Here is a 72,089-nt window from a genome sequence, read left to right on the forward strand (position 1 = left end):
TCCCTGCCACTGAAAAACATCCCCACACCATGATGCTGCCACCACCATGCTTCACCGTAGGGATGGTGCCAGGTTTCCTACAGACATGGTGCTTGGCATTCAGGCCAAAGAGTTCAATCTTGAATTCATCAGACCTGAGAATCTTGTTTCTCGTGGTCAGAGTCCTTTAAGTGTCTTGTGTTAAACTCCAAGCGGGCCTTTTACTGAGGAGTGGCTTCCGTCTGGCCACTCTACCATAAAGGCCTGATTGGTGGAGTAAACTGGCTAGTTTAACAGCATTCCAGCCGTGTTTACAGTATATCAGACAGCAGTACAGCATTATTCTTTATACTAGTACTCCAATGAAAAAAAAATACTATTTTCAGAACACAAGGCTGGAAAAACCATGTGCTTATGTATCTATATGCCAACAGCACACAACATTGCATAACACAGTTAATGAAGTTTACATATACCTTAGCCAAATATATTTAAAACCTCAGTTTTTCACAATTCCTGATATTTAATACTAGTAAAGATTCCCTGTCTTACTTAGGTCAGTTAGGATCACCACTTTATTTTGTGAAATGTCAGAATAATATTAGAGAGAATTATTTATTTCAGCTTTTATTTATTTCATCACATTTCAAGTGAGTCAGAAGTTTACATACACTCAATTAGTATTTGGTAGCATTGCCTTTAAATTGTTTAACTTGGGTCAAATGTTTCGGGTAGCCTTCCACAAGCTTCCCACAATAAGTTGAGTGAATTTTGGCCCATTCCTCCTGACAGAGCTGGTGTAACTGAGTCAGGTTTGTAGGCCTCCTTGCTCGCACACGCTTTTTCAGTTCTGACCACAAGCTTCCTAGAGGGTTGAGGTCAGGGCTTTGTGATGGCCACTCCAGTACCTTGACTTTGATGCCCTTTTTGGAAGTGTGCTCGGGGTCATTGTCCATTTGGAAGACCCAAGCTTTAACTTCCTGACTGATGTCTTGAGATATTGCTTCAATATATCCACCTAATTTTCCATCCTCATGATGCCATCTATTTTGTGAAGTGCATCAGTCCCTCCTACAGCAAAGCACCCACACAACATGACGCTGCCACCCCCATGCTTCACAGTTGGGACGGTGTTCTTCGGCATTTATTCCTGTAATTCTAGGCTTTTATTTCTGTATTTATAGGCTTTTATAGGCATTTATTCCTGTAATTCTAGTCTTTTATTTCTGTTTTTATATGCATTTATTTATAGGCATTTATTCCTGTAATTATAGGCTTTTATTTATGTTTTTATAGGCATTTATTCCTATAATTCTAGGCTTTTATTTCTATACTCAGCACGCGCGTGTAGAGGGACCAGTCAGAACACAATTGAGTGAGACACAGGGGGAAGAGAATTTAGGGAGCAGAACTGTGTGATGCTTGGCTTCTTTTTTGTTGTGTCTTGCAAATGCACATGTACAAATGGAACACTAGAGTCCTACATATCTACAATACACCACTAGAGTCCTACATCTCTACAATATACCACTAGAGTCCTACATCCCTACAATACACCACTAGAGTCCTACATCCCTACAATACACCACTAGAGTCCTACATCTCTACAATATACCACTAGAGTCCTACATCCATACAATACACCACTAGAGTCCTTCATCCCTACAATACACCACTAGAGTCCTACAATATACCACTAGAGTCCTTCATCCCTACAATACACCACTAGAGTCCTTCATCCCTACAATACACCACTAGAGTCCTACAATATAACACTAGAGTCCTACATCCCTACAATACACCACTAGAGTCCTACAATACACCACTAGAGTCCTACATCCCTACAATACACCACTAGAGTCCTACAATATACCACTAGAGTCCTTCATCCCTACAATACACCACTAGAGTCCTTCATCCCTACAATACACCACTAGAGTCCTACATCCCTACAATACACCACTAGAGTCCTACAATATACCACTAGAGTCCTTCATCCCTACAATACACCACTAGAGTCCTACAATATACCACTAGAGTCCTACATCTCTACAATATACCACTAGAGTCCTACATCTCTACAATACACCACTAGAGTCCTACATCTCTACAATACACCACTAGAGTCCTACATCTCTACAATACACCACTAGAGTCCTACATCCCTACAATACACCACTAGAGTCCTACATCTCTACAATACACCAGTAGAGTCCTACATCTCTACAGTACACCACTAGAGTCCTACATCTCTACAATACACCACTAGAGTCCTACATCTCTACAATACACCACTAGAGTCCTACATCTCTACAATACACCACTAGAGTCCTACATCTCTACAATACACCACTAGAGTCCTACAATACACCACTAGAGTCCTACATCTCTACAATACACCACTAGAGTCCTACATCTCTACAATACACCACAGGTAGGATGCAAAACATTCTTGTTTACTGTTCTATGAATGTTGGTAACCAGTTTATAATATCAATAAGGACCCTGGGTGGGTTGTGGTATATTGCTTTTAAATATATTATCTCAAACTCACCCAGACACACCTTAACCCCCTCCCTCCCTCCCAGACACACCTTAACCCCCTCCCTCCCTCCCAGACACACCTTAACTCAAATCAAATTTTATTTGTCACATACACATGGTTAGCAGATGTTAATGCGATTGTAGTGAAATGCTTGTGCTTCTAGTTCCGACAATGCAGTAATAATCAACAAGTAATCAAGCTAACAATTCTACTACCTTATAGACAGACACAAGTGTAAGGGGATAAAGAATATGTACATAAAGATATATGTGTAGAGTGATGGTACAGAGCGGCATAGGCAAGATACAGTAGATGGTATTGAGTGCAGTATATAAATATGAGATGAGTATGTAAACAAAGTGGCATAGTTAAAGTGGCTAGTGATACATGTATTACATAAAGATGCAGTAGATGATATAGAGTACAGTATATACATATACCCTACATTATTCATCTCATATGTATGTAAACATTATATTAGGTAGCATTGTTAAAGTGGCTAGTGATATATTTTACATCATTTCCCATCAATTCCCATTATTAAAGTGGCTGGAGTTGACTCAATGTTAGTGGTGGCTGTTTAACAGTCTGATGGCCTTGAGATAGAAGCTGTTTTTCAGTCTCTCGGTCCCAGCTTTGATGCACCTGTACTGACCTCGCCTTCTGGATGATAGCGGGGTGAACAGGCAGTGGCTCGGGTGGTTGTTGTCCTTGATGATCTTTATGGCCTTCCTGTGACATCGGGTGGTGTAGGTGTCCTGGAGGGCAGGTAGTTTGCCCCCGGTGATGCGTTGTGCAGACCTCACGCCCTGCCAGACACACCCTAACTCCCTCCCAGACACACCTTAACTCCCACACAGACACTCACCATCATCTCCCAGTTGTTCTTTGATCTTGACGAAGTCCGACCCCCCCACCACGCCGACTCTAACACGCCGCCGCAGACTCTGCAGAAAGTCCTCCATCCCGGGAGTCACCCTCTGAAACACACCAATACACGCTAGTACACTGCTACAACAACCAGTCAATCACACGGTCCTGGACGCGGCCCTGCCTCGACCCAGGACACGGTCCTGCCTCTACCACGGACGCGGTCCTGCCTCGACCACGGTCCTGCCTCGACCACGGATACAGTCTATATCATTCACCTGGTGACTGACTAATATAGCTAAACCATAGCACTCTCTCTGTCTATTGCCTGGAGTGTTTACTAACAGTCCATTTGACCTGTCTGAGTTATTCAGGGTTAGTGAACATGGTTCTATTCATTACCCCGTTTTGCAACAGAAACAGTTTATTCCAAACGTGTCGTAAAGAAAACGAGTTTATATTGGACAAATGCTGGTAGGTGTGAACTAACGTTAACGTTGGGTTCTTTTACCAGTCTGTTCGTTAGGTTAGTGGACTGTAGAAGGGGACCTGTCGGTAGCAGTACCGTAGGATCTATCGGTAGCAGTACCGTAGGACCTATCGTTGGTCTACTTACCTGTCGGGCGGCAGTCAGCGTCCCGTCCACATCGAAGAGACACAGCGTCGTGGTGTCGACAGCTTCACTCATCTTGTTCGTAATAAATGTGTTAGTAAATGACGCCAGACGGTGTTGGAGGATTAGTTATTCGCCGTCATGGGACACAGAGGACGGGCAACTGATATGAGGCGGAAGAGACTAGTGGACGGACTGCAACGTCATCTGTGCTTTGTGTATACGGAAGTAAGTACAGTCCCTTTGTCCAATCACAGCGCATTGTGGGCGTGGCTTAGTAACGTTGAATTCGCTCGTCATGTCCGTTCGGGGAACGCCAAATATTTAGTTATTAGCCTGACCATTAAATACTGAATTATTGACCAACATAGAATTGAATAGTTTATTTTATTTGTCACCAGAGTCCAGCTGAATTGAGCTGTGAACAAGTTTCATAGGGTTTTGCACCACTTCGTTTTGTATTTAACCAGGTACTAATGGGGATCCATAATACATACAAATATAGCCCTCAGAGGAGGAGGGTACATGATGAGGTTATGGACCAGAGCAGGGTCATATAGCCCTCAGAGGAGGAGGGTACATGATGAGGTTATGGACCAGAACAGGGTCATATAGCCCTCAGAGGAGGAGGGTACATGATGAGGTTATGGACCAGAACAGGGTCATATAGCCCTCAGAGGAGGAGGGTACATGATGAGGTTATGGACCAGAACAGGGTCATATAGCCCTCAGAGGAGGAGGGTACATGATGAGGTTATGGACCAGAGCAGGGTCATATAGCCCTCAAAGGAGGAGGGTACATGATGAGGTTATGGACCAGAACAGGGTCATATAGCCAACAGCTCTGAGAGGAGGGTACATGATGAGGTTATGGACCAGAGCAGGGTCATATAGCCCTCAGAGGAGGAGGGTACATGATGAGGTTATGGACCAGAGCAGGGTCATATAGCCCTCAGAGGAGGAGGGTACATGATGAGGTTATGGACCAGAGCAGGGTCATATAGCCCTCAGAGGAGGAGGGTACATGATGAGGTTATGGACCAGAACAGGGTCATATAGCCAACTGCTCTGAGAGGGTACATGAGGTTATGGACCAGAACAGGGTCATATAGCCCTCAGAGGAGGAGGGTACATGATGAGGTTATGGACCAGAACAGGGTCATATAGCCAACAGCTCTGAGAGGTGGGTACATGATGAGGTTATGGACCAGAACAGGGTCATATAGCCAACAGCTCTGAGAGGAGGGTACATGATGAGGTTATGGACCAGAACAGGGTCATTTAGCCCTCAGAGGGGGAGGGTACATGATGAGGTTATGGACCAGAACAGGGTCATATAGCCAACAGCTCTGAGAGGAGGGTACATGATGAGGTTATGGACCAGAACAGGGTCATATAGCCAACAGCTCTCAGATACAGAGAGGAGGGTACATGATGAGGTTATGGACCAGAACAGGGTCATATAGCCCTCAGAGGAGGAGGGTACATGATGAGGTTATGGACCAGAACAGGGTCATATAGCCAACAGCTCTGAGAGGAGGGTACATGATGAGGTTATGGACCAGAACAGGATCATATTTGTTAATTAAACTGTAGAGAGCTGTTATCATCATCACTACAATAGTCTCTGAGAGGAGGGTACATGATGAGGTTATGGACCAGAACAGGGTCATATAGCCAACAGCTCTGAGAGGAGGGTACATGATGAGGTTATGGACCAGAGCAGGGTCATATAGCCAACAGCTCTCAGATACAGAGAGGAGGGTACAGGATGAGGTTATGGACCAGAACAGGGTCATATAGCCAACAGCTCTGAGAGGAGGGTACATGATGAGGTTATGGACCAGAACAGGATCATATCTGTTAATTAAACTGTAGAGAGCTGTTATCATCATCACTACAATAGTCTCTGAGAGGAGGGTTCATGATGAGGTTATGGACCAGAACAGGGTCATATAGCCAACAGCTCTGAGAGGAGGGTACATGATGAGGTTATGGACCAGAGCAGGGTCATATAGCCAACAGCTCTCAGATACAGAGAGGGTACAGGATGAGGTTATGGACCAGAACAGGGTCATATAGCCAACAGCTCTGAGAGGAGGGTACATGATGAGGTTATGGACCAGAGCAGGGTCATATAGCCAACAGCTCTCAGATACAGAGAGGAGGGTACATGATGAGGTTATGGACCAGAGCAGGGTCATATAGCCAACAGCTCTCAGATACAGAGAGGAGGGTACATGATGAGGTTATGGACCAGAACAGGGTCATATAGCCCTCAGAGGAGGAGGGTACATGATGAGGTTATGGACCAGAACAGGGTCATATAGCCAACAGCTCTGAGAGGAGGGTACATGATGAGGTTATGGACCAGAACAGGGTCATATAGCCAACAGCTCTGAGAGGAGGGTATCAGAACAGGATCATATTTGTTAATTAAACTGTAGAGAGCTGTTATCATCATCACTACAATAGTCTCTGAGAGGAGGGTACATGATGAGGTTATGGACCAGAACAGGGTCATATAGCCAACAGCTCTGAGAGGAGGGTACATGATGAGGTTATGGACCAGAACAGGATCATATCTGTTAATTAAACTGTAGAGAGCTGTTATCATCATCACTACAATAGTCTCTGAGAGGAGGGTTCATGATGAGGTTATGGACCAGAACAGGGTCATATAGCCAACAGCTCTGAGAGGAGGGTACATGATAGTCTCTGAGACGAGGGTACATGATAGTCTCTGAGAGGAGGGTACATGATAGTCTCTGAGAGGAGGGTACATGATAGTCTCTGAGAGGAGGGTACATGATAGTCTCTACTACCGGGGATTTAAGAACAGAAACTATTAAAACAGACATGAAATGCAGACAGTAAAAATATACTTTAATGTGTTGATTTGGTCAAACAACTCTGATGAGTGTCAAGGTGGTGAGGTGTACAGTCACTAGTTGTGTGTGTGTGTGTGTGTGTGTGTGTGTGTGTGTGTGTGTGTGTGTGTGTGTGTGTGTGTGTGTGTCCTCACTGAGGAGGATAGGGGCCAGTGGGCGGTGGGGGAGGAGGGGGGAGGTGAGAGAAGGGGAGGTTGTGGTAGGGGTGAGAGGGGGGAGGGGACCAGGGGAAGGACATGTGGGGGGGAGGAGGGGGAGGATAGAGGGGGAAGGACTGGGGCTGGTAGGGGGGAGGGTAGGGGTAGTGGGGCTGGTGTGTGTAGTACGGAGCCCCTTCGTATCGGGGGGGGGGACCCCAGTTGTCACGGCGGGGTGGACAACTCTGTTGCAAAGGCCTCTGGGACATCTGTGGTCTGGTGACGGAATCTCTATCTGGAAGAGAAAGAAAATGAGGTCACACACACACACACACACACAGTGGTTATACCCAATACCCAGTCTAATAACTGAACAGGGGAGACTGGGGCAGGGGGTTCCACATGTTGGTGTCTCTCCCAATCTACAGAGTGCTGTACAGCCCAATACCCAGTCTAATAACTGAATAGGGGAGACTGGGGCAGGGGGTTCCACATGTTGGTGTCTCTCCCAATCTACAGAGTGCTGTACAGCCCAATACCCAGTCTAATAACTGGATAGGTGAGACTGGGGTTCCACATGTTGGTGTCTCTCCCAATCTACAGAGTGCTGTACAGCCCAATACCCAGTCTAATAACTGGATAGGGGAGACTGGGGTTCCACATGTTGGTGTCTCTCCCAATCTACAGAGTGCTGTACAGCCCAATACCCAGTCTAATAACTGAACACGAGAGACTGGGGTTCCACATGTTAGTGTCTCTCCCAATCTACAGAGTGCTGTACAGCCCAATACCCAGTCTAATAACTGAATAGGGGAGACTGGGGTTCCACATGTTGGTGTCTCTCCCAATCTACAGAGTGCTGTACAGCCCAATACCCAGTCTAATAACTGAATAGGGGAGACTGGGGTTCCACATGTCGGTGTCTCTCCCAATCTACAGAGTGCTGTACAGCCCAATACCCAGTCTAATAACTGAATAGGGGAGACTGGGGTTCCACATGTTGGTGTCTCTCCCAATCTACAGAGTGCTGTACAGCCCAATACCCAGTCTAATAACTGGATAGGGGAGACTGGGGCAGGGGGTTCCACATGTCGGTGTCTCTCCCAATCTACAGAGTGCTGTACAGCCCAATACCCAGTCTAATAACTGGATAGGGGAGACTGGGGTTCCACATGTTGGTGTCTCTCCCAATCTACAGAATGCTGTACAGCCCAATACCCAGTCTAATAACTGAATAGGGGAGACTGGGGTTCCACATGTTGGTGTCTCTCCCAATCTACAGAGTGCTGTACAGCCCAATACCCAGTCTAATAACTGAATAGGGGAGACTGGGGTTCCACATGTTGGTGTCTCTCCCAATCTACAGAGTGCTGTACAGCCCAATACCCAGTCTAATAACTGGATAGGGGAGACTGGGGTTCCACATGTTGGTGTCTCTCCCAATCTACAGAGTGCTGTACAGCCCAATACCCAGTCTAATAACTGGATAGGGGAGACTGGGGCAGGGGGTTCCACATGTCGGTGTCTCTCCCAATCTACAGAGTGCTGTACAGCCCAATACTCAGTCTAATAACTGGATAGGGGAGACTGGGGTTCCACATGTTGGTGTCTCTCCCAATCTACAGAGTGCTGTACAGCCCAATACCCAGTCTAATAACTGAATAGGGGAGACTGGGGTTCCACATGTTGGTGTCTCTCCCAATCTACAGAGTGCTGTACAGCCCAATACCCAGTCTAATAACTGGATAGGGGAGACTGGGGCAGGGGGTTCCACATGTCGGTGTCTCTCCCAATCTACAGAGTGCTGTACAGCCCAATACCCAGTCTAATAACTGGATAGGGGAGACTGGGGTTCCACATGTTGGTGTCTCTCCCAATCTACAGAGTGCTGTACAGCCCAATACCCAGTCTAATAACTGGATAGGGGAGACTGGGGTTCCACATGTTGGTGTCTCTCCCAATCTACAGAGTGCTGTACAGCCCAATACCCAGTCTAATAACTGGATAGGGGAGACTGGGGTTCCACATGTTGGTGTCTCTCCCAATCTACAATCCTATCAAATGGAGATTCAAATGTGGGACGACATCGCAAGAGGTCAAGAGGTCACCCACCTGCTAAATCCATGTCAGCATCTCAAAACATTGAGGTGAATGTGTGTATTTTATAGGTGAATGTGTGTATTTTATAGGTGAATGTGTATATGGGGAATGTGTGTATTTTATAGGTGAATGTGTGTATTTTATAGGTGAATGTGTGTATTTTATAGGGGAATGTGTGTATGGTGAATGTGTGTATTTTATAGGTGAATGTGTGTATTTTATAGGTGAATGTGTGTATTTTATAGGTGAATGTGTGTATTTTATAGGTGAATGTGTGTATTTTATAGGTGAATGTGTGTATTTTATAGGTGAATGTGTGTATTTTATAGGTGAATGTGTGTATTTTATAGGGGAATGTGTGTATTTTATAGGTGAATGTGTGTATTTTATAGGGGAATGTGTGTATTTTATAGGTGAATGTGTGTATTTTATAGGTGAATGTGTGTATTTTATAGGTGAATGTGTGTATTTTATAGGTGAATGTGTGTATTTTATAGGGGAATGTGTGTATTTTATAGGTGAATGTGTGTATGGTGAATGTGTGTATTTTATAGGTGAATGTGTGTATTTTATAGGTGAATGTGTGTATTTTATAGGTGAATGTGTGTATTTTATAGGTGAATGTGTGTATTTTATAGGTGAATGTGTGTATTTTATAGGTGAATGTGTGTATTTTATAGGTGAATGTGTGTATTTTATAGGTGAATGTGTGTATTTTATAGGTGAATGTGTGTATTTTATAGGTGAATGTGTGTATTTTATAGGTGAATGTGTGTATTTTATAGGTGAATGTGTGTATTTTATAGGTGAATGTGTGTATTTTATAGGTGAATGTGTGTATTTTATAGGTGAATGTGTGTATTTTATAGGTGAATGTGTGTATTTTATAGGTGAATGTGTGTATTTTATAGGTGAATGTGTGTATTTTATAGGTGAATGTGTGTATTTTATAGGGGAATGTGTGTATTTTATAGGTGAATGTGTGTATTTTATAGGGGAATGTGTGTATTTTATAGGTGAATGTGTGTATTTTATAGGAGGGGAAAGTATGCTGCATATAAACAATTGTTTGTTGAAAAGATGAAAGGGAGAGCTATATTTCAAACGTATTTCTGAGTCGCTAGGTCAAGTCATGTGGAAATTAGCATCATAGTTTGCTAGGTCAAGTCATGTGGAAATTAACATCATAGTTTGCTAGGTCAAGTCATGTGGAAATTACCATCATAGTTTGCTAGATCAAGCCATGTGGAAATTAGCATCATAGTTTGCTAGATCAAGCCATGTGGAAATTAGCATCATAGTTTGCTAGGTCAAGTCATGTGGAAATTAGCATCATAGTTTGCTAGGTCAAGTCATGTGGAAATTAGCATCATAGTTTGCTAGGTCAAGTCATGTGGAAATTAGCATCATAGTTTGCTAGGTCAAGTCATGTGGAAATTAGCATCATAGTTTGCTAGGTCAAGTCATGTGGAAATTAGCATCATAGTTTGCTAGGTCAAGTCATGTGGAAATTAGCATCATAGTTTGCTAGGTCAAGTCATGTGGAAATTAGCATCATAGTTATCTATGATAAGATAACCTATAGACCTACTGGTGTTGAGATACACCCCAGTTAACAGTGTGACACAGCCCCATTCTCCCCTAATCTGATGCTTTGCACTGTCACCCACAACATTTGCTTCCCATTGAATACAGACTGTGTGCTTTCTGTCCACGTGGTCACCAACAATATGCTTTGGGAACGCCCCTGTGCTCTGTGGTGATTGGCTCTTGAATTGCTCGCGTCAAAAGGAGGTCAAGTCGACGAGACCATCAGATTCTCCGGGAGAATTTCCACCAATGGCCTTCAACACACCCCAGACATCGTCCTGACATGAACCGAAGGAAATTCACAGAGGTTTCAGAGTTGACCAGAAACAGTGTATGTTGTGTGTCTGACCTGGTTGTTGGTCAGCTCTCTGTCCTCTTTCTCTCTCACTCTTCTGAACATTCCCCTTCTTCTTCTTCTTCCTTTTCATATTCTGTTCTGCCTCATCATCACTGAAGTCTAACGCCTGGAGAGAGGGGAGACAAGAGGACAGGACAGACAAGAGGGGGCAGGACAGAGGAGAGGGGACAGGATAGAGGAGAAACGAGACACGAGAGGGGACAGGACAGGGGAGAAACGAGACACGAGAGGGGACAGGACAGAGGAGAGACGAGAGGGGACAGGACAGAGGAGAGACGAGAGGGGACAGGACAGAGGAGAGACGAGAGGGGACAGGACAGAGGAGAGACGAGAGGGGACAGATCAGAGGGGAGACGAGAGGGGACAGGACAGAGGAGAGACGAGACACGAGAGGGGACAGGACAGAGGAGAGAGGACAGAGGAGAGACGAGACACGAGAGGGGACAGAACAGAGGAGAGACGAGACACGAGAGGGGACAAGACAGCGGAGAGAGGGGGAAAGGGGAGAGAGAGAAGGGAGAGGAAAGGGGAGAGGAGAGAAACTTTATTATCCAAAGAGAAATGTGTCTTGACATCTTAGATGCACCATCACAATACAAGTGTGTGTGTGTCCCCGAAATCTTACTAAAATTATATGCACTTTGTACTAATCATACTACATACTGTTTAGTATAAATATATTCAGTAAGCAACACATCAACATCCTACCCTCATCCACACTGAGAAGGCTTCATCTAATCAGCAATTGTGTTTGTTGATAGTCAGTCCTCTGGCGGCAGGTAGCAGGTAGCCTAGCGGTTAGAGCGTTGGGTGGCAGGTAGCCTAGCGGTTAGAGCGTTGGGCGGCAGGTAGCCTAGCGGTTAGAGCGTTGGGCGGCAAGTAGCCTAGCGGTTAGAGCGTTGGGCGGCAGGTAGCCTAGCGGTTAGAGCGTTGGGCGGCAGGTAGCCTAGCGGTTAGAGCGTTGGGCGGCAGGTAGCCTAGCGGTTAGAGCGTTGGGCGGCAGGTAGCCTAGCGGTTAGGGCGTTGGGCGGCAAGTAGCCTAGCGGTTAGAGCGTTGGGCGGCAGGTATCCTAGCGGTTAGAGCGTTGGGCGGCAGGTAGCCCCTCCCAGTTAGGGGGAGTGATGAGCTCTACAGCAGAGTCTCACAACTCAATCGCTGGTTGAAAACTGTTTTCTGCCCCTCCCAAAAGATAGAATTTGTAGATAATTGGCCCTCTTTCTGGGACTCACCCACAAACAGGACCAAGCCTGACCTGCTGAGGAGTGACGGACTCCATCCTAGCTGGAGGGGTGCTCTCATTTTATCTACCAACATAGACAGGGCTCTAACTCCTCTAGCTCCACAATGAAATAGGGTGCAGGCCAGGCAGCAGGCTGTTAGCCAGCCTGCCAGCATAGTGGAGTCTGCCACTAGCACAGTCAGTGTAGTCAGCTCAGCTATCACCATTGAGACCGTGTCTGTGCCTCGACCTAGGTTGGGCAAAACTAAACATGGCGGTGTTCGCCTTAGCAATCTCACTAGGATAAAGACCACCTCCATTCCTGTCATTATTGAAAGAGATCAGGATACCTCACATCTCAAAATAGGGCTACTTAATGTTAGATCCCTTACTTCAAAGGCAATTATAGTCAATGAACTAATCACTGATCATAATCTTGATGTGATTGGCCTGACTGAAACATGGCTTAAGCCTGATGAATTTACTGTGTTAAATGAGGCCTCACCTCCTGGCTACACTAGTGACCATATCCCCCGTGCATCCCGCAAAGGCGGAGGTGTTGCTAACATTTACGATAGCAAATTTCAATTTACAAAAAAAAAAAATGACGTTTTCGTCTTTTGAGCTTCTAGTCATGAAATCTATGCAGCCTACTCAATCACTTTTTATAGCTACTGTTTACAGGCCTCCTGGGCCATATACAGCGTTCCTCACTGAGTTCCCTGAATTCCTATCGGACCTTGTAGTCATAGTGGATAATATTCTAATCTTTGGTGACTTTAATATTCACATGGAAAAGTCCACAGACCCACTCCAAAAGGCTTTCGGAGCCATCATCGACTCAGTGGGTTTTGTCCAACATGTCTCTGGACCCACTCACTGTCACAGTCATACGCTGGACCTAGTTTTGTCCCATGGAATAAATGTTGTGGATCTTAATGTTTTTCCTCATAATCCTGGACTATCGGACCACCATTTTATTACGTTTGCAATTGCAACAAATAATCTGCTCAGACCCCAACCAAGGATCATCAAAAGTCGTACTATAAATTCACAGACAGCACAAAGATTCCTTGATGTCCTTCCAGATTCCCTCTGTCTACCCAAGGACGCCAGAGGACAAAAATCAGTTAACCACCTAACTGAGGAACTCAATTTAACCTTGCGCAATACCCTAGATGCAGTTGCACCCCTAAAAACTAAAAACATTTCTCATAAGAAACTAGCTCCCTGGTACACAGAAAATACCCGAGCTATGAAGCAAGCTTCCAGAAAATTGGAACGGAAATGGCGCCACACCAAACTGGAAGCCTTCCGACTAGCTTGGAAAGACAGTCCGAAATTCCTTTTTGATACTGTCGCAAAGCGACTAAAAAGCAGCATTCCCCAAGAGAGGATGACTTTCACTTTAGCAGTGATAAATTCATGAACTTCTTTGAGGAAAAGATTATGATTATTAGAAAGCAAATTTCGGACTCCTCCTTAAATCTGCGTATTCCTTCAAAGCTCAGTTGTCCTGAGTCTGCACAACTCTGCCAGGACCTAGGATCAAGAGAGACGCTCAAGTGTTGTAGTACTATATCTCTTGACACAATGATTAAAATAATCATGGCCTCTAAGTCTTCAAGCTGCATACTGGACCCTATTCCAACTAAACTACTGAAAGAGCTGCTTCCTGTGCTTGGCCCTCCTATGTTGAACATAATAAACGGCTCTCTATCCACCGGATGTGTACCAAACTCACTAAAAGTGGCAGTAATAAAGCCTCTCTTGAAAAAGCCAAACCTTGACCCAGAAAATATAAAAAACTATCGGCCTATATCGAATCTTCCATTCCTCTCAAAAATTTTAGAAAAGGCTGTTGCGCAACAACTCACTGCCTTCCTGAAGACAAACAATGTATACGAAATGCTTCAGTCTGGTTTTAGACCCCATCATAGCACTGAGACGGCACTTGTGAAGGTGGTAAATTACATTTTAATGGCATCGGACCGAGGCTCTGCATCTGTCCTCGTGCTCCTAGACCTTAGTGCTGCTTTTGATTCCATCGATCACCACATTCTTTTGGAGAGATTGGAAACCCAAATTGGTCTACATGGACAAGTTCTGGCCTGGTTTAGATCTTATCTGTCGGAAAGATATCAGTTTGTGTCTGTGAATGGTTTGTCCTCTGACAAATCAACTGTAAATTTCGGTGTTCCTCAAGGTTCAGTTTTAGGACCACTATTGTTTTCACTATATATTTTACCTCTTGGGGATGTTATTCGAAAACATAATGTTAACTTTCACTGCTATGCGGATGACACACAGCTGTACATTTCAATGAAACATGGTGAAGCCCCAAAATTGCCCTTGCTAGAAGAATGTGTTTCAGACATAAGGAAGTGGATGGCTGCAAACTTTCTACTTTTAAACTCGGACAAAACAGAGATGCTTGTTCTAGGTCCCAAGAAACAAAGAGATCTTCTGTTGAATCTGACAATTAATCTTAATGGTTGTACAGTCGTCTCAAATAAAACTGTGAAGGACCTCGGCGTTACTCTGGACCCTGATCTCTCTTTTGAAGAACATATCAAGACCATTTCAAGGACAGCTTTTTTCCATCTACGTAACATTGCAAAAATCAGAAACTTTCTGTCTAAAAATGATGCAGAAAAATTAATCCATGCTTTTGTCACTTCTAGGTTAGACTACTGCAATGCTCTACTTTCCGGCTACCCGGATAAAGCACTAAATAAACTTCAGTTAGTGCTAAATACGGCTGCTAGAATCCTGACTAGAACCAAAAAAATTGATCATATTACTCCAGTGCTAGCCTCTCTACACTGGCTTCCTGTCAAAGCAAGGGCTGATTTCAAGGTTTTACTGCTAACCTACAAAGCATTACATGGGCTTGCTCCTACCTATCTCTCTGATTTGGTCCTGCCGTACATACCTACACGTACGCTACGGTCACAAGACGCAGGCCTCCTAATTGTCCCTAGAATTTCTAAGCAAACAGCTGGAGGCAGGGCTTTCTCCTATAGAGCTCCATTTTTATGGAACTGTCTGCCTACCCATGTCAGAGACGCAAACTCGGTCTCAACCTTTAAGTCTCTACTGAAGACTCATCTCTTCAGTGGGTCATATGATTGAGTGTAGTCTGGCCCAGGAGTGGGAGGGTGAACGGAAAGGCTCTGGAGCAACGAACCGCCCTTGCTGTCTCTGCCTGGCCGGTTCCCCTCTTTCCACAGGGATTCTCTGCCTCTAACCCTATTACAGGGGCTGAGTCACTGGCTTACTGGGGCTCTCTCATGCCGTCCCTGGAGGGGGTGCGTCACCTGAGTGGGTTGAGTCACTGATGTGGTCATCCTGTCTGGGTTGGCTCCCCCCCCCTTGGGTTGTGCCGTGGCGGAGGTCTTTGTGGGCTATACTCAGCCTTGTCTCAGGATGGTAAGTTGGTGGTTGAAGATATCCCTCTAGTGGTGTGGGGGCTGTGCTTTGGCAAAGTGGGTGGGGTTATATCCTTCCTGTTTGGCCCTGTCCGGGGGTGTCCTCGGATGGGGCCACAGTGTCTCCTGACCCCTCCTGTCTCAGCCTCCAGTATTTATGCTGCAGTAGTTTATGTGTCGGGGGGCTAGGGTCAGTTTGTTATATCTGGAGTACTTCTCCTGTCCTATTCGGTGTCCTGTGTGAATCTAAGTGTGCGTTCTCTAATTCTCTCTTTCTCTCTCTCGGAGGACCTGAGCCCTAGGACCATGCCCCAGGACTACCTGACATGATGACTCCTTGCTGTCACCAGTCCACCTGGCCGTGCTGCTGCTCCAGTTTCTTTCAACTGTTCTGCCTTATTATTATTCGACCATGCTGGTCATTTATGAACATTTGAACATCTTGGCCATGTTCTGTTATAATCTCCACCCGGCACAGCCAGAAGAGGACTGGCCACCCCACATAGCCTGGTTCCTCTCTAGGTTTCTTCCTAGGTTTTGGCCTTTCTAGGGAGTTTTTCCTAGCCACCGTGCTTCTACACCTGCATTGCTTGCTGTTTGGGGTTTTAGGCTGGGTTTCTGTACAGCACTTTGAGATATCAGCTGATGTACGAAGGGCTATATAAATAAATTTGATTTGATTTAGTGGTTAGAGTGCAGGGGCGGCAAGTAACCTAGCGGTTAGAGCGTTGGGCGACAGGTAGCCTAGCGGTTAGAGCGTTGGGCGGCAGGTAGCCTAGCGGTTACAGCGTTGGGCGGCAGTTATCCTAGCGGTTAGGGCGTTGGGCGGCAGGTAGCCTAGCGGTTAGAGCGTTGGGCGGCAGGTATCCTAGCGGTTAGAGCGTTGGGCGGCAGGTAGCCTAGCGGTTAGAGCGTTGGTCGGCAGGTAGCCTAGCGGTTAGAGCGTTGGGCGGCAGGTAGCCTAGCGGTTAGAGCGTTGGGCGGCAGGTAGCCTAGCGGTTAGAGCGTTGGGCGGCAGGTATCCTAGAGGTTAGAGCGTTGGGCGGCAGGTATCCTAGCGGTTAGAGAGTTGGGCGGCAGGTAGCCTAGCGGTTAGAGCGTTGGGCGGCAGGTAGCCTAGCGGTTAGAGCGTTGGGCGGCAGGTAGCCTAGCGGTTAGAGCGTTGGGCGGCAGGTAGCCTAGCGGTTAGAGCGTTGGGCGGCAGGTAGCCTAGCGGTTAGAGCGTTGGGCGGCAGGTAGCCTAGCGGTTAGAGCGTTGGGCGGCAGGTAGCCTAGCGGTTAGAGAGTTGGGCGGCAGGTAGCCTAGCGGTTAGAGCGTTGGGCGGCAGGTAGCCTAGCGGTTAGAGCGTTGGGCGGCACGTAGCCTAGCGGTTAGAGCGTTGGGCGGCAGGTAGCCTAGGGCCTGTGTGGCATTATGGGTAATGTGTGTTCCTCACCTCTGGTGGTGGTTCCTGGTCGTTCTTCCAGGAGGCGTCGGAGCCTTTCAACCTAAACACACACGTCAGCTTCAATTATACATGTGTGTACTGACCGTCGTAGCTGCTCAGTGAGGATATAGAGGGTGTAGTCAGTGTACTGACCGTCGTAGCTGCTCAGTGAGGATATAGAGGGTGTAGTCAGTGTACTGACCGTCGTAGCTGCTCAGTGAGGATATAGAGGGTGTAGTCAGTGTACTGACCGTCGTAGCTGCTCAGTGAGGATATAGAGGGTGTAGTCAGTGTACTGACCGTCGTAGCTGCTCAGTGAGGATATAGAGGGTGTAGTCAGTGTACTGACCGTCGTAGCTGCTCAGTGAGGATATAGAGGGTGTAGTCAGTGTACTGACCGTCGTAGCTGCTCAGTGAGGATATAGAGGGTGTAGTCAGTGTACTGACCGTCGTAGCTGCTCAGTGAGGATATAGAGGGTGTAGTCAGTGTACTGACCGTCGTAGCTGCTCAGTGAGGATATAGAGGGTGTAGTCAGTGTACTGACCGTCGTAGCTGCTCAGTGAGGATATAGAGGGTGTAGTCAGTGTACTGACCGTCGTAGCTGCTCAGTGAGGATGTAGAGGGTGTAGTCAGTGTACTGACCGTCGTAGCTGCTCAGTGAGGATATAGAGGGTGTAGTCAGTGTACTGACCGTCGTAGCTGCTCAGTGAGGATATAGAGGGTGTAGTCAGTGTACTGACCGTCGTAGCTGCTCAGTGAGGATATAGAGGGTGTAGTCAGTGTACTGACCGTCGTAGCTGCTCAGTGAGGATATAGAGGGTGTAGTCAGTGTACTGACCGTCGTAGCTGCTCAGTGAGGATATAGAGGGTGTAGTCAGTGTACTGACCGTCGTAGCTGCTCAGTGAGGATATAGAGGGTGTAGTCAGTGTACTGACCGTCGTAGCTGCTCAGTGAGGATATAGAGGGTGTAGTCAGTGTACTGACCGTCGTAGCTGCTCAGTGAGGATATAGAGGGTGTAGTCAGTGTACTGACCGTCGTAGCTGCTCAGTGAGGATATAGAGGGTGTAGTCAGTGTACTGACCGTCGTAGCTGCTCAGTGAGGATATAGAGGGTGTAGTCAGTGTACTGACCGTCGTAGCTGCTCAGTGAGGATATAGAGGGTGTAGTCAGTGTACTGACCGTCGTAGCTGCTCAGTGAGGATATAGAGGGTGTAGTCAGTGTACTGACCGTCGTAGCTGCTCAGTGAGGATATAGAGGGTGTAGTCAGTGTACTGACCGTCGTAGCTGCTCAGTGAGGATGTAGAGGGTGTAGTCGGTGAGAGACGGGGCGTAGAACATGGAGTCCTTCAGCTTCACTCCTCTCTCTGCGATGTCACTCTCTGAGTTAAACCTCAACACATAGAAGGGACTGGAGACCGGCCCAAACACCTCAAATACCTGAGGAGGAGAGAGAGAGTTAAACCTCAACACATAGAAGGGACTGGAGACCGGCCCAAACACCTCAAATACCTGAGGAGGAGGACTGTGTGTGTGTGTGGGGGGGGGGGGGGGTATTCTGAGGACTCCTCCCCGGGACTCTAAGCCCCTCTTACCTTGCCCACGGCCAGCCTATCAGAGTTGAAAATGACGCTGTCGTCCTTCAGAGGGGGCGTGTCCTTCAATGACTGAATGATCACTGTTGAGGAAACACAACAGTCACCAAGAGGGGTCAGGGGCATTCAGTCACCAAGAGGGGTCAGGGGCATTCAGTCACCAAGAGGGGTCAGGGGCATTCAGTCACCAAGAGGGGTCAGGGGCATTCAGACCACCAAGAGGGGTCAGGGGCATTCAGACCACCAAGAGGGGTCAGGGCCCTTCAGTCACCAAGAGGGGTCAGGGGGTGTAATGTGAAAGGCAGGGGCATTCAGTCACCAAGAGGGGTCAGGGGCATTCAGTCACCAAGAGGGGTCGGGGGTGTAATGTGAAGGTCAGGGGCATTTAGTCACCAAGAGGGGTCGGGGGGTGTAATGTGAAGGGCAGGGGCATTCAGTCACCAAGAGGGGTCAGGGGCATTCAATCACCAAGAGGGGTCAGGGGCATTCAGTCACCAAGAGGGGTCGGGGGTGTAATGTGAAGGTCAGGGGCATTCAGTCACCAAGAGGGGTCGGGGGGTGTAATGTGAAGGGCAGGGGCATTCAGTCACCAAGAGGGGTCAGGGGCATTCAGTCACCAAGAGGGGTCGGGGGTGTAATGTGTAGGTCAGGGGCATTCAGTCACCAAGAGGGGTCGGGGGGTGTAATGTGAAGGGCAGGGGCATTCAGTCACCAAGAGGGGTCAGGGGCATTCAGTCACCAAGAGGGGTCTGTTAGATGATACTGGTGACTGGTCCAAGGGGGAGGGACTAACCCAGCTGTTGGATGATACTGGTGACTGGTCCTAGGGGGAGGGACTAACCTAGCTGTTGGATGATACTGGTGACTGGTCCTAGGGGGAGGGACTAACCCAGCTGTTGGATGATACTGGTGACTGGTCCTAGGGGGAGGGACTAACTCAGCTGTTGGATGATACTGGTGACTGGTCCAAGGGGGAGGGACTAACCCAGCTGTTGGATGATACTGGTGACTGGTCCTAGGGGGAGGGACTAACCTAGCTGTTGGATGATACTGGTGACTGGTCCTAGGGGGAGGGACTAACCCAGCTGTTGGATGATACTGGTGACTGGTCCTAGGGGGAGGGACTAACTCAGCTGTTGGATGATACTGGTGACTGGTCCAAGGGGGGGGGACTAACCCAGCTGTTAGATGATACTGGTCCTAGGGGGAGGGACTAACCCAGCTGTTGGATGATACTGGTGACTGGTCCTAGGGGGAGGGACTAACTCAGCTGTTGGATGATACTGGTGACTGGTCCAAGGGGGAGGGACTAACCCAGCTGTTGGATGATACTGGTGACTGATCCTAGGGGGAGGGACTAACCCAGCTGTTGGATGATACTGGTGACTGATCCTAGGGGCAGTATCTCCGCCTCCTCTGGTAGAACAACCGTCAACTCCTCGACAGCAGGCAACTCCTACACACACAAACACACATTTCATTTTCACGTGAATACGGCACTTATTTTATTTTTACTCACATGAAGTTCTGAATTCCCAGAGTAGAGGTCAGGGGTTAGAGAGAGGCCAGGGGTTAGAGAGAGGCCAGGGGTTAGAGAGAGGCCAGAGGTTAGAGAGAGGTCAGGGGTTAGAGAGAGGCCAGGGGTTAGAGAGAGGCCAGGGGTTAGAGAGAGGCCAGGGGTTAGAGAGAGGTCAGGGGTTAGAGAGAGGCCAGGGGTTAGAGAGAGGTCAGGGGTTAGAGAGAGGTCAGGGGTTAGAGAGAGGCCAGGGGTTAGAGAGAGGCCAGGGGTTAGAGAGAGGCCAGGGGTTAGAGAGAGGCCAGGGGTTAGAGAGAGGTCAGGGGTTAGAGAGAGGCCAGGGGTTAGAGAGAGGCCAGGGGTTAGAGAGAGGCCAGGGGTTAGAGAGAGGTCAGGGGTTAGAGAGAGGCCAGGGGTTAGAGAGAGGTCAGGGGTTAGAGAGAGGTCAGGGGTTAGAGAGAGGCCAGGGGTTAGAGAGAGGCCAGGGGTTAGAGGTCAGGGGTACCTCAGGCAGGATCTCATCCAGGGTTTTGATGGAACAGGGTTTCCTTGCCCGACTGAAGCCTTCGTCGTCATCATCATCTTCATCTGCCTGACCTAACACAACAGCCAGCGTCACACCGGAGGAAGAGGAGTCTGAATCACTGTCTGAGGAGGAGCTGCTGCTGTCCCGCTGGTCCCTGACACACACACCGTCCTGTAACGTCAGCAGTACCTGGGGGGGGTCCTGAGAGGGGTCCTGGGGGGGGTCCTGGGAGAGGTCCTGAGAGAGGTCCTGGGAGAGGTCCTGTGGGAGGTGTGTGTGTGTGGTTCCATCTCCCAGCTCGGAGCTCGAGACAGAGCTGAGATTCTCTGTAACCTCCATCTCCTCTGCTCCTCCCGTTAACTCTCCCGGTAAACGGCTGTCTGAGGTCCCGGAGGTCAGTCCCTGAGGTTCTGTCTCAGCTGTGCATCCATCCTCCAGGTGCTTGGTGCTGGTACCGTTGTTCAGTTCCAGTTCCTCTCCGTGTGTCTCTGCTGAGCTCTGAAGAACCTCCGGTACCAAAGCCGTCTCCTCTGGTTGGGCCTCCATCCCGTTGCTGGGTAGAGACTATCACACCTGGGGACAAAGACAGCACAACTACAATCAGCTGGGTAATAGTCACTAGGAACCACACAGAACGGAAGCTAACAGACACAAACGGAACAAAGCGTGAGGGCTAAGAAACGCTTAGGCCTAGTTTTGTTGCAAAACGTTGTTGTACTTTGTGCACTAATGAATACACCCCTGGTTGCCTCACAAACCACAGTGTGGATCTGTACAATCTGGACCTGGATTCTCTGCCCACACAACCACTAAGCAAGAAAGTAGATATCATCTAGTATCTATGGCTCAGTCAAACAGTAACCTGTTCAGTTACCAAACCAGGGTGGAGGAGGTGGAACCCCCTCAGAATGGTGATCTGCTCTGATTGGGCTGCAGTGTTGAGTCGTGTGAAGACCGGTAGGTCAGATAGAGGAGACTTGTTCAGAGTGGTGATCTGCTCTGATTGGGCTGCAGTGTTGAGTCATGTGAAGACCGGTTGGTCAGATAGAGGAGACTTGTTTATGGAGACGATGGTGCTGTTAATGGGATTGGAGAGGATGGGAGTGGCGGTAAGCTTTTGTTGGGTTCCCACCCATGTTGGTGTGGAGGGTAGAGGTCAACCGACGATGATGTTTCAACACCGATACCGATTATTGGAGGACCAAAAAGGCCGATACCGATTAATCGAGGCAGTTAACCCACCGTTCCTCGGCCCTCATTGAAAATAAGAATGTGTTCTTAACTGACTTGCATGGTTAAATGAAGATTAAATAAAGGTGAAAAAATAATAATAATTCAGCAAAACCGGTGTCCAAAAATAACGATTTCCGATTGTTATGAAAACTTGAAATCGGCCCTAATTAATCTGCCATTCCGATTAATCGGTCGACCTCTAATCGTAATAATGACAATTACAACAATACTGAATGAACACTTATTTTAACTTAATACATCAATAAAATCAATTTTGCCTCAAATAAATAATGAAACATGTTCAATTTGGTTTAAATAATGCAAAAACAAAGTGTTGGAGAAGAAAGTAAAAGTGCAATATGTGCCATGTAAGAAAGCTAACGTTTCAGTTCCTTGCTCAGAACATGAGAACATATGAAAGCTGGTGGTTCCTTTTAACATGAGTCTTCAATATTCCCAGGTAAGAAGTTTTAGGTTGTAGTTATTATAGGACTATTTCTCTCTATACCATTTGTATTTCATATACCTTTGACTATTGGATGTTCTAATAGGTAATTTATTATTGCCAGCCTAATCTCGGGAGTTGATAGGCTTGAAGTCATAAACAGCGCAATGCTTGAAGCACAGCGAAGAGCTGCTGGCAAACACAGGAAAGTGCTGTTTGAATGAATGCTTACGAGCCTGCTGCCTACCACCGCTCAGTCAGACGGCTCTATCAAATCATAGACTTAATTATAATACACACAGAAATACGAGCCTTAGGTCATTAATATGGTCAAATCTGGAAACTATCATTTCGAAAACAAGACGTTTATTCTTTCAGTGAAATACGGAACCGTTCCGTATTTTATCTAACGGGTGGCATCCATAAGTCTAAATATTCCTGTTACACAACCTTCAATGTTATGTCATAATTACGTACAATTCTGGCAAATTAATTACGGTCTTTGTTAGGAAGAAATGGTCTTCACACAGTTCGCGACGAGCCAGGCAGCCCAAACTGCTTGCACAGAACGCAAGAGAAGTGACAACTTCCCTAGTGAAAATAAATTAATGTTAGCAGGCAATATTAACTAAATATGCAGGTTCAAAAATATATACTTGTGTATTGACTTTTAAGAAAGGCCTTGATGTTTATGGTACATTGCTGCAACGACAGTGCTTTTTCCGCAAACGCGCTTGTTAAATCACCCGTTTGGCGAAGTAGGCCGTGATTCGATACATTAACAGGCACCGCATCGATTATATGCAACGCAGGACACGATAAACTAGTAATATCATCAACCATGTGTAGTTAACTAGTGATTATGTTAAGATTGATTGTTTTTTATAAGATACGTTTAATGCTAGCTAGCACCTGACCGTGGCTCCTTGCTGCACTCCTATAACAGGTAGTCAGCCTGCCACGCAGTCTCCTCGTGGAGTGCAATGTAGTCTACATTAATCGTCGACCTCCAGTAACAACATTCCAAACGTGTTTAGTAGCGTCTAGTCTACATGTGGCATTAGTTCCACCGTTTGTATCCGTTTCAATGGAGGTACTTTATTTTTAACGTGAACTACAAATTCCTCTATTGTGGATAAATGGCTTCACATAGGATAGATTACTCTCAACGTGCCCCTGATTCAGAATGTAGTCATGGCATGCTTGGTCCAATCAGTGGAGGCTGCTGGGCAGAGGACAGCTCATAATAATGGCTGGAACCAATCAGTGGAGGCTGCAGAGGACAGCTCATAATAATGGCTGGAACCAATCAGTGGAGGCTGCTGAGAGGACAGCTCATAATAATGGCTGGAACCAATCAGTGGAGGCTGCAGAGGACAGCTCATAATAATGGCTGGAACCAATCAGTGGAGGCTGCTGAGAGGACAGCTCATAATAATGGCTGGAACAGAGCTAATGGTATGTCATCAATCACCTGGAAACCACTTGTTGCATTTGATACCATTCCATCAATTCTGCTCCAGCCATTACCACGAACCCGTCCTCCCCTAACCCTACTTTCTGGTATTAGCTAACTTTAGAACTAGCTGGATAGCTAGTATACCAGCCATATATTTTGAAGAAATACGTTTTACAATCGGAGTTCATAGCACAGGAGTTAAAATCGTAGCTAGCTAACGTTAGCTGGTCCACTAGTTAATAAAACAGTTATGTAGCTTGGTTGGCATTCTCAGAACCAGATAACGTTACTGTTAGTCAGCGTTTTAAATTGTCCTTGGTATTGTATCGCTAATTCTGTATAATACGGTGGCATTATTACAATGTTGTTTATCATATTGCAAACGTGTAGATGAAGATGGACTTACGTTCGAGTAGTTAAGGCTACAAAGCTGTTCTCTCGGCAGTCTGCTCTCTGCTACTCTCAGTAACGTTACTCTGCTGTTCGCAACACGTTTTGATTCGGAAACAACGTGGTCTTGTTGTCTTCCGGGTTGTGGAACCTGTCTTTCGGCCGCCGGAGGAAATGACGGACAGTGTTGTCCGACGGACCAGCAGCATCCGCCGGAGTTGTCAATACAGAACACGTGTTTTCAACCGGTGATCAAACTTCGCACATACAACTAAAACATGGTAAATTTACACTTATTATTTAACATCGTTAACATGTATCTAGATATGTAGAAATAGATTTAGCTAAACCTAGATGTATATAATGTTATAGCGCTCTTACAACCTAGTGAATGTATACTGCAAAAAAATATTAACGCAAAATGCAACAATTTCAACGATTTATGAGTTAGTTAATTTAAGGAAATCAGTCAATTGAAATAAATAAATTAGGCACTAATCTATGGATCTCACGTGACTTTCACAAGCACCAAGTCTAGGACTTGCCTAGTTCAATAAAAAACAGGTCCTACGGCTTCTTAACAGCTTCTACCCCCCCCCCCCCCCCCCCCACTATTTGCATTGAATACAAATTTTTTTACGCTGCTGTTCCTCGCTGTTTATTACGTAGTCACTTTACCCCTACCTACATATTACCTCGACTAACCTGTACCCCCGCAGATAGACTCAGTATTGTTATTTTTTTTACTTTAGTTTATTTATTAAATATTTTCGTCACTCTTATTTTACTTAAGCTTTTAAGTAAGTATTTCACATGACTGAGCAGGAGCACAGCGATTGGTGGGCCTGGGAGGGCTCCACCCACTGGGGAGCCAGGCCCAGCCTTTATTACAGACAGAAATACTACTCAGTTTCATCAGCTGTCCGGGTGGCTGGTCTCAGACGATCTCACAGGTGAAGAACTCGGATGTGGAGGTCCTGGGCTGGCGTGGTTACACGTGGTCTGGCGTAGTTACACGTGGTCTGCGGTTGTGATGCCGGTTGGACGTACTGCCAAATTCTCTAACATGACGTTGGAGGCGGCTTATGGTCGAGAAATGAACATTAAATTCTCAGGCAACAGCCCTGGAGGAAATTTCAGCATGTGAATTACACGCTCCCTCAAAACTTCAGACATCTGTGGTGTTGTGTGACAAAACTTCATATTTTAGAGTGACCTTTTATTGTCCCCGGCACAAGGTGCACCTGTGTAATGATCATGCCATTTAATCAGCTTCTTGATATGCCACACCTATCAGCTGGATGGATTATCTTGGCAAAGGAGAAAGACTCACTAACTGGGAAATACTCTTTCTTGCGTATGGACATTTCTAGGATATTTTATTTCAGTTCATGAAACATGGTACCAACACTTTACATGTTGCGTTTATATTTTAGTTCAGTATAGAATAATGCAAGACGGTGTTCTAACAGTCGTGTGTGTGTGTGTGTAGCCCAAGGCGGGGAAAGGTAAACCAACTCAGAAGGAGAAGGTGTGTCATCCCTATAGCAGGAAAGCTGCTTACTTGGCCAGCCAGGAGATACGTCTGGGAAAGAAGGAGAGGTAAGGAGGGAGGGAGATGGTTTGTGTTTGTGTTTTGAACAGAGAGAATCCTGTATATTGTTATATATTTATAAAGTTAAGTGTGTATCTCTGCCTCCAGACAAAAGAGTGAGAAGGCCACTCGTCTCAACAGCATTGGTGAGTCTGACAGTCTGTTACTACTATTACTGTGTTACTTTACTATTGTTACTGTACGACTGTTACTGAACATCTGCTGTCTCAGCCACTGCCTGTCACCAAGGGAGTACCCCAAGGCTCGATCCTAGGCCCCACACTCTTCTCAATTTGCGTCAACAAGCAGTAGGAAGCGCTCTCATCCAATTATATGCATATTTTTTTTTATTTAACTAGGCAAGTCAGTTAGGAACAAATTCTTATTTACAATGACGACCTACCAAAAGGCCTCCTGCGGGGATGGGGGCTCTCCATGATTGAGTCTTTGAATGAAGAGATTGAGATAAAACTGTCCGGTTTGAGTGTTTTTTGCAGCTCGTTCCAGTCGCTAGCTGCAGCAAACTGAAAAGACGAGCGACCCAGGGATGTGTGCTTTGGGGACCTTTAACAGAATGTGACTGGCAGAACGGATGTTGTATGTGGAGGATGAGGGCTGCAGTAGATATCTCAGATAGGGGGGAGTGAACAGGTGTTGTATGTGGAGGATGAGGGCTGCAGTAGATATCTCAGATAGGGGGGAGTGAACAGGTGTTGTATGTGGAGGATGAGGGCTGCAGTAGATATCTCAGATAGGGGGGAGTGAACAGGTGTTGTATGTGGAGGATGAGGGCTGCAGTAGATATCTCAGATAGTGGGGGAGTGAACAGGTGTTGTATGTGGAGGATGAGGGCTGCAGTAGATATCTCAGATAGGGGGGGAGTGAACAGGTGTTGTATGTGGAGGATGAGGGCTGCAGTAGGTATCTCAGATAGAGGGGAGTGAACAGGTGTTGTATGTGGAGGATGAGGGCTGCAGTAGATATCTCAGATAGGGGGAGTGAACAGGTGTTGTATGTGGAGGATGAGGGCTGCAGTAGATATCTCAGATAGTGGGGGATGAACAGGTGTTGTATGTGGAGGATGAGGGCTGCAGTAGATATCTCAGATAGGGGGGGAGTGAACAGGTGTTGTATGTGGAGGATGAGGGCTGCAGTAGGTATCTCAGATAGAGGGGAGTGAACAGGTGTTGTATGTGGAGGATGAGGGCTGCAGTAGATATCTCAGATAGGGGGAGTGAACAGGTGTTGTATGTGGAGGATGAGGGCTGCAGTAGATATCTCAGACAGGGGGAGTGAACGGGTGTTGTGTGGAGGATGAGGGCTGCAGTAGATATCTCAGATAGGGGGGAGTGAGGCCTCAGAGGGTTTTATAAATAAGTATCAACCAGTGGGTCTTGTGACGGGTATACAGAGATGACCAGTTTACAGAGGAGTATAGAGTGCAGTGATGTGTCCTATAAGGAGCATTGGTGGCAAATCTGATGGCTGAATGGTAAAGAACATCTAGCCACTCGAGAGCACCCTTACCTGCCGATCTATAAACGATGTCTTCGTAATCTAGCATGGGTAGGATGGTCATCTGAATCAGGGTTAGTTTGGCAGCTGAGGTGAAAGAGGAGCGATTACGATGGAGGAAACCAAGTCTAGATTTAACTTTAGCCTGCAGCTTTGATATGTGCTGAGAGAAGGACAGTGTACTGTCTAGCCATACTCCCAAGTACTTGTATGAGGTGACTACCTCAATCTCTAAACTCTCAGAGGTAGTAATCACACCTGTGGGGAGAGGGGCATTCTTCTTACCAAACCACATGACCGTTGATTTGGAGGTGTTCAGAACAAGGTTAAGGGCAGAGAAAGCTTGTTGAACACAGAGAAAGTTTTGTTGTAGAGAGTTTAACACAAAATCTCTTAATTCAAAGACTAAATCATGGACCCTCTTACTGATGGTTGTGGCTGCTTTGCATGATGTATTGTTGTCTCTACTTCTTCCTTTTGTGCTGCTACCATGTTGTCATGTTGTGCTGCTACCATGTTGTGTTGTCATGTTGTGTTGCTACCATGTTGTTGTCATGTTGTGCTGCTACCATGTTGTTGTCATGTTGTGCTGCTACCATGTTGTCATGTTGTGCTGCTACCATGTTGTCATGTTGTGCTGCTACCATGATGTCAGGTTGTAATGTTGTGTTGCTACCATGTTGTTGTCATGTTGTGTTGTTTCCATGTTGTTGTCATGTTGTGTTGCTACCATGTTGTTGTCATGTTGTGCTGCTACCATGTTGTTGTCATGTTGTGCTGCTACCATGTTGTAGTCATGTTGTGTTGCTACCATGTTGTTGTCATGTTGTGCTGCTACCATGTTGTCGTCATGTTGTGCTGCTACCATGTTGTTGTCATGTTGTGTTGCTACCATGTTGTGTTGTTACCATGTTGTGCTGCTACCATGTTGTTGTCATGTTGTGTTGCTACTTTGTTGTCATGTTGTGTTGCTACCATGTTGTTGTGTTGCTATCATGTTGTGGCATGTTGTGTTGCTACCATGTTGTGCTGCTACCATGTTGTTGTAATGTTGTGTTGCTACCATGTTGTTGTGTTGTGTTTCTACCATGTTGTGTTGCTATGTTGTTGTCATGTTGTGTTGCTACCATGTTGTGTTGCCATGTTGTGCTGTTGTTGCTACCATGTTGTGCTGTAATGTTGTGTTGCTACCATTTTGTTGTTGTCTGCTACCATGTTGTTGTCATTTGTGCTGCTACCATGTTGTGTTGTTGTGCTATCATGTTGTTGTCATGTTGTGCTTGCTACCATGTTGTTGTTGTGTTGCTACATGTTGTTGTCATGTTGTGTTGCTACCGTATTGTTGTCATGTTGTGCTGCTACCATGTTGTTGTCATGTTGTGCTGCTACCATTTTGTTGTCCTGTTGTGCTGCTACCATGTTGTTGTCATGTTGTGCTGCTACCATGTTGTTGTCATGTTGTGCTGCTACCATGTTGTTGTTGTGTGCTGCTACCATTTTGTTGTCTCTGTTGTACTGCTACCATGTTGTCGTGATGTATGTTTTGTCCTATGTTTTTATTGTTTGTATATGTATTCAGATAGCTAGGCGGACAACCACATATCACAGTAGTTAGTATATTCAGATAGCTAGGCGGACAACCACATATCACAGTAGTTAGTATATTCAGATAGCTAGGTGAGACAACCACATATCACAGTAGTTAGTATATTCATATTCAGATAGCTAGGTGGGACAACCACATATCACAGTAGTTAGTATATTCAGATAGCTAGGTGAGACAACCACATATCACAGTAGTTAGTATATTAATCTTCAGATAGCTAGGTGGACAACCACATATCACAGTAGTTAGTATATCTCAGATAGCTAGGTGGACAACCACATATCACAGTAGTTAGTATATTCAGATAGCTAGGTGGACAACCACATATCACAGTAGTTAGTATATTCATCTTCAGATAGCTAGGTGAGACAACCACATATCACAGTAGTTAGTATATTCATCTTCAGATAGCTAGGTGGACAACCACATATCACAGTAGTTAGTATATTCAGATAGCTAGGTGGACAACCACATATCACAGTAGTTAGTATATTCATCTTCAGATAGCTAGGTGGACAACCACATATCACAGTAGTTAGTATATTCAGATAGCTAGGTGGACAACCACATATCACAGTAGTTAGTATATTCAGATAGCTAGGTGGGACAACCACATATCACAGTAGTTAGTATATTCATCTTCAGATAGCTAGGTGAGACAACCACATATCACAGTAGTTAGTATATTCAGATAGCTAGGTGGACAACCACATATCACAGTAGTTAGTATATTCAGATAGCTAGGTGGACAACCACATATCACAGTAGTTAGTATATTCAGATAGCTAGGTGAGACAACCACATATCACAGTAGTTAGTATATTCAGATAGCTAGGTGGACAACCACATATCACAGTAGTTAGTATATTCAGATAGCTAGGTGAGACAACCACATATCACAGTAGTTAGTATATTCAGATAGCTAGGTGGGACAACCACATATCACAGTAGTTAGTATATTCATATTCAGATAGCTAGGTGGACAACCACATATCACAGTAGTTAGTATATTCAGATAGCTAGGTGAGACAACCACATATCACAGTAGTTAGTATATTCATCTTCAGATAGCTAGGTGGACAACCACAAATCACAGTAGTTAGTATATTCAGATAGCTAGGTGAGACAACCACATATCACAGTAGTTAGTATATTCAGATAGCTAGGTGGACAACCACATATCACAGTAGTTAGTATATTCAGATAGCTAGGTGAGTACAACGGTAGGGTGTACCCCCTCTTACCTTCTATTGTCTGTGTGTGTAGGTGATAAGCTGCAGTGGTTTCAGAGCCAGCTGGACTCTGAGAAGACAGAGTTCACCAAACAGGACGCCTGTCACATCATAGAGAGGTTAGTACCCGTGTCTATATTCACCAAACAGGACGCCTGTCACATAGAGAGGTCAGTACCCGTGTCTATATTCACCAAACAGGACGCCTGTCACATAGAGAGGTCAGTACCCGTGTCTATATTCACCAAACAGGACGCCTGTCACATCATAGAGAGGTCAGTACCCGTGTCTATATTCACCAAACAGGACGCCTGTCACATCACAGAGAGGTCAGTACCCGTGTCTATATTCACCAAACAGGGAGCCTGTCACATCACAGAGAGGTCAGTACCCGTGTCTATATTCACCAAACAGGGAGCCTGTCACATCACAGAGAGGTTAGTACCCGTGTCTATATTCACCAAACAGGACGCCTGTCACATCACAGAGAGGTTAGTACCCGTGTCTATATTCACCAAACAGGGAGCCTGTCACATCATAGAGAGGTTAGTACCCGTGTCTATATTCACCAAACAGGACGCCTGTCACATCACAGAGAGGTCAGTACCCGTGTCTATATTCACCAAACAGGGAGCCTGTCACATCAGAGAGGTCAGTACCCGTGTCTATATTCACCAAACAGGGAGCCTGTCACATAGAGAGGTCAGTACCCGTGTCTATATTCACCAAACAGGGAGCCTGTCACATAGAGAGGTCAGTACCCGTGTCTATATTCACCAAAGAGGGAGCCTTTCTCATAGAGAGGTTAGTACCCGTGTCTATATTCACCAAACAGGGAGCCTGTCACATCACAGAGAGGTCAGTACCCGTGTCTATATTCACCAAACAGGGAGCCTGTCACATAGAGAGGTCAGTACCCGTGTCTATATTCACCAAACAGGGAGCCTGTCACATAGAGAGGTCAGTACCCGTGTCTATATTCACCAAACAGGGAGCCTGTCACATACAGAGAGGTCAGTACCCGTGTCTATATTCACCAAACAGGACGCCTGTCACATTCACCCGTGTCTAAACAGGGAGCCTGTCACATAGAGAGGTCAGTACCCGTGTCTATATTCACCAAACAGGGAGCCTGTCACATAGAGAGGTCAGTACCCGTGTCTATATTCACCAAACAGGGAGCCTGTCACATAGAGAGGTCAGTACCCGTGTCTATATTCACCAAACAGGGAGCCTGTCACATAGAGAGGTCAGTACCCGTGTCTATATTCACCAAACAGGGAGCCTGTCACATAGAGGTCAGTACCCGTGTCTATATTCACCAAACAGGGAGCCTGTCACATAGAGAGGTCAGTACCCGTGTCTATATTCACCAAACAGGGAGCCTGTCACATAGAGAGGTCAGTACCCGTGTCTATATTCACCAAACAGGGAGCCTGTCACATAGAGAGGTCAGTACCCGTGTCTATATTCACCAAACAGGGAGCCTGTCACATCACAGAGAGGTCAGTACCCGTGTCTATATTCACCAAACAGGCAGCCTGTCACATAGAGGTCAGTACCCGTGTCTATATTCACCAAACAGGGAGCCTGTCACATAGAGAGGTCAGTACCCGTGTCTATATTCACCAAACAGGGAGCCTGTCACATAGAGAGGTCAGTACCCGTGTCTATATTCACCAAACAGGGAGCCTGTCACATAGAGAGGTCAGTACCCGTGTCTATATTCACCAAACAGGGAGCCTGTCACATAGAGAGGTCAGTACCCGTGTCTATATTCACCAAACAGGGAGCCTGTCACATAGAGAGGTCAGTACCCGTGTCTATATTCACCAAACAGGGAGCCTGTCACATAGAGAGGTTAGTACCCGTGTCTATATTCACCAAACAGGGAGCCTGTCACATAGAGAGGTCAGTACCCGTGTCTATATTCACCAAACAGGACGCCTGTCACATAGAGGTCAGTACCCGTGTCTATATTCACCAAACAGGGAGCCTGTCACATAGAGAGGTCAGTACCCGTGTCTATATTCACCAAACAGGGAGCCTGTCACATAGAGGTCAGTACCCGTGTCTATATTCACCAAACAGGACGCCTGTCACATAGAGAGGTCAGTACCCGTGTCTATATTCACCAAACAGGGAGCCTGTCACATAGAGAGGTCAGTACCCGTGTCTATATTCACCAAACAGGGAGCCTGTCACATAGAGAGGTCAGTACCCGTGTCTATATTCACCAAACAGGGAGCCTGTCACATTACAGAGAGGTCAGTACCCGTGTCTATATTCACCAAACAGGGAGCCTGTCACATAGAGGTCAGTACCCGTGTCTATATTCACCAAACAGGGAGCCTGTCACATAGAGAGGTCAGTACCCGTGTCTATATTCACCAAACAGGACGCCTGTCACACAGAGAGGTCAGTACCCGTGTCTATATTCACCAAACAGGGAGCCTGTCACATAGAGAGGTCAGTACCCGTGTCTATATTCACCAAACAGGGAGCCTGTCACATAGAGAGGTCAGTACCCGTGTCTATATTCACCAAACAGGGAGCCTGTCACATAGAGAGGTCAGTACCCGTGTCTATATTCACCAAACAGGGAGCCTGTCACATAGAGAGGTTAGTACCCGTGTCTATATTCACCAAACAGGGAGCCTGTCACATAGAGAGGTCAGTACCCGTGTCTATATTCACCAAACAGGGAGCCTGTCACATAGAGAGGTCAGTACCCGTGTCTATATTCACCAAACAGGGAGCCTGTCACATAGAGAGGTTAGTACCCGTGTCTATATTCACCAAACAGGGAGCCTGTCACATCACAGAGAGGTTAGTACCCGTGTCTATATTCACCAAACAGGACGCCTGTCACATAGAGAGGTCAGTACCCGTGTCTATATTCACCAAACAGGGAGCCTGTCACATAGAGAGGTCAGTACCCGTGTCTATATTCACCAAACAGGGAGCCTGTCACATCACAGAGAGGTCAGTACCCGTGTCTATATTCACCAAACAGGGAGCCTGTCACATAGAGAGGTCAGTACCCGTGTCTATATTCACCAAACAGGGAGCCTGTCACATAGAGAGGTCAGTACCCGTGTCTATATTCACCAACAGGGAGCCTGTCACATAGAGAGGTCAGTACCCGTGTCTATATTCACCAAACAGGGAGCCTGTCACATAGAGAGGTCAGTACCCGTGTCTATATTCACCAAACAGGGAGCCTGTCACATAGAGAGGTCATTTAACTAGGTATTTTATTTTACTTTTATTTAACTAGGCAAGTCAGTTAAGAACAAATTCTTATTTTCAATGGGAACAACTGCCTGTTCAGGGGCAGAACGACAGATTTGTACCTTGTCAGCTCAGGGATTTGAACTTGCAACCTTTCGGTTACTAATCCAACGCTCTAACCACTAGGCTACCCTACTGTTGGAGCTGGAAGCACAAGCATTTAGCTAGGTATTACTATACTGTTGGAGCTAGAAACACAAGCATTTAGCTAGGTATTACTATACTGTTGGAGCTAGAAACACAAGCATTTAGCTAGGTATTACTATACTGTTGGAGCTAGAAGCACAAGCATTTAGCTAGGTATTACTATACTGTTGGAGCTAGAAACACAAGCATTTAGCTAGGTATTACTATACTGTTGGAGCTAGAAACACAAGCATTTAGCTAGGTATTACTATACTGTTGGCCAGGTACAGCTCTCTTCAGCTGTCGTGGGACTAGGGCAAAGCAGTTAGCTAGGTAATGCTCTGTTTCAGCTGTCGTGGGACTAGGGCAAAGCAGTTGGCTAGGTAATGCTCTGTTTCAGCTGTAGTGGGACTAGGGCAAAGCAGTTAGCTAGGTTACTGCTCTGTTTCAGCTGTCGTGGGACTAGGGCAAAGCAGTTAGCTAGGTACAGCTCTCTTCAGCTGTCGTGGGACTAGGGCAAAGCAGTTAGCTAGGTTACTGCTCTGTTTCAGCTGTCGTGGGACTAGGGCAAAGCAGTTAGCTAGGTAATGCTCTGTTTCAGCTGTCGTGGGACTAGGGCAAAGCAGTTAGCTAGGTTACTGCTCTGTTTCAGCTGTCGTGGGACTAGGGCAAAGCAGTTAGCTAGGTAATGCTCTGTTCAGCTGTCGTGGGACTAGGGCAAAGCAGTTAGCTAGGTAATGCTCTGTTCAGCTGTCGTGGGCAGCCTAGCTGCTTGGAGAAGGAGGTGTTTCCTCGAGGGACATGCAGACAGGAACTTTTGAAATGTTTGGATATTTTTTTTGTACATGTGATTGGTGGATTCAAATAAAGTGTTTAAAATGTTTGTGTGTGTGTGTGTGTAGGTACCTGCAGAGGTTTGACGGGGAGTTGGACCAGATAGAGCTGGTGAACGGGATCAAAGGTCGTCAGGGTCGTCTCCATGGCAGCAGGGAGACCGTCATCAAACAGACTGTAGAGAGAGAGACCGCTCTGTACCATGGCAACGGCTTCGGTCAGTCTCACATACACACACACAAAATGATACACACACACACACAGAACCCTGACAGTGTGTTCCTCTTCTCTCCTCAGAGATTCCAGACATCATCAACTCTAAACATCTCAAGACCTTCAGGTGAGACGACCAATGACAACCCAACTCTGGCTAGAGCAGGAATCTGATTAGTTTGTGTCAGCTTAGCGTCAATTAGCGTTCAGACAATATCTTTAAAAAACCTTTATTAATGCAATTGCAGACAGAAGTTGACAACGGGAACATAGCACATGCATGTTTCCAGAGTAATTTCTGCAAAATAGAAAAGGATTTGAGTTGTTTTATTATTCCTGCAGTCATATATCTTAGTGATGTCACTGCCTACGTCATTACCTTCTACTCATGAGACCAAGCCCATGCCACCGCAGCTTATACAAACAGTCGTTTCAGTGTTATCTAAAGGCTCAGCAGGAAATGTCCCCAAGTTGATTTATAGTGGAGTGTCTGACTAGTCTCTCATCTCTTACACTGCAGAGTTCTGTCTCACAGTCACACGTCTCTCAGACCGTTTTCTTTATAAGAGGCAGAGACTAGAAATAAACTGTGGAACAATATTAAACCTTTTATCATGAATATATATATTGTTCATCTGTAGTCCAGGACCCTATAAATGTAGAAGGGGAAGGGGTCTTATAGCCCCTCCCCTTCTATTAATACAACATAATCAATTATTATAATACATCAATCATTTGGTACAGCCCCTATCATGACCCCTAGGCTGATTGCATGATTCTGAGCTGTGATTGGATGATTCCATGGTTCTGAGATGTGATTGGATGATTCCATTGTTCTGAGCTGTGATTGGATGATTCCGTGGTTTTGATCTGTGATTGGTTGGTTTCAGGGAGTGGAGCGGCGATCTAAAGAAGCTTCCCAACATCAAGATGAGGAAGTTCTCTTCCCGAGGGACGGACAGAACAGGAGGAGGAGAGGAGGAGGAGGGGACCGCTGGAGGAGAGGAGGAGGAGGGGACTGCCGGAGGAGAGGAGGAGGAGACCGCTGCAGGAGAGGAGGAGGAGGAGGAGACCGCTGGAGGAGAGGAGGAGACCGTCGGAGGAGAGGAGGGGACCGCCGGAGGAGGGGAGGAGGAGGCCTTAATGAATGACTCAGATTCAGATGCCCAGGAAGATGCCCCATAATGCTTTGCATGTTAGAACTCTGGGGATGTCAGCCATCCTACCTGACTGGGGTTAAGACAACCTGTGTGTGTGTGTGTGTGTGTGTTTCTCCCAATACAGACATCTAATAAACCTAAATACATACCGATACTGTTGTTCTGTTTCATTGAAGATACTCTTTAAACATAGAAATTAGAGTGTGTCCGTTGCTGTGTTCAAGGCAACTTGGAACTAGGAAACTCTGAAATGTTCAACTTGGAAACCCTTTAAGAAAGATGAGATCAGAGGATCAATAGGAAGCTCTACGCGAAATAAAAGTAAGCACATCTTTACTCGGAGGTTCTGAGTTGTCTTGAACATGGCTAGTTTGTGTCCAGTCAGTAACTCCACTATACAGGTTGTACCCAGTCAGGTTGTACCCAGTCAGATTGTATCCAGTCAGGTTGTACCCAGTCAGGTTGCACCCAGTCAGGTTGTATCCAGTCAGTTCCATTGTGTCAGTAACTCCCCTATACAGGTTGTATCCAGTCAGGTTGTACCCAGTCAGGTTGTACCCAGTCAGGTTGTACCCAGTCAGATTGTATCCAGTCAGGTTGTATCCAGTCAGGTTGTACCCAGTCAGATTGTATCCAGTCAGGTTGTACCCAGTCAGTAACTCCACTATACGGGTTGTACCCAGTCAGGTTGTACCCAGTCAGATTGTATCCAGTCAGGTTGTATCCAGTCAGGTTGTACCCAGTCAGTAACTCCACTATACGGGTTGTACCCAGTCAGGTTGTACCCAGTCAGATTGTATCCAGTCAGGTTGCACCCAGTCAGGTTGCACCCAGTCAGGTTGTATCCAGTCAGTTCCATTGTGTCAGTAACTCCCCTATACAGGTTGTACCCAGTCAGGTTGTACCCAGTCAGGTTGTACCCAGTCAGGTTGTATCCAGTCAGGTTGTACCCAGTCAGGTTGTACCAAGTCAGTTCCATTGTGTCAGTAACTCCCCTATACAGGTTGTATCCAGTCAGGTTGTACCCAGTCAGGTTGTACCCAGTCAGGTTGTACCAAGTCAGTTCCATTGTGTCAGTAACTCCCCTATACAGGTTGTATCCAGTCAGGTTGTACCCAGTCAGGTTGTACCCAGTCAGGTTGTATCCAGTCAGGTTGTACCCAGTCAGGTTGTATCCAGTCAGTTTGTATCCAGTCAGGTTGTACCCAGTCGGGTTGTATCCAGTCAGGTTGTATCCAGTCAGGTTGTACCCAGTCAGGTTGTATCCAGGTTGTATCCAGTCAGTTTCATTGTGTCAGTAACTCCACTATACAGGTTGTACCCAGTCAGGTTGTACCCAGTCAGGTTGTACCCAGTCAGGTTGAATCCAGTCAGGTTGTATCCAGGTTGTATCCAGTCAGTTTCATTGTGTCAGTAACTCCACTATAAAGGTTGTAGCCTTCTGAAAGTATTCAGACCCGTGTGAAGTTGCTGGATGTTGGCGAGAACTGGAACACGCCGTTTTACCCGTTGATCCAGAGCATCCCAAACATGCTCAGTGGATGATGTGTCTGGTGAGGATGCAGGTCATGGAAGAACTGGGACATTTTCAGTTTCCAGGAATGTAGTCCAGAACCTTGTGTCACGGGGCCGTGCATTATCATGCTGAAACATGAGGTGATGAATGGCACGACAATGGACCTCAGAATCTCGCCACGGTATCTCTGTCCGATAAAATGCAATTGTGTTCGTTTATCCGTAGCTTATGCCTGCCCATAACCCCACTGCCACCATGGGGCACTCTGTTCACAACGTTGACATTGGCAAACCGCTCGCCCACACGACGCCATACACCTGGTCTGAGGTTGTGAGGCCGGTTGGACGTACTGCCAAATTCTCTAAAACAACGTTGGAGATGGCTTATGGTAGAGAAATGAACATGCAATTATTTGCTGGACATTCCTGCACGTTCCCTCAAAACTTGAGACATCTGTGGCATTGTGTTGTGTTACAAAACTGCACATTTTAGAGTGACCTTTTATTGTCCCCAGCACAAGGTGCACTTGTGTAATAATCATGCTGTTTAATCAGTTTATTGATATGCTACACCTGTCAGGTGGATGGATTATCTTGGCAAAAGAGAAATGCTCACCAACAGGGATGTAAACAAATTAGTGCACAACATTTGAGAGAAACACGCTTTTCGTGGAACATTTCTGTGATATTTTATTTCAGCTCATGAAACATGGGACCAACACTTTACATGTTGTGTTTATATTTTAGTATAGAATAGGTTATTTTTGGTTGTAATGGTGACTTCTAGAGACAGGCAGGCAGACAGGCGGACAAACAGGCAGGCAGACAGGTGGACAAACAGGCAGGCAGACAGGTGGACAAACAGGCAGACAGGCGGACAAACAGGCAGACAGACAGGTGGACAAACAGGCAGGCAGGCAGGCGGACAAACAGGCAGGCAGACAGGTGGACAAACAGGCAGACAGGCGGACAAACAGGCAGGCAGACAGGTGGACAAACAGGCAGGCAGGCAGGCGGACAAACAGGCAGGCAGACAGGTGGACAAACAGGCAGGCAGACAGGTGGACAAACAGGCAGACAGGCGGACAAACAGGCAGGCAGACAGGTGGACAAACAGGCAGGCAGACAGGTGGACAAACAGGCAGGCAGACAGGCAGGCAGGCAGACAGGTGGACAAACAGGCAGGCAGGCAGGTGGACAAACAGGCAGGCAGGCAGGCAGGCGGACAGGCGGACAAACAGGCAGGCAGGCAGGTGGACAAACAGGCAGGCAGGCAGGTGGACAAACAGGCAGGCAGGCAGGTGGACAAACAGGCAGGCAGACAGGCGGACAAACAGGCAGGCAGGCAGACAGGCGGACAAACAGGCAGGCAGACAGGCGGACAAACAGGCAGGCAGACAGGCAGGCGGACAAACAGGCAGGCAGACAGGTGGACAAACAGGCAGGCAGGCAGGTGGACAAACAGGCAGGCAGGCAGGCGGACAAACAGGCAGGCAGGCAGACAGGCGGACAAACAGGCAGGCAGGCAGGTGGACAAACAGGCAGGCAGGCAGGCAGGCAGGCAGGCAGGCAGGTGGACAAACAGGCAGGCAGGCAGGTGGACAAACAGGCAGGCAGGCAGGCAGGTGGACAAACAGGCAGGCAGGCAGGTGGACAAACAGGCAGGCAGGCAGGTGGACAAACAGGCAGGCAGGCAGGTGGACAAACAGGCAGGCAGACAGGTGGACAAATAGGCAGGCAGACAGACAGAGACCTTTTCAGATAGACTTGTAGACATCATTGTGACAGACAGACAGCTCTTCAGATAGACTTCTAGACGTCATAGTGACAGACAGACAGCTCTTCAGATAGACATCATAGTGACAGACAGACAGCTCTTCAGATAGACTTCTAGACGTCATAGTGACAGACAGACAGCTCTTCAGATAGACTTCTAGACGTCATAGTGACAGACAGACAGCTCTTCAGATAGACTTCTAGACGTCATAGTGACAGACAGACAGCTCTTCAGATAGACATCATAGTGACAGACAGACAGCTCTTCAGATAGACATCATAGTGACAGACCGGGACCTTTAATACCACATTTCACAGCAGAGAGAGACTAAATACTAACATAAATAAATATGGGTTAGGGTTAGGTTCAGAGTTCTATCCTGTCTAGCAGAGAGAGACTAAATACTAACATAAATAAATATGGGTTAGGGTTAGGTTCAGAGTTCTATCCTGTCCAGCAGAGAGAGACTAAATACTAACATAAATAAATATGCTCTATGACTCTAACCCTCCTCCATGAGAGCTGCAAGGTGTGCAGGGTTTTGTTCCAGCCCTTGAACACTTGGTTCTACGCATCAGCTACTCCTCAGGCTGTTTATATTGAATACTGAGAGAGTATAACAGACGCTCTGATTGGCTAATCTACAGCTGCTTCTATAACAGACGCTCTGATTGGCTAATCTACAGCTGCTTCAATAACAGACGCTCTGATTGGCTAATCTACAGCTGCTTCTATAACAGACACTGATTGGCTAATCTACAGCTGCTTCTATAACAGAAGCTCTGATTGGCTAATCTACAGCTGCTTCTATAACAGATGCTCTTATTGGCTACGTCACATTATGACTCTTTGGTGTGCTGGGCTCTGATAGGCTATAGGGAGGGTGCATTACCAAGAGCTGTGTGTGTGTGTTGTGTGTCTGTGTGTGTGTGTCAGACGGGGTTTTCCTCCGAGAGGTCGGAGTCCATCTGGATAACCTCGGGGGCGGGGCCTATCGGGACTTCCACGGCCTCAGGGTGATTCCCATTGGCCAGCGCGGCGTTGGTGGGCGGCGGCTTCTCGGGGCAGTTCTGCACAGTGATGATGCGATTGAAGGCTTTGAGTCGTCTCCATAGCAACCAGTACACTTTACACTGGACATACATGAACACCAGTCCGCCTGACATGCCTATCGCCACGATGACCAGCTTCATCCAGAACGGCCACTCCAACACACCTAGAGAGAGAGAGAGAGAGAGGTGTAGAGGTAGAGAGAGAGAGAGAGCGAGAGAGGTGTAGAGGTAGCGAGAGAGGTAGAGAGAGAGGTGTAGAAGTAGAGAGAGAGAGGTGTAGAGGTAGAGAGAGAGAGAGCGAGAGAGAGGTAGAGAGAGAGAGGGGTGTAGAGGTAGAGAGAGAGGTAGAGAGAGAGAGGTGTAGAGGTAGAGAGAGAGAGGTGTAGAGGTAGAGAGAGAGAGAGCGAGAGAGGTAGAGAGAGAGAGGGGTGTAGAGGTAGAGAGAGAGGTAGAGAGAGAGAGGTGTAGAGGTAGAGAGAGAGAGGTGTAAAGGTAGAGAGCGAGAGAGGTAGAGAGAGAGAGAGAGAGAGGTGTAGAGGTAGAGAGAGAGAAAGAGCGAGAGAGGTAGAGAGAGAGAGAGAGAGGTGTAAAGGTAGAGAGAGAGAGAGAGAGGTGTAAAGGTAGAGAGAGAGCGAGAGAGACAGACACACAGACATATAGATACACAGGTTAGTTATGTCTACCCAGGGGGAAACAGAGAGATTATGTGTGTCTGTGTTTGATACCAGAGGCCTCCTTACCCTCAGCAGTGTAGTACTTCATCACTGATATTCTCCACATGTCGTCTGAAAACACAGTAATGTTACTATATTCTCCACATGTCGTCTGAAAACACAGTAATGTTACTATATTCTCCACATGTCGTCTGAAAACACAGTAATGTTACTATATTCTCCACATGTCGTCTGAAAACACAGTAATGTTACTATATTCTCCACATGTCGTCTGAAAACACAGTAATGTTACTATATTCTCCACATGTCGTCTGAAAACACAGTAATGTTACTATATTCTCCTGAAAACACAGTAATGTTACTATATTCTCCACATGTCGTCTGAAAACACAGTAATGTTACTATATTCTCCACATGTTGTCTGAAAACACAGTAATGTTACTATATTCTCCTCTCGTCTGAAAACACAGTAATGTTACTATATTCTCCTGAAAACACAGTAATGTTACTATATTCTCCTGAAAACACAGTAATGTTACTATATTCTCCACATGTCGTCTGAAAACACAGTAATGTTACTATATTCTCCACATGTCGTCTGAAAACACAGTAATGTTACTATATTCTCCTGAAAACACAGTAATGTTACTATATTCTCCACATGTCGTTTGAAAACACAGTAATGTTACTATATTCTCCTCTGAAAACACAGTAATGTTACTATATTCTCCTGAAAACACAGTAATGTTACTATATTCTCCTGAAAACACAGTAATGTTACTATATTCTCCTGAAAACACAGTAATGTTACTATATTCTCCTGAAAACACAGTAATGTTACTATATTCTCCACATGTCGTCTGAAAACACAGTAATGTTACTATATTCTCCACATGTCGTCTGAAAACACAGTAATGTTACTATATTCTCCACATGTCGTCTGAAAACACAGTAATGTTACTATATTCTCCTGAAAACACAGTAATGTTACTATATTCTCCACATGTCGTTTGAAAACACAGTAATGTTACTATATTCTCCTCTGAAAACACAGTAATGTTACTATATTCTCCTGAAAACACAGTAATGTTACTATATTCTCCTGAAAACACAGTAATGTTACTATATTCTCCTGAAAACACAGTAATGTTACTATATTCTCCTGAAAACACAGTAATGTTACTATATTCTCATCTGAAAACACAGTAATGTTACTATATTCTCATCTGAAAACACAGTAATGTTACTATATTCTCCTGTCATCTGAAAACACAGTAATGTTACTATATGTCCTCGTGCTCCTAGACCTTAGTGCTGCTTTTGATACTATCGATCACCACATTCTTTTGGATAGATTGGAAACCCAAATTGGTCTACACGGACAAGTTCTGGCCTGGTTTAGATCTTATCTGTCCGAAAGATATCAGTTTGTCTCTGTGAATGGTTTGTCTTCTGACAAATCAACTGTAAATTTCGGTGTTCCTCAAGGTTCCATTTTAGGACCACTATTGTTTTCACTATATATTTTACCTCTTGGGGATGTCATTCGAAAACATAATGTTAACTTTCACTGCTATGCGGATGACACACAGCTGTACATTTCAATGAAACATGGTGAAGCCCCAAAATTGCCCTCGCTAGAAGCCTGTGTTCCAGACATAAAGATTTGGATGGCTACAAACGTTCTACTTTTAAACTCAGACAAAACAGAGATGCTTGTTATAGGTCCCAAGAAACAAAGAAATCTTCTGTTGAATCTGACAATTAATCTTAATGGTTGTACAGTCGTCTCAAATAAAACTGTGAAGGACCTCGGCGTTACTCTGGACCCTGATCTCTCTTTTGAAGAACATATCAAGACCATTTCAAGGACAGCTTTTTTCCATCTACGTAACATTGCAAAAATCAAAAACTTTCTGTCCAAAAATGATGCAGAAAAATTAATCCATGCTTTTGTCACTTCTAGGTTAGACTACTGCAATGCTCTACTTTCCGGCTACCCGGATAAAGCACTAAATAAACTTCAGTTAGTGCTAGTGTAACGAATGTGAAACGGCTAGCTTAGTTAGCGTGGGCGCTAAATAGCGTTTCAATCAGTGACGTCACTTGCTCTGAGACCTTGAAGTAGTAGTTCCCCTTGCTCTGCAAGGGCCGCGGCTTTTGTGGAGCGATGGGTAACGATGCTTCGAGGGTGACTGTTGATGTGTGCAGAAGGTCCCTGGTTCGCGCCCGGGTATGGGCGAGGGGACGGTCTAAATTTATACTGTTACACTAAATACAGCTGCTAGAATCCTGACTAGAACCATAAAATTGGATCATATTACTCCAGTGCTAGCCTCCCTACACTTGCTTCCTGTCAAGGCAAGGGCTGATTTCAGGGTTTTACTGCTAACCTATAAAGCATTACATGGGCTTGCTCCTACCTGTCTCTCTGATTTGATCCTGCCATAAATACCTACACGTACGCTACGGTCACAAGACACAGGCCTCCTAATTGCCCCTAGAATTTCTAAGCAAACAGCTGGAGGCAGGGCTTTCTCCTATAGAGCTCCATTTTTATGGAATGGTCTGCCTACCCATGTGAGAGACGCAAACTCGGTCTCAACCTTTAAGTCTTTACTGAAGACTCATCTCTTCAGTGGGTCATATAATTGAGTGTAGTCTGGCCCAGGAGTGTGAAGGTGAACGGAAAGGCTTTGGAGCAGCGAACCGCCCTTGCTGTCTCTGCCTGGCCGGTTCCCTCTCTTTCCACTGGGATTCTCTGCCTCTAACCCTATTACAGGGGCTGAGTCACTGGCTTACTAGGGCTCTCTCATACCGACCCTGGGAGGGGTGCGTCACTTGAGTGGGTTGAGTCACTGATGTGATCTTCCTGTCTGGGTTGGCGCCCCCCCCTTGGGTTGTGCCGTTGCGGAGATCTTTGTGGACTATACTTGGCCTTGTCTCAGGATGGTAAGTTGGTGGTTGAAGATATCCCTCTAGTGGGGTGGGGGCTGTGCTTTGACAAAGTGGGTGGGGTTATATCCTTCCTGTTTGGCCCTGTCCGGGGGTGTCATCGGATGGGGCCACAGTGTCTCCTGACCCCTCCTGTCTCAGCCTCCAGTATTTATGCTGCAGTAGTTTATGTGTCGGGGGGCTAGGGTCAGTTTGTTATATCTGGAGTACTTCTCCTGTCCTATCCGGTGTCCTGTGTGAATTTAAGTATGCTCTCTCTAATTCTCTCTTTCTCTCTCTCAGAGGACCTGAGCCCTAGGACCATGCCTCAGAACTACCTGACATGATGACTCCTTGCTGTACCCAGTCCACCTGGCCGTGCTGCTGCTCCAGTTTCAACTGTTCTGCCTGTGATTATTATTATTTGACCATGCTGGTCATTTATGAACATTTGAACATCTTGGCCATGCTTCCTGTTTGGGGTTTTAGGCTGGGTTTCTGTACAGCACTTTGAGATATCAGCTGATGTACGAAGGGCTATATAAATACATTTAATTTGATTGTATATTCTCCTGAAAACACAGTAATGTTACGATATTCTCATCTGAAAATCAAATCTAATTTATTTTATATAGCCCTTCGTACATCAGCTGATATCTCAAAGTGCTGTACAGAAACCCAGCCTAAAACCACAAACAGCAAGCAATGCAGGTGTAGAAGCACGGTGGCTAGGAAAAACTCCCTAGAAAGGCCAAAACCTAGGAAGAAACCTAGAGAGGAACCAGGCTATGTGGGGTGGCCAGTCCTCTTCTGGCTGTGCCGGGTGGAGATTATAACAGAACATGGCCAAGATGTTCAAATGTTCATAAATTACCAGCATGGTCAAATAATAATAAACACAGGTAGAATAGTTGAAACTGGAGCAGCAGCACGGCCAGGTGGACTGGGGACAGCAAGGAGTCATCATGTCAGGTAGTCCTGAGGCATGGTCCTAGGGCTCAGGTCCTCCGAGAGAGAGAAAGAAAGAGAGAATTAGAGAGGGCATACTTAAATTTACACAGGACACCGGATAGGACAGGAGAAGTACTCCAGATATAACAAACTAACCCTAGCCCCCGACACATAAACTACGGCAGCATAAATACTGGAGGCTGAGACAGGAGGGGTCAGGAGACACTGTGGCCCCATCCGAGGACACCCCCGGACAGGGCCAAACAGGAAGGATATAACCCCACCCACTTTGCCAAAGCACAGCCCCCACCCCACTAGAGGGATATCTTCAACCACCAACTTACCATCCTGAGACAAGGCCGAGTATAGCCCACAAAGATCTCCGCCACGGCACAACCCAAGGGGGAGCGCCAACCCAGTAATGTGAAAACACAGTAATGTTACTATATTCTCCTGAAAACACAGTAATGTAAGAAGTTGGGTTAAGGTTGTATAGAGGTTGGATTAAGATTGTAAAACGTTGGGTTGAATAGAGGTTAGGGTTGTGATTGTACAGAGGTTAGGTCAGGGTTGTATAGAGGTTGGGTTAAGGTTGTGGTTGTACAGAGGTTAGGTCAGGGTTGTATAGAGGTTGGGTTAAGGTTGTAGTTGTACAGAGGTTAGGTCAGGGTTGTATAGAGGTTGGATTAGGGTTGTGGTTGTACAGAGGTTTGGTCAGGGTTGTATAGAGGTTAGGTCAGGGTTGTATAGAGGTTGGGTCAGGGTTGTGGTTGTACAGAGGTTAGGTCAGGGTTGTATAGAGGTTGGGTTAGGGTTGTGGTTGTACAGAGATTAGGTCAGGGTTGTATAGAGGTTGGGTTAAGGTTGTGGTTGTATAGAGGTTAGGTCAGGGTTGTGTTTGTACAGATCTTAGGTCAGGGTTGTATAGAGGTTGGGTCAGGGTTGTGGTTGTACAGAGGTTAGGTCAGGGTTGTATAGAGGTTAGGTCAGGGTTGTATAGAGGTTAGGTCAGGGTTGTGGTTGTACAGAGGTTAGGTCAGGGTTGTATAGAGGTTGGGTCAGGGTTGTGGTTGTACAGAGGTTAGGTCAGGGTTGTATAGAGGTTGGGTCAGGGTTGTGGTTGTACAGAGGTTAGGTCAGGGTTGTATAGAGGTTAGGTCAGGGTTGTATAGAGGTTAGGTCAGGGTTGTGGTTGTACAGAGGTTAGGTCAGGGTTGTATAGAGGTTAGGTCAGGGTTGTATAGAGGTTAGGTCAGGGTTGTGGTTGTACAGAGGTTAGGTCAGGGTTGTATAGAAGTTGGGTCAGGGTTGTGGTTGTACAGAGGTTAGGTCAGGGTTGTATAGAGGTTGGGTCAGGGTTGTGGTTGTACAGAGGTTAGGTCAGGGTTGTATAGAGGTTGGGTTAAGCTCAGGGTGGAGGTGCTGACCGGTGTTGCGTCCCAGGTTGATCTCGTGGAGGGTTCTGTTGACGAGGACGTATACGGACCAGAGAACACAACCAATGGCCACCAGGTGGAACATCAGGGAGCATAAGATCTTCCTCCTCTCATTGGTCGACATCTGGAGCTTCTCCCACTGAGGGAGAGAAAAGGTGAGAAAGAGTGTGTCATAGACAGGTATCTATGTATCTGAACCATCATGGTGTCTCTGACAGCATGGGCAGCTCCACTGAGTCCCCTTGTGGTGTCTGTGACAGCATGGGCAGCTCCACTGAGTCCCATCATGGTGTCTGACAGCATGGGCAGCTCCACTGAGTCCCCTCATGGTGTCTGACAGCATGGGCAGCTCCACTGAGTCCCATCATGGTGTCTGACAGCATGGGCGGCTCCACTGAGTCCCATCATGGTGTCTGACAGCATGGGCATCTCCACTGAGTCCCATCATGGTGTCTGTGTAGAGGTCAGATGTGTTGAGGTGTGTGTAGAGGTGAGATGTGTTGAGTTGTGTGTTGAGACAAGGCGTGCTGAGGTGTGTGTAGAGCTTAGATGTGTTGAGGTGTGTGTAGAGGTTAGATGTGTTGAGGTGTGTGTAGAGGTTAGATGTGTTGAGGTCAGATGTGTAGAGGTGTGTGTAGAGTTTAGATGTGTTGAGGTGTGTGTAGAGGTTAGATGTGTTGAGGTGTGTGTAGAGGTTAGATGTGTTGAGGTCAGATGTGTAGAGGTGTGTGTTGAGGTCAGATGTGTTGAGGTCAGATGTGTTGAGGTGTGTGTAGAGGTTAGATGTGTAGAGATGTGTGTAGAGTTCAGATGTGTTGAGTTGTGTGTGTAGAGGTCAGATGTGTGTAGAGGTTAGATGTGTAGAGGTCAGATGTGTTGAGGGGTGTGTAGAGGTCAGATGTGTTGAGGTCAGATGTGTTGAGATGTGTGTAGAGGTTAGATGTGTTGAGGTCAGATGTGTGTAGAGGTTAGATGTGTGTTGAGGTTAGATGTGTAGAGATGTGTGTAGAGGTCAGATGTATAGAGGTCAGATGTGTTGAGGTCAGATGTGTTGAGATGTGTGTAGAGGTTAGATGTGTTGAGGTCAGATGTGTGTAGAGGTCAGATGTGTGTAGAGGTTAGATGTGTAGAGATGTGTGTAGAGGTTAGATGTGTTGAGGTCAGATGTGTTGAGGGTTGTGTAGAGGTTAGATGTGTAGAGATGTGTGTAGAGGTTAGATGTGTTGAGTTATGTGTGTAGAGGTTAGATGTGTTGAGGTCAGATGTGTTGAGGGTTGTGTAGAGGTTAGATGTGTAGAGATGTGTGTAGAGGTTAGATGTGTTGAGTTGTGTGTGTAGAGGTCAGATGTGTGTAGAGGTTAGATGTGTAGAGATGTGTGTAGAGGTTAGATGTGTTGAGGTCAGATGTGTTGAGGGTTGTGTAGAGGTTAGATGTGTTGAGGTCAGATGTGTTGAGGGGTGTGTAGAGGTTAGATGTGTAGAGGTCAGATGTGTTGAGGGGTGTGTAGAGGTTAGATGTGTAGAGATGTGTGTAGAGGTTAGATGTGTAGAGGTCAGATGTGTTGAGGTCAGATGTATAGAGGTCAGATGTGTTGAGGTCAGATGTGTTGAGGTCAGATGTGTTGAGGTCAGATGTGTTGAGGTCAGATGTGTTGAGTTGTGTGTGTAGAGGTCAGATGTGTGTAGAGGTTAGATGTGTAGAAATGTGTGTAGAGGTTAGATGTGTTGAGGTCAGATGTGTTGAGGGGTGTGTAGAGGTCAGATGTGTTGAGGGGTGTGTAGAGGTCAGATGTATAGAGGTCAGATGTGTAGAGGTCAGATGTGTTGAGGTGTATAGAGGTTAGATGTGTTGAGGTCAGATGTGTTGAGGTGTATAGAGGTTAGATGTGTTGAGGTGTATATAGAGGTCAGATGTGTTGAGGTGTATATACAGGTGTGTTGAGGTATATAGAGGTTAGATGTGTTGAGGTGTATAGAGGTTAGATGTGTTGAGGTCAGATGTGTTGAGGTGTATATACAGTTCAGGTGTGTTGAGGTCAGGTGTGTTGAGGTCAGATGTGTTGAGGTGTATATACAGTTCAGATGTATAGAGGTCAGATGTGTAGAGGTCAGGTGTGTTGAGGTGTATAGAGGTTAGATGTGTTGAGATCAGATGTGTTGAGGTGTATATACAGGTCAGGTGTGTTGAGGTCAGATGTGTTGAGGTGTATATACAGTTCAGGTGTGTTGAGGTCTCTGTACCTTACGTAGAGGTTTAAGGTGAGTCTCCATGATGAAGTTGTATTGGCACAGCTCACAGCAGTGTGTGTCTGATGACTTGATCCACTGGTTGAGACAGTCCTGGTGAACAAACCTCATGCTGCCTGTACAGCGACACGGGGTTATCAACACACACTCCTCATCTCCTTCACAGTGGCAGATCCTACACACACACACACACACACACACACACACACACACACACACACACACACACACACACACACACACACACACACACACACACACACACACACACACACACACACACACAACACACACACACACAGAAACACACACAGAGATGAACACACACACAAACACACACAGAGATGAACACACACACACACACACACACACACACACACACACACACACACAAAGATGAACACACACAGAGATGAACACACACACACACACACAGAAACACACACACACACACACACACAGAAACACACACACACACACACACACACACACACACACACACACACACACACACAGAAACAGAGATGAACACACACACGTGAACACACACACACACAGAGATGAACACACACACACATGAATACACACACAGAGATGAACACACACACACACACACACACACACACACACAAACACACACAGAGGTGAACATACACACACACACACACAGATGAACACACACACGTGAACACACACACACACACAGATGAACACACACACACAGAGACACACACACACAGAGACACACACACACACACAGATGAACAAACACACCTACCTGCAGACCTCTGGCTCGTCATCGGAGCAGCCTTCGGGGGCGTTGCAGCCCCCATATCTCCGTGGCGACGGCGCGGACATGTCTCCACCCACTGACCCGGTCTCCTGGTAATTCTTAGTGATCTGTCCCTCCCCCTCTCCATCCTCAGCCAATGATGAGCTACCGCCGGGGCTACGGAACTTAGACCCCGCCCCCTCCCTGCGCTGGGAGCTCCGCCCGCTCTCCTCCCCTCCTCCTCCTGGTCGACGGTTCTTCACTCCGGAACCGTTCTCCAGTGGTACCTCTTTCTCTTGGTTCTCCTTCCCCTCATCAGACCCTACAGACTGCAGCTCCATCCCCTCTCCCCCTCCCCTCTCCCTGCTACTCCCACTGCGGCGTCGTCCCCTCTTGGCTTTCTCCCTGCTCCAGCTTCTGGCCTCCCGCCCCGCCTCCCCGTCAGATGACGAATCAGATTCAGGAGGGGCAGCGCTACGGTGGCGGGGATGTTCCCCTCTCCTCTCCCTCCTCCTCTCCCCTCTCCTCTCCCTCCTCCTCTCCCCCCTCTCTCCGATGCGGTCAGAGCTGCGGTCACTGCGGTCGTCACTGTGTTGGACCGGGTCATCTTGTGCGGTCGCTGGGGCATCGGGGGCGGAGCAGGAGTCTCTCTTCCTGTTTGGTTTCTTCTTCTTCCTGGTTTGGCCCTGCTGGGAGGAGCCTAACGCAGTCTGGGAGGAGCCTAATGCTGCGCCGCTCAGCTTCATCACTGCTGTGTCACAACCTTCCTCTACACGACCCAGCGGCACCGGCCTATACACACACACACACACACACAAAGAGAGACACAGGGAGACACACACACACACACAAAGAGAGACACAGGGAGACACACACACACACACTCGGGAAACAGACAGCGAGATGGAGAGATGAAAAGACAGCATGAGGGAAACTGTATCTCTGGGTAACAGTATCCCTGGGTAACTGTATCCCTGGGTAACACTATCCCTGGGTAACACTATCCCTGGGTAACACTATCCCTGGGTAACACTATCCCTGGGTAACAGTATCACTGGGTAACACTATCACTGGGTAACACTATCCCTGGGTAACACTATCCCTGGGTAACACTATCCCTGGGTAACAGTATACCTGGGTAACAGTATCCCTGGGTAACAGTATCCCTGGGTAACACTATCCCCGGGTAACAGTATCCCCGGGTAACAGTTTCCCTGGGTAACAGTTTCCCTGGGTAACAGTATCCCTGGGTAGCAGTTTCCCTGGGTAACACTATCCCTGGGTAACATTATCCCTGGGTAACAGTATCCCTGGGTAACATAATCCCTGGGTAACAGTATCCCTGGGTAACACAATCCCTGGGTAACACTATACCCGGGTAACAGTATCCCTGGGTAACACTATACCTGGGTCAACCAGATCAGGCTGTTAGCTACCTGATGGGCCAGCTAGAGGAATCAACCAGACCAGGCTGTCAGCTACCTGATGGGCCAGCTAGAGGAATCAACCAGACCAGGCTGTCAGCTACCTGATGGGCCAGCTAGAGGAATCAACCAGATCAGGCTGTTTATAAACTTTTTGCGTCATAATAATATAAGAATTTCTGGGGTCGTAATCAATGCAGAATGGGGGCAGAAACTGTCTACATTTGTGGACAAGATGCTGAGGGACTCGATACTGCTAAACCTTTAGTCATAGAGAGGGCCCACAGAACTGCACCTGCAGCCCAGAGCAGGCCCGGGGCGAAGGACACACAGAGGCCCATAGATCCGCACCTGCAGCCCAGAGCAGGCCCGGGGCGAAGGACACACAGAGGCCCATAGATCCGCACTTGCAGCCCGGAGCGAAGGACACTGTTACGGATACAGGTATCCTGTGTCTGTGTGTATCCTGTGTGTGTTTCTTTTCTCTCCTTCTCCCCTCACAGGTGAAAATCATTACTCCCCAATCAGTCAACAATCAACCCATCAATCAGAAGACACACCTCCTCCTGTTTCCTACCCTATCACAGTTCCTTCCCCATGGTTTAAAAACCCCATCATTTGTTTGTTCAAGAGCACAATCTCTTTGTAATGCCGTGTTGGTAGATCTCTGCTCTTGATAGATTTCAGTAGCTCAATCTCTTTGTAAATGCCATGTATGTAGATCTCTCTCTTTGTGTATTAATTAACCTCTTCTTTTGTTTGAGCACCTCCATAGCACTTTGTCATCACCTGTGAGTATTGTTTTGGTTATGGTGTTTGTTTGTTGCTGGTGGGAAAAGGGGGAAACCAAGACAAGTCGCCCATGGGCATACACTACCCGTAGGTAAACTTTGTTAAAAACACTAGTTAGAACTGGGTGGACCACCCACTGTATTTTTGGTTAGTTAGTTAGCTGTTGTTGAAATAGGCTAGTCTAGCTTAGGGGTGTTTTTGCATATTTGTTTCTTTCCTTGGGTCCAGCTCAGCCCCTTTTCCTGCTCCCCCCATTACCGTGTGTTTATCAAATAAACCCTGAGTTTGACGGTATTATTTCGGTTGTCGTGGTTATTTCGTTCACTTTTACTTTGTCACTATTATAATTTACATGAGTTATGTTACGGGTCTCACTACCATCCCCCCTAGACTGTCGGGCCAAAAGGGATTCGTAACAGACACACAGAGGCCCATAGAACCGCACCTGCAGCCCAGAGCAGGCCCGGGGCGAAGGACACACAGAGGCCCATTGAACCGCACATGCAGCCCGGAGCAGGCCCGGGCGAAGGACACACAGAGGCCCATAGAACCGCACCTGCAGCCCAGAGCGAAGGACACACAGAGGCCCATAGAACCGCACCTGCAGCCCAGAGCGAAGGACACACAGAGGCCCATAGAACCGCACCTGCAGCCCGGAGCAGGCCCGGGCGAAGGACACACAGAGGCCCATAGAACCGCACCTGCAGCCCGGAGCAGGCCCGGGCGAAGGACACACAGAGGCCCATAGAACCGCACCTGCAGCCCGGAGCAGGCCCGGGCGAAGGACACACAGAGGCCCATAGAACCGCACCTGCAGCCCAGAGCAGGCCCGGGCGAAGGACACACAGAGGCCCATAGAACCGCACCTGCAGTCCCGAGCAGGCCTGGAGTGAAACACACAGAGACCTATAGAACCGCACCTGCAGCCCCGAGCGAAGGACACACAGAGGCCTATAGAACCGCACCTGCAGCCCCGAGCAGGCCTGGAGTGAAACACACAGAGGCCCATAGAACCGCACCTGCAGCCCCGAGCGAAGGACACACAGAGACCTATAGAACCGCACCTGCAGCCCCGAGCAGGCCTGGAGTGAAACACACAGAGGCCCATAGAACCGCACCTGCAGCCCCGAGCAGGCCCGGGCGAAGGACACACAGAGGCCCATAGAACCGCACCTGCAGCCCAGAGCAGGCCTGGAGCGAAGGACACACAGAGGCCCATAGAACCGCACCTGCAGCCCCGAGCAGGCCTGGAGTGAAGGACACACAGAGGCCTATAGAACCGCACCTGCAGCCCCGAGCAGGCCCGGGCGAAGGACACACAGAGGCCCATAGAACCGCACCTGCAGCCCCGAGCGAAGGACACACAGAGGCCTATAGAACCGCACCTGCAGCCCCGAGCAGCCCAGAGCGAAGGACACACAGAGACCCAGCGCCATCATCGCACACCTTCTCAAAGAAACAGGATATAATGCAGCTGTTGAGAACCAAGGGAGAGCTGTTCTACAAAGACCAACACATATCTATCTTCAATGACTATTCTGCAGAGCTATTAGCGGAAGACAAAAGATTACGATGGGATCAGGAGAGAACTGGCAGCCCAAAAACATCACAAACTCTCTGATGTTCCCTGCGAAGCTGCGCGTCACCCATGAGAGTAAGACCCACATCTTAGATTCTGGACCTGATGCCGAGTCCTTCCTGCGCTCCATGGGGATTACACCACCTTCCAGATCCGAGGACAGGCTCCGGAAAAATATGCCGACTATGTGGCAAATTGTTGTGCCCAGAAGGAGTGAGAGACAGGACCCAAGGCCTAAGAAGTAGCCTCAATCCACCGCGGAACACTGGCCAGTCCACATTGACTACTGAAGCGACCCCTTCTTCTCCATAAGGACTGGAAACTTCCTGGATTTCTGCTCATCATTGGGATCTTATTGTGGGACTAAATCATGAACCTTTGCCCTACAGTTTGTTGGGATGAGAAGGTGCAGATATCAGAGGAGAGCTGGGGAAACATATGGAAAACACCACATAAAGACACTACATGGACCCAAACAAGGGAGTTTCAATTCAAAGTACTACATCGTTTTTTTATGAGCCCTGATAAACTGAAATGTGTAACAAAATGCTGGACAAATGAACATGCACCTTCAAAAGATATGTGGTTAGGTCTATGTGGGGAACTGACATGGAGAGAATTACATCAATCTTGCAACATAGACAACACCTATAGGTGTGAAGGTGTCTGGTCAGAGTTCCTGACATATTGTACGGGTCTTATCCTGTCATTTATGGGCTTTTTGTTTGTTTCTGTTGTTTTCGTGTGGCTTAATCTAAATTGTATACTTATTCAGACTCTTGAAATATTTGCTCCATACAGCCAAAATCGAACCTTAACATGTGACTGTAACGCTCCTTAGTAAAGACAGAGAAGATATGTTGTGTATGTATGGTACGTGTTCTTTATGGGCTCTTTAATAAACCTTTTGGGGAAACGTGTCCTTCAGTACAAACCGTTCCGCAACTTAGCAAACGTTCAAGCCAACTGAAGGCACCGTTGGGTAACAGTCTCACCTGCAGATGTCCTGAGAGGAGGGAGTTGTCCTGGAAACACTGCCAGGAGCCAATCCTGTTGTAGAACTGCTGGCCTGGAACAACCAATCACAGCACATGTCTTCACCTCTAACCAATCAGCAGTGACTGCTGTCGACAAATCAAACAACAACTAATCAATACCTTCAAGACGTTGCTGGATCGATTACCTGACCGACCTGGACCTTTAGTACTCTGGAGGGAGGGGTAGAGCGAGAGAGAGAGAGACAGGGTTAATGTCAGACTGTATATCTAGTATGTTCTGTACAGAAATGTCTGTATTCAGAGGCACATCTTTTACAGTCAGGAGAAATTCTATGGAGTCATTCTATGAAGTCTCACTCCTCTACTCACAATAACATTTGTACAAAAATGTGTAATTAGACTCTTTAATTTTCACATTAGCAGAGGAGCAGTATACCCTGTTGCAAACAGTTTGACCTTTTTCAAAATAAATTATAAAATAGTTTGACAACCCTGTTTGTAAGCTTTTAAGTTGGATGTGTCATGATATGATGGGGTTTGCAAAACGGGTCAACTTTCAGCACCTCCATGTCCTAAATGGATGGAAGGTTTTGTTGAAATCAAAAGGAATGCTGTCAAAAAGGAATTTAATTAAAATAGATTTACCCTCAGGACTGAGAGCCAACACACACTACTGGGTATAGATAGGATGTTATAGAATAACCCTCCCCTCAGGACTGAGAGCCAACACACACTACTGGGTATAGATAGGATGTTATAGAATAACCCTCCCCTCAGGACTGAGAGCCAACACACACAACTAGGTATAGATAGGAAGTTATACAATAACCCTCCCCTCAGGACTGAGAGCCAACACACACTACTGGGTATAGATAGGAAGTTATAGAATAACCCTCCCTCCCCTCAGGACTGAGAGCCAACACACACTACTGGGTATAGATAGGAATATATAGAATAACTCTCCCTCCCCTTCTTCTTCCCTTCCCTTCCATCTCCTCACACACAGCAGAAAGGACCCACAGTTCATTCAGAGAGCTCCACAGTCTGTGTTCAGGTTAGGGTCAGGGCTAGGGGGTCAGATGTTATAGGTCAGGGGCTTACCTCGGTCTTGTCTTTGGAGCGAGGGGTGCTCCGGCCGTTATTGGCCATCTCCCGAGCGGGGACCACGGAGATCTGCTGCACCGGCATCCTCACTGCGTTCCCAGATCTCTCCTCTCTCTGAACTCACTCCGTGTGTGTACAGCGGTAATCCACTCGGTGTTCCACAGGTCCGGAACTCGGAGAACAGAATAGCGGAATGGGATCAGGTCACCGTGGAAATGGACAGAAGGCTCTGGACGGCAGGGTGTCAGATCGTCATGCCAACTCAGAAGTCAACAACACCCCTCCACCCCCAGAGAGACAGAGAGAGGGAGGGAGAGAGAGATAATAGATTAATCTGAAACAGCTGTGATGGTAACTGGGGAGGAACAGGTGAGTGTCTGGCTGAGGGGGAGGAGACTCAGGGTGCTGGGTCAATCAGCATATGGCCCATCAGGCTTAACGCTCAAATTAGCCTGACTACTGATAATCAGCTTACACACACTGGTTACCTAGCCCTTAAAACAAGCCCAGTCCTTCCAGTTTGATGCTAGGTCTAGTCCAAAACGATCTCACCCAAACCAGCAGCGTAGACAGACATTTGTTGGCGGGTGGGCCCTAACCCTAACCCTAACCCCAACCCTAACCAGCAAATTTCAATCAGATGATCTAGAATGACAATCCGATGATCTAGAATGACAATCCGATGATCTAGAATGACAACCACATGATCTAGAATGACAACCACATGATCTAGAATGACAACCACATGATCTAGAATGACAACCACATGATCTAGAATGACAACCACATGATCTAGAATGACAACCACATGATCTAGAATGACAACCACATGATCTAGAATGACAACCACATGATCTAGAATGACAATCAGATGATCTAGAATGACATTCCGATGATTCAAGGGTTTTTCTTTATTTTTTGCTATTTTCTACACTGCAGAATAATAGTGAAGACTTCAAAACTTTAAAAAACACATATGGAATCATGCAGTAACCAAAAAAGTGTAAAACAAATCAAAATATATTTTATGGAAGATTCTTCAGAGTAGCCACCCTTTCTTTGCCTTGATGACTTGTGAAGCTGGTTGAGAGAATGACAAGAGTGTGCAAAGCTGTCATCAAGGCAAAGGGTGACTACATTTAAGAAGAATTGTATAACACTTTTTTGGTTCCTACATGATTCCATATGTGTTATTTAATAGTTTGTCTTCACTATTATTCCACAATGTAGAAAATATCAAAAATAAAGAAAAACCCTGGAATGAGATTATTCGCTACACCCGCAATAACATCTGCTAAACACGTGTATGTGACCAATAACATCTGCTAACCACGTGTATGTGACCAATAACATCTGCTAACCACGTGTATGTGACCAATAACATCTGCTAACCACGTGTATGTGACCAATAACATCTACTAAACACGTGTATGTGACCAATAACATCTACTAAACACGTGTATGTGACCAATAACACCTACTAAACACGTGTATGTGACCAATAAAATGTGATTTGATTTGATTTGTGTCCAAACTTTTGACAGGTACTGTATATATGGACAAATCCGAACTGTTCACTTTGGGAGAATCCGTGTCAATGATGTGTCTTTTCCTATGAGATGACGTGTAGCCGCTGGAAGTAGGGGCGCTGAGGGATCTACAGTACCCCCTGAAAATGTACATTCTTCACAAAAGTAGTGCACTGGGCCTTTAATAGTACTGTATTAGCGGACCGATATTGCGTCTGTTGTTACAGGTAAAGATATTTTTTCAGCACCCCCACTCCCTTGGAAATACAATTAGAATAAAATATATATTTTTTTAAACAGCACCCCCACCTCCAAACTACTTCCTGGGGACTATGAGATGACGAGGAAATTACAACCCCTCAACTACTTCCTGGGGACTATGAGATGACGGGGAAATTACAACCCCTCAACTACTTCCTGGGGACTATGAGATGACGAGGAAATTACAACCCCTCAACTACTTCCTGGGGACTATGAGATGACGGGGAAATTACAACCCCTCAACTACTTCCTGGGGCTATGAGATGACGAGGAAATTACAACCCCTCAACTACTTCCTGGGGACTAATTACAACCCCTCAACTACTTCCTGAGGCTATGAGGCTATGAGATCACGGGGAAATTACAACCCTTCAACTACTTCCTGGGGACTATGAGATCACGGGGAAATTACAACCCCTCAACTACTTCCTGAGGCTATGAGATCACGGGGAAATTACAACCCTTCAACTACTTCCTGGGGACTATGAGATCACGGGGAAATTACAACCCCTCAACTACTTCCTGGCGGGGAAATTACAACCCCTCAACTACTTCCTGGGACTATGAGATGACGGGAAAATTACAACCCCTCGACTACTTCCTGACGGGGAAATTACAACCCCAAACTACTTCCTGGGACTATGAGATGACGGGGAAATTACAACCCCAAACTACTTCCTGGGACTATGAGATGACGGGGAAATTACAACCCCAAACTACTTCCTGGGACTATGAGATGACGGGGAAATTACAACCCCAAACTACTTCCTGGGACTATGAGATGACGGGGAAATTACAACCCCAAACTACTTCCTGGGACTATGAGATGACGGGGAAATTACAACCCCAAACTACTTCCTGGGACTATGAGATGACGGGGAAATTACAACCCCAAACTACTTACCAGAAAACATACATAATCTACTAGATAATTAGGGTTACCAGGAAACATACATAATCCATTGGATAATTAGGGTTACCAGAAAACATACATAATCTACTGGATAATTAGGGTTACCAGAAAACATACATAATCCACTGGATAATTAGGGTTACCAGAAAACATACATCATCCATTGGATAATTAGGGTTACCAGAAAACATACATAATCCACTGGATAATTAGGGTTACCAGAAAACATACATAATCAAACATACATAATCCACTGGGTAATTAGGGTTACCAGGAAACATACATAATCCACTGGATAATTAGGGTTACCAGAAAACATACATAATCCACTGGATAATTAGGGTTACCAGAAAACATACATAATCCACTGGGTAATTAGGGTTACCAGAAAACATACATAATCCACTGGATAATTAGGGTTACCAGCAAACATACATAATCCATTGGATAATTAGGGTTACCAGAAAACATACATAATCCACTGGATAATTAGGGTTACCAGAAAACATACATAATCCGTTGGATAATTAGGGTTACCAGAAAACATACATAATCCACTGGGTAATTAGGGTTACCAGGAAACATACATAATCCACTGGATAATTAGGGTTACCAGAAAACATACATAATCCACTGGATAATTAGGGTACCAGAAAACATACATAATCCACTGGGTAATTAGGGTTACCAGAAAACATACATAATCCACTGGATAATTAGGGTTACCAGAAAACATCCATAATCCATTGGATAATTAGGGTTACCAGAAAACATACATAATCCACTGGATAATTAGGGTTACCAGAAAACATACATAATCCATTGGATAATTAGGGTTACCAGAAAACATACATAATCCACTGGATAATTAGGGTTACCAGGAAACATACATATTCCATTGGATAATTAGGGTTACCAGAAAACATACATAATCCATTGGATAATTAGGGTTACCAGGAAACATACATATTCCATTGGATAATTAGGGTTACCAGAAAACATACATAATCCATTGGATAATTGGGGTTACCAGAAAACACATAATCTATTGGATAATTAGGGTTACCAGAAAACATACATAATCCACTGGATAATTAGGGTTACCAGGAAACATACATATTCCATTGGATAATTAGGGTTACCAGAAAACATACATAATCCATTGGATAATTGGGGTTACCAGAAAACACATAATCTATTGGATAATTAGGTTTACCAGAAAACATACATAATCCACAGGATAATGAGGGTTACCAGAAAACATACATAATCCATTGGATAATTAGGGTTACCAGAAAACATACATCATCCATTGGATAATTAGGGTTACCAGAAAACATACATAATCCACTGGATAATTAGGGTTACCAGAAAACATACATAATCCACTGGGTAATTAGGGTTACCAGAAAACATACATAATCCACTGGATAATTAGGGTTACCAGAAAACATACATAATCCACTGGATAATTAGGGTTACCAGAAAACATACATAATCCACTGGATAATTAGGGTTACCAGAAAACATACATAATCCACTGGATAATTAGGGTTACCAGCAAACATACATAATCCATTGGATAATTAGGGTTACCAGAAAACATACATAATCCACTGGATAATTAGGGTTACCAGAAAACATACATAATCCGTTGGATAATTAGGGTTACCAGAAAACATACATAATCCACTGGGTAATTAGGGTTACCAGGAAACATACATAATCCACTGGATAATTAGGGTTACCAGAAAACATACATAATCCACTGGATAATTAGGGTACCAGAAAACATACATAATCCACTGGGTAATTAGGGTTACCAGAAAACATACATAATCCACTGGATAATTAGGGTTACCAGAAAACATCCATAATCCATTGGATAATTAGGGTTACCAGAAAACATACATAATCCACTGGATAATTAGGGTTACCAGAAAACATACATAATCCATTGGATAATTAGGGTTACCAGAAAACATACATAATCCACTGGATAATTAGGGTTACCAGGAAACATACATATTCCATTGGATAATTAGGGTTACCAGAAAACATACATAATCCATTGGATAATTAGGGTTACCAGGAAACATACATATTCCATTGGATAATTAGGGTTACCAGAAAACATACATAATCCATTGGATAATTGGGGTTACCAGAAAACACATAATCTATTGGATAATTAGGGTTACCAGAAAACATACATAATCCACTGGATAATTAGGGTTACCAGGAAACATACATATTCCATTGGATAATTAGGGTTACCAGAAAACATACATAATCCATTGGATAATTGGGGTTACCAGAAAACACATAATCTATTGGATAATTAGGTTTACCAGAAAACATACATAATCCACTGGATAATGAGGGTTACCAGAAAACATACATAATCCATTGGATAATTAGGGTTACCAGAAAACATACATCATCCATTGGATAATTAGGGTTACCAGAAAACATACATAATCCACTGGATAATTAGGGTTACCAGAAAACATACATAATCCATTGGATAATTAGGGTTACCAGAAAACATACATAATCCACTGGATAATTAGGGTTACCAGAAAACATACATAATCCATTGGATAATTAGGGTTACCAGAAAACATACATAATCCATTGGATAATTAGGGTTACCAGAAAACATACATAATCCACTGGATAATTAGGGTTACCAGGAAACATACATAATCTACTGGATAATGAGGGTTACCAGAAAACATACATAATCCACTGGATAATTAGGGTTACCAGGAAACATACATAATCCACTGGATAATTAGGGTTACCAGGAAACATACATAATCTACTGGATAATTAGGGTTACCAAAAAACATACATAATCCACTGGATAAGTAGGGTTACCAGAAAACATACATAATCCATTGGATAATTAGGGTTACCAGAAAACATACATAATCCACTGGATAATTAGGGTTACCAGAAAACATACATAATCCATTGGATAATTAGGGTTACCAGAAAACATACATAATCCACTGGATAATTAGGGTTACCAGGAAACATACATATTCCATTGGATAATTAGGGTTACCAGAAAACATACATAATCCATTGGATAATTAGGGTTACCAGGAAACATACATATTCCATTGGATAATTAGGGTTACCAGAAAACATACATAATCCATTGGATAATTGGGGTTACCAGAAAGCACATAATCTATTGGATAATTAGGGTTACCAGAAAACATACATAATCCACTGGATAATTAGGGTTACCAGGAAACATACATATTCCATTGGATAATTAGGGTTACCAGAAAACATACATAATCCATTGGATAATTGGGGTTACCAGAAAACACATAATCTATTGGATAATTAGGTTTACCAGAAAACATACATAATCCACTGGATAATGAGGGTTACCAGAAAACATACATAATCCATTGGATAATTAGGGTTACCAGAAAACATACATAATCCATTGGATAATTAGGGTTACCAGAAAACATACATAATCCACTGGATAATTAGGGTTACCAGAAAACATACATAATCCATTGGATAATTAGGGTTACCAGAAAACATACATAATCCACTGGATAATTAGGGTTACCAGAAAACATACATAATCCATTGGATAATTAGGGTTACCAGAAAACATACATAATCCATTGGATAATTAGGGTTACCAGAAAACATACATAATCCACTGGATAATTAGGGTTACCAGGAAACATACATAATCTACTGGATAATTAGGGTTACCAGAAAACATACATAATCCACTGGATAATTAGGGTTACCAGGAAACATACATAATCCACTGGATAATTAGGGTTACCAGGAAACATACATAATCTACTGGATAATTAGGGTTACCAAAAAACATACATAATCCACTGGATAAGTAGGGTTACCAGGAAACATACATAATCCACTGGGTAATTAGGGTTACCAGGAAACAGACATAATCCATTGGGTAATTAGGGTTACCAGGAAACAGACATAATCCATTGGGTAATTAGGGTTACCAGGAAACAGACATAATCCACTGGGTAATTTGTCAGTGTTAATTAATTTTTGAGCTAGTCTGTATTAAAAGATACATAAGACATTTTACACACGGTATAATGGAATGATGTGATGCATTTTTCATCCTGCTCCACTCGTCGCCTCAAGACGATTGGTCAGACCACTAAAGTCTTGCTTTATTACGTGCTTCACGGCTTTGATTGGTGCAGCTAGAAACCACAAGCACTGCTTTGATTGGTGCAGCTAGAAACCACAAGCACTGCTTTGATTGGTGCAGCTAGAAACCACAAGCACTGCTTTGATTGGTGCAGCTAGAAACCACAAGCACTGCTTTGATTGGTGCAGCTAGAAACCACAAGCACTGCTTTGATTGGTGCAGCTCGAAACCACAAGCACTGCTTTGATTGGTGCAGCTCGAAACCACAAGCACTGCTTTGATTGGTGCAGCTAGAAACCACAAGCACTGCTTTGATTGGTGCAGGTAGAAACCACAAGCACTGCTTTGATTGGTGCTGCTCGAAACCACAAGCACTGCTTTGATTGGTGCAGCTAGAAACCACAAGCACTGCTTTGATTGGTGCAGCTAGAAACCACAAGCACTGCTTTGATTGGTGCAGCTAGAAACCACAAGCACTGCTTTGATTGGTGCAGCTAGAAACCACAAGCACTGCTTTGATTGGTGCAGCTAGAAACCACAAGCGTCTATCCTATAATGAACCAGAGTTCCCGAAAGACAATTCAACTTGTTAGCCGATTTAAAACAAATTGCTGTTTCCTTTTTATACACTGTTTTTAGGCCTCATCATTAGTCTAGTGAATTTAATATTGCTTAGTGACTATGTTTGGCATATCCATGTCCAGACTGATATATACAGTAGATTAGCCCCCATATCAGTGTGAATACTATAGCCCCCATATCAGTGTGAATACTACAGCCCCCATATCAGTGTGAATACTACAGTCCCCATATCAGTGTGAATACTATAGCCCCCATATCAGTGTGAATACTATAGCCCCCATATCAGTGTGAATACTATGGCCCCCATATCAGTGTGAATACTACAGCCCCCATATCAGTGTGAATACTACAGCCCCCATATCAGTGTGAATACTACAGCCCCCATATCAGTGTGAATACTACAGCCCCCATATCAGTGTGAATACTACAGCCCCCATATCAGTGTGAATACTACAGCCCCCATATCAGTGTGAATACTACAGCCCCCATATCAGTGTGAATACTATAGCCCCCATATCAGTGTGAATACTACAGTCCCCATATCAGTGTGAATACTACAGTCCCCATATCAGTGTGAATACTACAGCCCCCATATCAGAGTGAATACTACAGCCCCCATATCAGTGTGAATACTACAGCCCCCATATCAGTGTGAATACTACAGCCCCCATATCAGTGTGAATACTATAGCCCCCATATCAGTGTGAATACTACAGCCACCATATCAGTGTGAATACTACAGCCCCCATATCAGTGTGAATACTACAGCCTATGTTTAACATTATACAAGGAGGGGTGTGTTCAGTCTGTATAAGTGAAGGAGGGGTGTGTTCCGTCTGTATAAGGGAAGGAGGGGTGTGTTCAGTCTGTATAAGTGAAGGAGGGGTGTGTTCAGTCTGTATAAGTGAAGGAAGGGAGGGTGTGTTCAGTCTGTTTAAGTGGAGGTGTGTACTTTGCTTCAGGATGTTGTGGAGCCTCCAGGATCAAGCCTGGAGGAGTGGCTGTTCTCTCCCTCTCACAACGTTAACACACACATGTATGTTCTGGTCTTAACACAGACTACTCTACTAACTACCGGTCTAAAACACACCTGGATCAGACTACTCAACTAACTACTGGTCTAAAACACACCAGGATCAGACTACTAACTACCGGTCTAAAACACACCTGGATCAGACTACTCTACTATCTACCGGTCTAAAACACACCTGGATCAGACTACTAACTACTGGTCTAAAACACACCTGGATCAGACTACTCTACTAACTACCGGTCTAAAACACACCTGGATCAGACTACTCTACTAACTACTGGTCTAAAACACACCTGGATCAGACTACTAACTACTGGTCTAAAACACCCCTGGATCAGACTACTTTACTAACTACTGGTCTAAAACACACCTGGATCAGACTACTCCACTAACTACTGGTCTAAAACACCCCTGGATCAGACTACTCCACTAACTACTGGTCTAAAACACACCTGGATCAGACTACTCTACTAACTACTGGTCTAAAACACCCCTGGATCAGACTACTCTACTAACTACTGGTCTAAAACACCCCTGGATCAGACTACTCTACTAACTACTGGTCTAAAACACCCCTGGATCAGACTACTCTACTAACTACTGGTCTAAAACACACCTGGATCAGACTACTAACTACTGGTCTACACCCCTGGATCAGACTACTTTAAACTACTGGTCTACACACCTGGATCAGACTACTCCACTAACTACTGGTCTAAAACACCCCTGGATCAGACTACTCTACTAACTACTGGTCTAAAACACACCTGGATCAGACTACTCTACTAACTACTGGTCTAAAACACCCCTGGATCAGACTACTCTACTAACTACTGGTCTAAAACACCCCTGGATCAGACTACTCTACTAACTACTGGTCTAAAACACCCCTGGATCAGACTACTCTACTAAGTACTGGTCTAAAACACACCTGGATCAGACTACTCTACTAAGTACTGGTCTAAAACACACCTGGATCAGACTACTCTACTAAGTACTGGTCTAAAAAACACCTGGATCAGACTACTAACTACTGGTCTAAAACACCCCTGGATCAGACTACTTTACTAACTACCGGTCTAAAACACACCTGGATCAGACTACTCAACTAACTACCAGTCTAAAACCCACCTGGATCAGACTACTAACTACTGGTCTAAAACACACAAGGATCAGACTACTCTACTAACTACCGGTCTAAAACACACCTGGATCAGACTACTCTACTAACTACCGGTCTAAAACACACCTGGATCAGACTACTCTACTAACTACCGGTCTAAAACACACCTGGATCAGACTACTCTACTAACTACTGGTCTAAAACACCCCTGGATCAGACTACTCTACTAATTACCGGTCTAAAACACACCTGGATCAGACTACTCTACTAACTACTGGTCTAAAACACACCTGGATCAGACTACTCTACTAACTACCGGTCTAAAACAAACCTGGATCAGACTACTCTACTAACTACTGGTCTAAAACACACCTGGATCAGACTACTCTACTAATTACCGGTCTAAAACACACCTGGATCAGACTACTCTACTAACTACTGGTCTAAAACACACCTGGATCAGACTACTCTACTAACTACCGGTCTAAAACACACCTGGATCAGACTACTCTAACTACTGGTCTAAAACACCCCTGGATCAGACTACTCTACTAACTACCGGTCTAAAACACACCTGGATCAGACTACTTTACTAACTACCGGTCTAAAACACACCTGGATCAGACTTCTCTAACTACCGGTCTAAAACACACCTGGATCAGACTACTCTACTAACTACTGGTCTAAAACACACCTGGATCAGACTACTAACTACTGGTCTAAAACACACAAGGATCAGACTACTCTACTAACTACTGGTCTAAAACACACCTGGAACAGACTACTAACTACTGGTCTAAAACACACCTGGATCAGACTACTAACTACTGGTCTAAAACACACCTGGATCAGACTACTCTACTAACTACTGGTCTAAAACACACCTGTATCAGACTACTAACTACTGGTCTAAAACACACCTGGATCAGACTACTAACTACTGGTCTAAAACACACCTGGATCAGACTACTCTACTAACTACTGGTCTAAAACACACCTGGATCAGACTACTAACTACTAACTACTGGTCTAAAACACACCTGGATCAGACTACTAACTACTGGTCTAAAACACACCTGGATCAGACTACTAACTACTGGTCTAAAACACACCTGGATCAGACTACTCTACTAACTACTGGTCTAAAACACACCTGGATCAGACTACTAACTACTGGTCTAAAACACACCTGGATCAGACTACTAACTACTGGTCTAAAACACACCTGGATCAGACTACTCTACTAACTACTGGTCTAAAACACACCTGGATCAGACTACTAACTACTGGTCTAAAACACACCTGGATCAGACTACTCTACTAACTACAGGTCTAAAACACACCTGGATCAGACTACCCACTAACTACTGGTCTAAAACACCCCTGGATCAGACTACTCCACTAACTACTGGTCTAAAACACACAAGGATCAGACTACTCTACTAACTACCGGTCTAAAACACACCTGGATCAGACTACTCTACTAACTACTGGTCTAAAACACACCTGGATCAGACTACTAACTACTGGTCTAAAACACACCTGGATCAGACTACTCCACTAACTACTGGTCTAAAACACACCTGGATCAGACTACTCTACTAACTACTGGTCTAAAACACACCTGGATCAGACTACTAACTACTGGTCTAAAACACACCTGGATCAGACTACTCCACTAACTACTGGTCTAAAACACACCTGGATCAGACTACTAACTACTGGTCTAAAACACACCTGGATCAGACTACTCTACTAACTACTGGATCAGACTCATTTCCACAGCAAGTAAGATTATAATTAACTGTCTCTCTCTGTCTCTCGCTCGTAACATCTCTCTCATTTAAGGGCTTTATTGTTATGGGAAGCATATGTAAACATTGCCAAAGCAAGTGAAGTAACCTCTATCTCTCTGTCTCACACACACTGGACTAGGAATATCCAGGTGAACAGAAGATAAGAGCAGTCATAGATAAAGTCATAAATCAACCTGGTTTATTAGAAGCAGGGGCGTTTCTAGGAATGGGGGGGTTAAGGAGGGACCAAGAACCATTCACGCGAAATCAGCAAATTGTATCACAAATAGCGTTTGAAAATTGGTTTAAACTATGATGCGTTGTATTCAGCTCTTCTTATGTTCTTATGTTAACTGTTTCCACTGTTCATCAATACATCTGCCCTAATCTATTCAAATAAATCAATTTGAAAATTAAGATAAGGAAAATATTGAAGTTAGATACCAATTCAGCGGTTAGATACCGTTCAGTGGTTAGATATCCATTCAGTGGTTAGATACCCGTTCAGTGGTTAGATACCCATTCAGTGGTTAGATATCCATTCAGTGGTTAGATACCGTTCAGTGGTTAGATATCCATTCAGTGGTTAGATACCCGTTCAGTGGTTAGATACCGTTCAGTGGTTAGATACCCGTTCAGCGGTTAGATATCCATTCAGTGGTTAGATACCGTTCAGTGGTTAGATACCGTTCAGTGGTTAGATACCCGTTCAGTGGTTAGATACCCGTTCAGTGGTTAGATACCGTTCAGTGGTTAGATACCCGTTCAGTGGTTAGATACCCGTTCAGTGGTTAGATACCGTTCAGTGGTTAGATACCGTTCAGTAGTTAGATACCGTAGAGATACCCATTCAGTGGTTAGATACCGTTCAGTGGTTAGATACCCGTTCAGTGGTTAGATACCCGTTCAGTGGTTAGATACCCGTTCAGTGGTTAGATACCCATTCAGTGGTTAGATACCGTTCAGTGGTTAGATACCCGTTCAGCGGTTAGATACCCGTTCAGTGGTTAGATACCCGTTCAGTAGTTAGATACCCGTTCAGTAGTTAGATACCCGTTCAGTGGTTAGATACCGTTCAGTGGTTAGATACCCGTTCAGTGGTTAGATACCCGTTCAGTGGTTAGATACCCATTCAGTGGTTAGATACCCATTCAGTGGTTAGATACCGTTCAGTGGTTAGATACCCGTTCAGTGGTTAGATACCCGTTCAGTGGTTAGATACCGTTCAGTGGTTAGATACCGTTCAGTGGTTAGATACCGTTCAGCGGTTAGATATCCATTCAGTGGTTAGATACCCGTTCAGTGGTTAGATACCCGTTCAGTGGTTAGATATCCATTCAGCGGTTAGATACCCGTTCAGTGGTTAGATATCCATTCAGTGGTTAGATACCGTTCAGTGGTTAGATACCCATTCAGTGGTTAGATACCGTTCAGTGGTTAGATACCGTTCAGTGGTTAGATACCGTTCAGTGGTTAGATATCCATTCAGTGGTTAGATACCGTTCAGTGGTTAGATACCCGTTCAGTGGTTAGATACCCGTTCAGCGGTTAGATACCCATTCAGTGGTTAGATACCGTTCAGTGGTTAGATACCCATTCAGTGGTTAGATACCGTTCAGTGGTTAGATACCCATTCAGTGGTTAGATACCGTTCAGTGGTTAGATACCGTTCAGTGGTTAGATATCAATTCAGTGGTTAGATACCGTTCAGCGGTTAGATACCGTTCAGTGGTTAGATACCCATTCAGGGGTTAGATATCCATTCAGGGGTTAGATACCGTTCAGGGGTTAGATATCCATTCAGCGGTTAGATATCCGTTCAGGGGTTAGATACCGTTCAGTGGTTAGATACCCGTTCAGTGGTTAGATACCCGTTCAGTGGTTAGATACCCGTTCAGTAGTTAGATACCGTTCAGTGGTTAGATATCAATTCAGTGGTTAGATACCGTTCAGCGGTTAGATACCGTTCAGTGGTTAGATACCCATTCAGGGGTTAGATATCCATTCAGGGGTTAGATACCGTTCAGGGGTTAGATATCCATTCAGCGGTTAGATATCCGTTCAGGGGTTAGATACCGTTCAGGGGTTAGATACCGTTCAGTGGTTAGATACCGTTCAGAACTCCAAGGAATTTAATGAAAGTTGACCACAGTACAGTAGATCAGGGGTTATAGTGGATATACACTGGGTGGGTTACATGACGATTGTATCTCAACCACATTACAGTAGATAGAGGGGTTATAGTGGATATACACTGGGTGGGTTACATGACGATTGTATCTCAACCACATTACAGTAGATAGAGGGGTTATAGTGGATATACACTGGGTGGGCAAAACATTAGGAACAACTTCCTAATATTTAGTTTTGTCCTCAGAAAGTGTTACACAGAGATGGCTGCGCATGTTGACTCCAAAGCGTTCCACATAGATGGCTGCGCATGTTGACTCCAAAGCGTTCCACAGAGATGGCTGCGCATGTTGACTCCAAAGCGTTCCACAGAGATGGCTGCGCATGTTGACTCCAAAGCTTCCACAGAGATGGCTGCGCATGTTGACTCCAAAGCTTCCCAAAGTTGTGTCAAGTTGGCTGGATGTCCTTTGGGTGATGGACCATTCTTGATACACACGGGAAACTGTTGAGGGTGGAAAACCCAGCAGAGGGACAGTTCATGTCTTGATCAGAGGAAGCTGGTCAGGGAGATGGAGAGGGACAGTTGATGTCTTGATCAGAGGAAGGTGGTCAGGGAGATGGAGAGGGACAGTTGATGTCTTGATCAGAGGAAGGTGGTCAGGGAGATGGAGAGGGACAGTTGATGTCTTGATCAGAGGAAGGTGGTCAGGGAGATGGAGAGGGACAGTTGATGTCTTCATCAGAGGAAGGTGGTCAGGGAGATGGAGAGGGACAGTTGATGTCTTGATCAGAGGAAGGTGGTCAGGGAGATGGAGAGGGACAGTTGATGTCTTGATCAGAGGAAGGCGGTCAGGGAGATGGAGAGGGACAGACAGAACAGCTACCTAAGACGAGAGGTGGTGGTCTGTGTCTATTTGTCAACAACAGCTGATGCGCAATCTATTAAGGAAGTCTCAAGGTTTTGCTGGCCTGAGGTAAAGTACCTCATGATAAGTTGTGGACCACACTATCTACCAAGAGAGTTTTCATCTATATTTTCGTAGCCGTCTATTTACCACCACAAACCGATGCTGGCACTAAGACCGCATTCAGCCAGCTGTTTAAGGCCATAAGCAAAGAAGAACATGCTCATCCATAGGTGGCTCTCCTAGTGGCCGGGGACTTTAATGCAGGAAAACTTGAATCCGTTTTACCTCATTTCTACCAGCATGTCACATGTGCAACCAGAGAAAAAATAACTCTAGACCACCTTTACTCCACACACAGAGCCACGTACAAAGCTCTCCCTAGCCCTCCATTTGGAAAATCTGACCATAATTATATCCTCCTGATTCCTGCTTACAAGCAAAAACTAAAGCAGGAAGTACCAGAGACTAGATCAATACAGAAATGGTCAGATGACACAGATGCTAAGCTACAGGACTGTTTTGCTAGCAAACTGGCTTCATCAATAAGTGCATCGATGACATCGTCCACACAGTGACCGTATGTACATATCCCAACCAGAAGCCATGAATTACAGGACACATCCGCACTGAGCTAAAGGCTGCCGCTTTCAAGGAGCGGGACACGACTTTGGACATTTATAAAAAATCCCACTATGCCCTCTGACGAACCATCAAACAGGCAAGGCGTAAATCCAGGACTAAGATTGAATCCTACTACACCGGCTCTGATTGACTACAGCTCAGCGTTTAATACCATAGTGCCCTCAAGCTCATCACTAAGCTAAGGACCCTGAGACCCAATACCTCCCTCTGCAATGGATCCTGGACTTTCTGATGGGCCACATCCAGGTGGTAAGGGTAGGCAGCAACACATCTGTCACGCTGATCCTCAACACGGGGACCCCAGAGGGGAGCGTGCTTAGTCCCCTCCTATAAACCCTGTTCACCCACGACTCCTTGATGTCCACATCACCAACAAACTATTATGGTCCAAACACACCAAGATAGTTGTGAAGAGGGCACGACAACACCTTTTCCCCCTCAGGAGACTGAAAAGATTTGGCATGGGTTCTCAGATCCTCAAAAGGTTATACAACTGTACCATCGAGAGCATCCTGACTGGTTGCATCACTGCCTGGTACAGTATGGCAACGGCTCAGCATCCGACCGCAGGGCACTACAGAGGGTAGTGCATACGGTCCAGTACATTACTGGGGCCAAGCTTCCTGCCATCCAGGACCTCTATACTAGGCAATGTCAGAGGAAGGCCCTAAATATTGTTAAAGACTCCAGCCACCCCAGTCATAGACTGTACTCTCTGCTGCCACTCGGGAAGTGGTACTGGAGTGCCAAGTCTGGGTCCAAAATGCTGCTTAGGACCCACGTACAGGTATTCGGACACAGCCAATGTCTCCATGAAGGGATAAAATATGTTTGATATGGTATTGGTACCACCTAGTGGTCATCAACAGTACTAGACCCTCAGAGAGATACAGGGTATTGTTACCACCTAGTGGTCATCAACAGTACGGCAGCCTCAGAGAGATACAGGGTATTGGTACCACCTAGTGGTCATCAACAGAACTACAGCCATCCTCAGAGAGATATCAGGGGATATTGTAACATCGTGTGGTTAATCATGATATTACCAAATCAAATCGGTCACATATTAATCAGATGTTATTGTTATAGTAATTGGGGATATTACTGATGGTTAATAAGTAGAGTAGGGAAATGCTTGTGCTCCAACACTATCTACCATTATAGTTCCTGTCAAATTAATATGTGGATTTATATAGATGGAGCTGCCGTTCTCTGGTCTGGAGTTGACCTTCATCATCATCGCCTTCATCATATTCTCTCTCTTCAGCCTGGCCTCAGTCTGTACTCAGCCAGACACAGGTACACACACACACACCTGGTTAAATAATGGTTCAATAAAAATATAAAGATTTCTGTTAATGTGTGTGTGTGTGTGTGTGTGTGTGGTGTGTGTGTGTGTGTGTGTGGCAGAGGAAGCTGTGTGTGAAGAGAAGAGGTTCCAAAGGAGACCAGAGAGGAAGCAACGTGTCATCGTCAAACTGGCCTCTCAGAAAGAACCCTAAACACTGTCCCAAACTGGCCTCTCAGAAAGAACCCTAAACACTGTCCCAAACTGGCCTCTCAGAAAGAACCCTAAACACTGTCCCAAACTGGCCTCTCAGAAAGAACCCTAAACACTGTCCCAAACTGGCCTCTCAGAAAGAACCCTAAACACTGTCCCAAACTGGCCTCTCAGAAAGAACCCTAAACACTGTCCCAAACTGGCCTCTCAGAAAGAACCCTAAACACTGTCCCAAACACTGTCCCAAACTGGCCTCTCAGAAAGAACCCTAAACACTGTCCCAAACTGGCCTCTCAGAAAGAACCCTAAACACTGTCCCAAACTGGCCTCTCAGAA

General features: G+C 45.7%; 4 protein-coding genes across 4 annotated transcripts in view; 1 reads left to right on the forward strand and 3 right to left on the reverse strand.

Moving 5' to 3' along the window:
• The window catches only part of LOC139419160 (phosphomannomutase 2-like), a 9,185-nt gene extending 4,972 nt beyond the window's left edge, over nucleotides 1-4,213 (reverse strand). Inside the window, exons 1-2 of the mRNA XM_071169142.1 lie at nucleotides 4,011-4,213; nucleotides 3,393-3,504 (exon numbers count right to left, since the gene is read on the reverse strand). Coding sequence (XP_071025243.1) covers nucleotides 3,393-3,504; nucleotides 4,011-4,082 — 184 coding nt within the window. The 5' untranslated portion in view covers nucleotides 4,083-4,213. The remainder of the gene's footprint in view (nucleotides 1-3,392; nucleotides 3,505-4,010) is intronic.
• Nucleotides 4,214-6,867: 2,654 nt separating this feature from the next.
• Nucleotides 6,868-24,481, reverse strand: LOC139419161 (H/ACA ribonucleoprotein complex non-core subunit NAF1-like). The gene is made up of 8 exons (XM_071169143.1): nucleotides 24,343-24,481; nucleotides 20,779-21,372; nucleotides 20,120-20,213; nucleotides 18,758-18,840; nucleotides 18,442-18,602; nucleotides 17,171-17,222; nucleotides 11,075-11,189; nucleotides 6,868-7,330 (listed from the first exon to the last, which is right to left on the reverse strand). Exons 2-8 carry the CDS (start codon nucleotides 21,343-21,345, stop codon nucleotides 7,029-7,031), a joined length of 1,374 nt encoding a protein of 457 aa, XP_071025244.1. The 5' UTR covers nucleotides 21,346-21,372; nucleotides 24,343-24,481; the 3' UTR covers nucleotides 6,868-7,028.
• A 27-nt stretch (nucleotides 24,482-24,508) lies between these two features.
• Nucleotides 24,509-36,046, forward strand: LOC139419162 (translation machinery-associated protein 16-like). Its single transcript, XM_071169144.1, has 7 exons — nucleotides 24,509-24,607; nucleotides 25,819-25,928; nucleotides 26,029-26,066; nucleotides 30,308-30,392; nucleotides 34,596-34,744; nucleotides 34,825-34,867; nucleotides 35,631-36,046. The coding sequence occupies exons 1-7, from the start codon at nucleotides 24,605-24,607 to the stop codon at nucleotides 35,923-35,925; spliced, it is 723 nt and encodes a 240-aa protein (XP_071025245.1). The 5' UTR covers nucleotides 24,509-24,604; the 3' UTR covers nucleotides 35,926-36,046.
• A 3,466-nt stretch (nucleotides 36,047-39,512) lies between these two features.
• Nucleotides 39,513-55,490, reverse strand: LOC139419163 (uncharacterized). The gene is made up of 8 exons (XM_071169145.1): nucleotides 55,153-55,490; nucleotides 54,211-54,261; nucleotides 54,049-54,122; nucleotides 49,265-50,050; nucleotides 48,481-48,661; nucleotides 46,231-46,378; nucleotides 40,985-41,029; nucleotides 39,513-40,408 (listed from the first exon to the last, which is right to left on the reverse strand). Exons 1-8 carry the CDS (start codon nucleotides 55,237-55,239, stop codon nucleotides 40,125-40,127), a joined length of 1,656 nt encoding a protein of 551 aa, XP_071025246.1. The 5' UTR covers nucleotides 55,240-55,490; the 3' UTR covers nucleotides 39,513-40,124.
• Between the last annotated feature and the right edge of the window lie 16,599 nt (nucleotides 55,491-72,089).

This window comes from Oncorhynchus clarkii, chromosome 10, assembly GCF_045791955.1.
Source record: "Oncorhynchus clarkii lewisi isolate Uvic-CL-2024 chromosome 10, UVic_Ocla_1.0, whole genome shotgun sequence".
In the NCBI taxonomy this organism is placed as follows: domain Eukaryota; kingdom Metazoa; phylum Chordata; class Actinopteri; order Salmoniformes; family Salmonidae; genus Oncorhynchus; species Oncorhynchus clarkii.

Coding starts and splice junctions, on each gene's coding strand:
- LOC139419162 (XM_071169144.1), top strand. Junction 30,393..34,595: donor GCCTGTCACATCATAGAGAG/GTTAGTACCCGT, acceptor GTGTGTGTGTAG/GTACCTGCAGAGGTTTGACG. Junction 34,868..35,630: donor AAACATCTCAAGACCTTCAG/GTGAGACGACCA, acceptor GGTTGGTTTCAG/GGAGTGGAGCGGCGATCTAA.
- LOC139419163 (XM_071169145.1), bottom strand. CDS start 55,239: ATGCCGGTGCAGCAGATCTCCGTGGTCCCCGCTCGGGAGATGGCCAAT. Junction 54,262..55,152: donor GCTCCAAAGACAAGACCGAG/GTAAGCCCCTGA, acceptor CCCTCCCTCCAG/AGTACTAAAGGTCCAGGTCG. Junction 50,051..54,048: donor TCCTCTCAGGACATCTGCAG/GTGAGACTGTTA, acceptor GTGTGTGTATAG/GCCGGTGCCGCTGGGTCGTG.
- LOC139419161 (XM_071169143.1), bottom strand. CDS start 21,345: ATGGAGGCCCAACCAGAGGAGACGGCTTTGGTACCGGAGGTTCTTCAG. Junction 20,214..20,778: donor TGGATGAGATCCTGCCTGAG/GTACCCCTGACC, acceptor TTGTGTGTGTAG/GAGTTGCCTGCTGTCGAGGA. Junction 7,331..11,074: donor GAGAGCTGACCAACAACCAG/GTCAGACACACA, acceptor TTTCTCTTCCAG/ATAGAGATTCCGTCACCAGA.